The sequence below is a fragment of the Callorhinchus milii genome, unplaced genomic scaffold (assembly GCF_018977255.1).
Source record: "Callorhinchus milii isolate IMCB2004 unplaced genomic scaffold, IMCB_Cmil_1.0 Scaffold30, whole genome shotgun sequence".
In the NCBI taxonomy this organism is placed as follows: Eukaryota; Metazoa; Chordata; class Chondrichthyes; order Chimaeriformes; family Callorhinchidae; genus Callorhinchus; species Callorhinchus milii.
The window spans coordinates 1,121,886-1,182,086 of NW_024704771.1; the positions used below are offsets into that span (position 1 = coordinate 1,121,886).

The 60,201-nt window shown below is 49.6% G+C and overlaps 2 protein-coding genes across 3 annotated transcripts; one reads left to right on the forward strand and one right to left on the reverse strand.

Annotated features, from left to right (window-relative positions):
- Window positions 1-16,322: 16,322 nt before the first annotated feature.
- kifc1 (kinesin family member C1) lies at window positions 16,323-45,389 on the forward strand. 2 transcript variants are annotated; one of them, XM_042344806.1, is made up of 17 exons: window positions 16,323-16,373; window positions 21,980-22,138; window positions 22,365-22,488; window positions 23,518-23,667; window positions 24,284-24,343; window positions 25,827-26,019; window positions 27,208-27,406; window positions 28,487-28,654; window positions 34,505-34,633; window positions 35,359-35,475; window positions 36,442-36,615; window positions 37,751-37,918; window positions 39,799-39,937; window positions 41,756-41,895; window positions 43,684-43,757; window positions 44,112-44,187; window positions 45,092-45,389. In XM_042344806.1, the coding sequence occupies exons 1-17, from the start codon at window positions 16,362-16,364 to the stop codon at window positions 45,134-45,136; spliced, it is 2,127 nt and encodes a 708-aa protein (XP_042200740.1). In that variant the 5' UTR covers window positions 16,323-16,361; the 3' UTR covers window positions 45,137-45,389. The 2 variants fall into 2 exon arrangements, with proteins under 2 accessions (XP_042200740.1, XP_042200741.1); XM_042344807.1 differs by lacking the exon at window positions 36,442-36,615.
- Window positions 45,390-47,528: 2,139 nt separating this feature from the next.
- Window positions 47,529-50,824, reverse strand: cunh11orf98 (chromosome unknown C11orf98 homolog; the record flags this gene model as incomplete). The annotated part of the gene is given in 3 exon segments (XM_007912541.1): window positions 47,529-47,719; window positions 50,278-50,375; window positions 50,715-50,824. Coding segments are annotated over 3 exon segments (363 nt in total), but the record flags the coding sequence as incomplete, so codon positions are not given.
- Window positions 50,825-60,201: the final 9,377 nt, after the last annotated feature.

Genomic DNA, 60,201 nt, shown 5'->3' on the forward strand with positions numbered 1-60,201 from the left:
ATCCTCGAATGCCACCTGGGTCTGACTCTCCATGAACCTATTGGCCAAAGCCTCCAAATCATCCACCTCATCCTCTTGGTTCACGTTCTGCGATCGTTCCTCCTCCATCTCCTGCTCCAAATTGGTCACGATCACTCTCGCCGTCTCTCCCACTCCCCCAACGAACCCCTGATCTCTCTCTCTCGCTCTCGGGTTTTCCCTGGGAATTTTTTTTAACAATCCGACCCCTTCCTCAAATGCTCAGCTCACTCCCTGGGGGTTCAGGCAGCAGTGGAAACGGGGGGAGAGTTTAGGTCGGGGGTGGAGCGGGAGAGAGAGAACTGGAGCACACACACACAATGGCTTCGGTCTCCTTCTGATACTGATACTCAGTCTTCTCTGTGGCTTTCCTCTTAAAGTCACCTTCGCATTATCTGTGCTTATCACTTAGGATAATAAGATTAACCTTAGCCAAGTTTCCTTACTCTGCAGTTAATTGGCGGATCGTTCTCCAGGGAATAATAATCTCTGGGCCCCAAACAAATTGGGTCAATCAATCCACGAACGTTTGTGGGACGCTGCCGTACGCAATTGGCTGTCCACAAAATACACAGTCACTCCAATTTGCAGTATATTCTGTGAAGCGCTTTGAGTCGTCTCAACCACGTGATAAGGCGCTGTGTCATAACGCAAGGATTATGATTCTTATTATCTCTAAACGCATCCAGCCTCCCAGCTGGCAGATCTCAGACTAGTGGAAACAGTGATAATCAATAATACTCCTTTACAGGGCCTTTAGCGTCAGGAGGCTATCTCAAAGCGTTCTGCAGGATTCAGCGTAAAGCAGCTGGCAACGTGCCACAAACAGCCGTGAAGTGACCAAGGAGAATAATAGTCCTGCCGTTAATACATTGCCTTGTTGCGACATCTCATGGTGCTTCACAGCACTTTACTGTGAAGCGTAGTGACTGTGTGTTTGTAGACAAAACGCACACGATGGTATCCCACAAACAGCCATGGAGCAAGTGATCAATTTTATTTGGGGGATTGTTGGCCAGGACACCGGGAAAGGGAAACTCTCTTCTCTTTTCCAATAGCGCCGTGGGATCTTAAACATCCACCCGAACAGGCACAGACAGGACCTTGGTTTGACGTCTCATCCAAAGTTTGCATTTGTAATTCGTAGCAGTTTAACTTGGTTTCTTTCCTAAGCCCAAATAATCAAATGCCCTCCTCGCTGCTCTCCCCAACTTCACCCTCCACAAAATCCAGTGAATCCAAAACTCCGCCGCCCACATACTGGACTCCGTTCCCCCCCACCCCCATCACACCAGCCCTCGCCAGGCTCCACCGGGTCCCTATCACACACAGTAACCTCCGTCCCCCCATCACACCAGCCCTCGCCAGGCTCCACCGGGTCCCTATCACACACACTAACCTCCGTACCCCCATCACACCAGCCCTCGCCAGGCTCCACCGGGTCCCTGTCACCAAATGGATCGATTTCAAGATCCTCACATTTATCTTCAAATCCCTCCAGTCCCTGACAGCTCCCAACTCTCCGACCTGCTTACTCCCCACGACCCGCTGCCTCCGCTCTTCCTGTATCCCTCCACCTTACCCCTTCCTTCCCCTTTTTTGAGGTGACGCCTGAAGACTTTCCTCTTTGACCGTACTTACAGTCACCTCCCCCCTCCCCCTGGGCGGGGCTATCCGGGGAGTGGGCGGAGCTGTCCGAGGAGTGGGTGGGGCTATCCGGGGAGTGGGCGGGGCTATCCGGGGAGTGGGCGGAGCTGTCCGAGGAGTGGGCGGGGCTATCCGGGGAGTGGGCGGGGCTATCCGTGGAGTGGGCGGGGCCGTCCGTGGACTGGGCGGGGCTATCCGGGGAGTGGGCGGGGCTGTCCGGGGAGTGGGCGGGGCTGTCCGAGGAGTGGGCGGGGCTATCCGGGGAGTGGGCGGGCCGTCCGAGGAGTGGGCGGGGCTATCCGGGAGTGGGCGGGGCTGTCCGGGGAGTAGGCGGGGCTGTCCGTGGAGTGGGCGGGGCTGTCCGGGGAGTGGGCGGAGCTGTCCTGGGAGTGGGCGGGGCTGTCCGGGGAGTGGGCGGGGCTGTCGGGGGGTGGGCGGGGCTGTCCGGGGAGTGGGCGGGGCTGTCCGGGGAGTGGGCGGGGCTATCGTGTGTGTGTGGGGGGGGTTGAGGGCTGATTGACAGGACGATCAATCACGTGGTGCCGCGGTGCGGCTTCCCAACCGCCGGTGGCTGGTTTGAATGAGACCGCGTCAGGCGGCGCGCGGCCGGCGGCCAATCAGAGGCCGAGGAGCCTCGATTCAAACTGGGCGCGCGGCGGCGACCGTTAGTGACTGAGAGCCGAAGAGAGAGAGAGAGAGAGACTCACAGTGACCGGGATTTACACAGACACCGGGAAACAGAGGCCGGGATTTACACCGAGACCGGGATTACAGTCACCTGTACACAGAGACCGACAGTGACTGAAGCTCCCGGTAACCGGGAGACACTGACCCACTCCCCCCCCCCCCCCCCACACCGGGATACAGCTGTGAGGTGAGTGTGAGACCGGAGGGGGAGGGGGAGCCGCTGAGATACACAGTGATCATCATCTTCATCATCTTTGCATTTGATACCGTGTCACGTCTTTGAGACGTCTCAGAGCGCTTCGCAGACTGGACTGTGTAGTGTAGTGACTGTGCAGGGTGTCCTGCGGCTCAGTGGTTAGTCAGAGTGCCCGTTCTGGCCAAGCGAGAGGTGCCGGGGTCAGGGGGGACCTTAGGCCAGTGTCCGTACTCCACACACACCCTCACACACACCCTCACACACACCCTCACACACCCACACATCTGCACCCTTACTCACTCGCACCCTCACACACACCCACCCGCACCCTCACGCTCACCCACCCGCACCCTCACGCTCACCCACCCGCACCCTCACGCTCACCCACCCGCACCCTCACGCTCACCCACCCGCACCCTCACGCTCACCCACCGCACCCTCACGCTCACCCACCGCACCCTCACGCTCACCCACCCGCACCCTCACGCTCACCCACCCGCACCCTCACGCTCACCCACCCGCACCCTCACGCTCACCCACCCGCACCCTCACGCTCACCCACCCGCACCCTCACGCTCACCCACCCGCACCCTCACGCTCACCCACCCGCACCCTCACGCTCACCCACCCGCACCCTCACGCTCACCCACCCGCACCCTCACGCTCACCCACCCGCACCCTCACGCTCACCCACCCGCACCCTCACGCTCACCCACCCGCACCCTCACGCTCACCCACCCGCACCCTCACGCTCACCCACCCGCACCCTCACGCTCACCCACCCGCACCCTCACGCTCACCCACCCGCACCCTCACGCACAGACCCGCGCCCTCACGCACAGACCCGCGCCCTCACGCTCACCCACCCGCACCCTCACGCTCACCCACCCGCACCCTCACGCACAGACCCGCGCCCTCACACACACCCCACGCCCTCACACACACCCCCGCGCCCTCGCTCATGCACACTCTCACGCACCCACTCACATGCACTCGCACCCTCACACACACCCACTCACGCACACCCTCACACACACCCGCACCCTCACACACACCCGCACCCTCACACACACCCGCACCCGCACACATACACACACGCACCCTCACACACACCTGCACCCATACACACCTGCACCGTCACCCACACACCCTCAAACACACCCTCACATACACCCACCACCCACATCCTCACGCACGCACACCCGAATGCGCACCCTCACGCACACCCGCTCACCCTCACGCGCACCCTCACGCACACACTCACACACACATCTGCACTCGTGTCTGTTTACCCAGCAATGAGTAGGGAACACAGTTGTTAGTTGGTTGGCAGTTCCCTTTCCCGGGTGGGGGGGGCGTAATAACCCCATCAAAACAAACAAAAAAAATGTGTTTTTGGCTTAAACACGACTGTTTGTCATGGGCGCCTCTGTGCGCAATTAGCTGCAGTGTTTCGCCCGCAAAATACACAGTCACTGCACCTCACAGTCTATTGTGTGAAGTGCTTTGAGACGTCTCAAAGGCCCTATATCAAATGCAAGGGTTATTATTATGATGTATGTTATTAATAATATGTATATTATTCGGATGTATATTTTGTGGGCTGAATGTGGCGGCCAATTGCGCACAGCAACGTCCCACAAACAGTCGGGGAGTCAGTAACCATATTATTATTTGTATTTATACTGAAACGTACTGTAGAGTGTAGTGACTATGTTTTGCGGGAGAGCGAGCAGTGAATTTATACACAGCGATGTCCAACAAACAGCGGTGAGGTAAATGACCAGTTTTATCACTGTTGGCTAAGACACCGGTAGAAACTCGTTTCTCTTTTCTCTGTGGGATCTTTAACGTCCACTTGAACAGAGGTAGACAGGACCTTGGTTTATACATCTCACCTGAAGAATGGTGCCTCTGATAATGCAGCGCTCCCAAGCCCCCCCCCCGCCCGCTCCAGCATAGCACTGTCAGCCTCGACTCTGGGCTCAAATACAGAGACTGTGAGACATAGTGCTCCAGATACAGTGAGTGGGAGGCACAGAGATACCTGGACACAGCTTGTGAGAATCAGAGTGAGGGAGTGATACAGATGTTTGGATACAGGGACACAGCCCATCAAATACATAAAATTTGAGATACAGAGCCACGAGCTGTCTGTATATGGAGAGAGCTGGAGCAGACCCCCATGTATATACATATATATTTTATTATATATTTGGATGAGAGCCAATTTTCTACAGCTGAATGACAGCAAGACCGAGGCCCTTCTGATTGGCTCGCGCCAGCGCCTCCGCACCCCAGACACTGGGAGCATCAGCATCCACAGATGCACACTCCACCTCACCAATAGGATCAGGAACCTGGGCGTCTTTTTCGACCCTCAACTGTCCTTTCTCCCCCAAATCCGTGCCATGACCCGCTCTGCCTTACCCCAGCTCCACAACATTGCCCAACTCCGCCACTGCTTCACCCCTCAGGCCACCGAAACCTTCATCCATACATTCGTTACCTCAAGGCTCGACTACGAAAACTCCCTCCTTGTTGGCCTCCCTCCACAAGCTGCAGATCATCCAGACCATCAGCCCCACCCTCGCCCGGCTCCGCTGGCTCCCCATCCCTCAGAGGATAGAGTTCAAAATCTTCGTCCTCAATTTCAAGGCCCTCTATGGCCTTGCCCCCTCCTACCTCTCTGACCTGCTGACCTTCTATCAACGTGTCCTCTCCCTCCATTCAGCAGGCTCTGACCTGCTGCATGTCTCCTGCCCGACCCGCCCCACCATCGGCGGCCGGGCTTTCAGCCTCTCTGCTCCCACCCTTTGGAACTCCATCCCACAATCCCTTTGCCCTGCTCCATCCCTTGCCGCTTTCGAGGCACGACTCCAGGCCCTCCTATTCGACCGTGCCTTCAGTTGCCCTCCCATTTCTCTGCCCTCACTCATCCCTCACCCACACCCCCCACCCCCTCCCTCGGGTCCTGTTCGCTGACTATTCAGCACCTTGGGAAGTCCTCCTGATGTGAAAAACGCTTTACAAATGTAATTTTGTTGTTCGTGTGTGTGTGTGTGGGTTCGATTCCCGGCAAGGGCAAAATGTAAGGCAAGTTTCCTTAATCCACGTGTCTCTGCTTACCTAGCAGTGAATAGGAACCCAGTTGTTAGTCAATTGGTGGCTCGCTTTCTGGAAGCTTTCCACTTAAAAAAAAGAAATCATTTTTGGCTCACTCAGTCCACGACTGTTTGTGGGACACTGTGAGATTGCCCACAAAGCACACAGTCACTACACCCTACACTACATTTGTCCGCAGGGTTTTGCCCCCAAAATATACAGTGTACTTTATGAAGCGCTTTGAGACATCTCAATGATGTGACAAGGGACTATATCAGGAGCAAGGATTTTTATCACTCATATTTTCAATGTCTATTCCTGTCTTATATGTTTCTCCACCTCAGATCAGGGTGAGATGATTTGCCTTTGTGTTTAAAGTACACCATCTTGTTTTAAACAGGTTTTCCATTATATTCTTGGTGCTTACCTTTGCATTATAAGGGTTGCTCTTTGACTTCGCTTTCGGTCATTTCTTTCCTTCCTGTGGGATCTTTAATGTCCATAAAAAGAGAAGATTGCATTTACACAGGATCCACGTTGATGCCAAGCAGAGGGAGTTGTTTTTAAGTGGGGTTTTAAAGATAAAGAGAGGCAGGGCAGAGAGATGGAGGCAAAGAGTTCTACAGGGTGTTCACAAAGTCCTGTTACACCCATGTTGTCTTTCTACAGTGCACTGACCAACAACTGAAACATATGGAAGAATGATGATAATTGTATTTAGAAGTACTTAATTGGATTTAGTACAGTATTGAGACATCCAGAGGATCAGTGCGAGCGCCACTATTTTCATGGCAGATAATGATCTATCGGCATGTTTGGTGCAACATCTTCCATAACATATATAATAATGATAATAATTCTTGCATTTGATATAGCGCCTTGTCACTTTGTCAAAACATTTTGAAGCGCTTCACAGAATATACTGTAGGTGAATTGGCTATATTTTTGTGGGCCAAATGCAGTAGCCAATTGCACATAACAGTGTCCCACAAATAGTCATGGATTGTGTGACCAAATTATTATTTTTTTTGAAGGGATTATTATCCCCAGAAAGCGATCTACCAATCGACTAACACTGGGTTCCCTCTTACTGTTAGATAAACAGAGCCGAGTGGAGTTAGGAAACTTGCCAAAGGTTTTGCTCTGTCTGGAATTGAACCCGGCTCCCCTCGCTTGCAAGGCGAGTGCTTTACCCACTATGCTGCAGGACTCTTATCCAGATGGAGTGACAAGGCGAAATGTATCTCTTGTTTCGGAGCTTATTTATAATAATCTTTTTTCGAATAGTGCCATGGGATCTTTTACCTGAAATACTAATAATAATCCTTTCATTTGATATAGCGCTTTTCACGTCTTCTAGACGTCTCAAAGTGCTTCACAGAATAGACTGTAAAGTGAATTGATTGTATATTTGCGTATATATGTTTAGGCTCCTCTATAGTCTCAGAAAATAAAAACAACAACAAAATTAAATTTATATAGCGTCTTTCACGTTGGGCGGATGTCCCAAGGCGCTGGACAGTCAGTGTTTTGGAACCGAGCTGGGGATCGTGGAGGGTTGAGGGCGGTTGGGGGAAGGAGTGTGGCCGAAGGCATGGTCGAAGAGGAGGATCTTGAGACAGTTCTTGAAGGAGGCAAGGGAGGGGGGCGAGGCGGAGGGACTGTGGGATGGAGTTCCAGAGGGTGGGTGCAGTGTAGCTGAAGGCCTGTCCGCCAATTATGGGGCAGGCGTGGCGGGGGACATGAAACGGGCCAAAGCCCACTGAGCAGAAGGAGGGGGCAGGTTAGTAGGGGGTTAGGAGGTCTCAGATGTAAGATGCGGGGGAGCAAGGCCATGGAGGTCTTTGAAGGTGAGGACCAGGATTCTTGAACTGTATCCTCTGTGTGATAGGAAGCCAGGGGAGTCGGGCGAGGATGTGGGTGATAGAGTCGCAGAGCCTGGGGTGGGAGAGGACATGGGCTGCAGAGTTCTGGATGATCTGCAGCCTGTGGAGGAAACATTAATTGTAAGGAAAAAAAACAGGGGTAAAAGGACTTTGTAAACACCCCGTAGATGTGGTGACTAAAGGCTGTGGGTCAGATAGTGATATTTTATGGGCAATGGTGGACAGCAGTGTCCCACAAACAGTCATGGATTGAGTGACCAAATTATTTTTATTTATTTTGAAGGAATTTAAGATAATTGGCAAAAGAACCAGAGGGGAGATGAGGCGAATTTTTTTTACACACACAGAGAGAGGTTAAGGTCTGGAATGCGCTGCCTGAAAGGCCGGTGGAAACAGATTCCATAACAACTTTCAAAAGGAAGTTAGATGGGTACTTGAAAAGGAAAAAAATTGCAGGGGTTTGGGGAAAGAGGGGGGAGTGGGACTGATTGGGTGGCTCTTCCAAAGCACAGGCACGATGGGCCGAATGGCCTCATTCTGTGCTGTGATATTTGACGACTCCATGAACACAACCTGTGACGTTGCAACTGTCAGACTGTCCTCAGGGTGGCGCTCTGACCCTGAAAAACGCAACTGAGCCGAGTTATTTGTTTTCAAATTGCTCAATAGCATTCCTTCTTCAATGCATTTCTATTAATTGCTGTTTTTTTCGGACAGTTGCACTATTCCAATTTATCGAGAATTCCCCTGCACTAAGCTCCCCACGTGCATCAAGCCCACCCTCGCCTGGTTCCTTATCCAGCGTTCAATATAATAGAAACAATAATATAATAATAATAATCCTTTCATTTGATATAGGGCTTTTCACATCTTGCAGACGTCTCAAAGCGCTTCACAGAATGTACTGTAAAGTTAATTGACTGTATATTTTGTGGACGAAACACGGCAGACAATTGCGCACAGCAGTGTCCCACAAACATAATCAACCTCTTCCTGTCATGTGGCACTATACCTTTCCCCCCTCAAAACATCCACTATCACCCCCACCTTGAAGAAACCTTCTCTTGACCCATCACAGCTATCCAGCTACCGGCCCATCTCAAACCTCCCTTTCCTATCCAAGGTCCTTGAGAGAGCCATTGCCTCCCAGGTTCGCTCTTTTCTCTCCTCCCACGTCTGCACACACAAACTCACTAAGACAGTCAGGAACCTGGGTGTCTTGTTTGACCCTGAACTGTCCTTTCTCCCCCACATCTGCTCCATGACCGGCACAGCCTACCACCACCTCTGCAACATTGCCAGACTCCGCCACTGCCTCACCCCTCAGGCTACCAAAACCCTCACCCACGCAGTCACCTCAAGGCTTGATTATGGGAACTCCTCTTCATCGGCCTTCCCAACTCTTCCCTTCACAAGCTGCAGATCACCCAAAACTCTGCAGCTCGTGTCCTCTCGTGCACCAGTTTCCGCGACCCCATCACTCCCACCCTCCCAAAGGGCTTTGTGGCAGCCAATTGCGCATAGAGGTGCCCCATAAACAGAGAGGATTTTTAGGGGATTCCTGAATCTCAATCTGACTGTGCTTTCCATCATCATCTTTGTCCTCACGTCATGAAAGGCACAGGTTACAGTAAAACTCGCAAGTTTCCTTACTCCACACGTCTGATAATAATCCCTCCAGGAAGAAAACAGCAATAATAAATTGTTCACTTCAATCCACGACTGTTTGTGGGACCGCTGCTGTGTGCAATTGACTGCCACATTTCCCACAAAACACAGTCAATTCACTTTACAGTATATCCCATGAAGTGTCCTCCCATCATGAGAGGCGCGAAATAGAGTAAAACTCTCGTAAGTGTTATCTTTAATATAATCGCCCGAGGCCCATTCAGTTTCCGTTCAAAAAAAACACTTAGATTTAGTTGAACTAATTGTACGGCATGGAGGGCGCTATATAAATTCAAGTTGTTGTTTATTTCATAAAGCAATGCATTTCAGCTCGTAACTCAGGGTGGTTCAACTGACCACATCCAGCCCGGGGCGGGTTGGGTGTGATTTATCCGCCTGCTGAACATTCTACTTAACTGCCAACTCTATCGTGGAGTCCTGTAGCTCAGTGGTTAGAGCACTTGCTTTGCAAGTGAGAGACCTGAGTTCAATTCCAGGCAGAAGGCGAAACCTTGGGCAAGTTTCCTTACTCCACACAGAGCCTAATAATAATCCCTCCAAAACCAAAACCAATAATAAATTGGTCATCTTCAATCTACGACTGTTTGTGGGACATTGCTGTGCGCAATTGGCTGCCGCGTTTGCCCACAAATATACAGTCAATTCACTTTACAGTATATTCTGTGAAGCTCTTTGGGACGTTGAGAAGACGTAAAAAGTGCTATATCAAATGCAAGGATTATTATTATTATGTATTTTGTGAGGGAAACGTGGCAGCCAATTAATTGCACACAGCAGCGTCCCACAAACAGTGGTGGATTAAGTTATGCCTATCAGGAAAGGCTGAACTTGCTTGGACTCTTTTTGTGCTGTTCGATTCTATGATTAAATACATCTCTGCTGTTTACCTCAACAACTCCTTGTTCCACATTCCCTCTACTCTCTGTGTGAAGAAATGTCTTCTAACTTTCCTATTTGATCTATTTGTGACCCTTAATTGATGGCCCCTGGTTTTTGTCTCCCCCCACAAGTGGAAACATCTTCCCTACGTCGACCCTATCATAACCTGTCATCATTTTAAAGACCTCTATCAGGTCACCCCTTACCCTCCTCTTTTCAACAACAACAACAACAAGATTCCATTTATAAAGCGCCTTTCACGTCGGGAGGACGTCCCAAGGCGCTGCACAGTTGGGTCATGACCCGAGCAGGGGGGAAATGGTCAGGGTGAGGGGAGGGAAGGGAGGGAGCGAGGAGGGGGAAATGGTCAGGGTAAGGGGAGGGAAGGGAGGGAGCGAGGAGGGAAGAGAGTCGAGAGGGGAGCTGAAGGCTCGGTCAAAGAGAAAGGTTTTGAGACCGGCCTTGAAGGAGGAAAGGGAGGAAGCGGCGAAGGCACTGGGGGATGGAGTTCCAGAGCCTCGGGGCTGAGAGGCTGAAGGCCCGACCACCGATGGTAGGGCGGTTGGGGCGGGGGACGTGGAGCAGACCGGAGCCAGAGGAACGGAGGGTACGGGCAGGTAGGTAGGGGGATAGTAGGTTGGAGAGGTAGGAGGGAGCAAGGCCGTGAATGGCCTTGTAGGTGAGGATGAGGATCTTGAAATCAATCCTCTGGGGGATGGGGAGCCAGTGGAGGCGAGCGAGGGTGGGAGTGATGTGGTCCCGAAGCCTGGTGCGGGACAGTACACGAGCTGCAGAGTTCTGAATGACCTGCAGCTTGTGGAGGGAGGTGGCGGGAAGGCCGGCGAGGAGAGAGTTCCCATAGTCCAGCCTTGAGGTGACAAAGGCGTGGACCAGGGTTTCAGCAGCGTGAGGGGTGAGGTAATGCCGTAGTCTGGCGATGTTCCGGAGGTGATGGAAGGCGGTGCCAGTTGTGGTGCGGATGTGAGGGAGAAAGGACAGCTCAGGGTCGAACAAAACGCCGAGGTTCCTGACTGGCTTTGAGAGGTGGAGAGTGCAGCCTTGGATGCTGATGGTGTCAGCGCCTGAGGTGCGGAGGCGCTGACGTGAGCCAATCAGGAGGGCCTCGGTTTTTCGCACGTTGAGCTGAAGAAAGTTGTCTCTCGTCCAGGACTCGATGTCGGACAGGCAGCTGTCAGGACATCGGTGGTCGTGGAGTTGAGAGTAGAGGAGGAAAGGTAGAGTTGGGTGTCATCCGCATACATGTGGAAGTTAACTCCATGTCTGCGGATGATGTCACCAAGAGGGAGCATATAGAGGGTGAAGAGGAGGGGACCGAGGACAGAGCCCTGAGGGACACCACATGAGACAGTGCGGGGGGTGGAGGAGAAGCCATTCGTCGAGACGAAATGAAGACGGTGAGAAAGGTACGACCTAAACCATTCAAGGACAGTGCCTTGAAGGTTGAGGTGGGAGGACAAGCGGTGGAGTAGGATAGCGTGGTCGACCGTATCGAATGCTGCCGATAGGTCGAGGAGGACGAGGAGACAGAGGGAGCCCTGGTCACAGATGGTCAGGATATCATTGGTGACCTTGACCAGGGCAGTTTCTGTGCTATGGGCAGCACGGAAACCTGACTGAAGGGGTTCGAAAAGAGAATGGGTGGAAAGGAAAGAGCGCAGTTGGGAGGCGACAACTCTTTCCAAGACCTTGGAGAGAAAGGGGAGGTTGGAGATGGGCAGGTAACTTGATAGCTGCGACGCATCAAGGGAGGGTTTTTTCAGGGTGGGCGTGATGATGGCAGTTTTTAATGGAATGGGGACAGAGCCAGAGGAGAGGGACAGGTTGATGATGTCAGTGATATGTGGGGCAAGAAAGTGGAGCTGGGAGATAAGGAGTGGAGTGGGGATGGGGTCAAGGGAGCAGGTGGTTGGTTTTAGGGATTGGATGAGTTCAGTGACAGAGGGTGGGGAAACGGGTACAAAGGTGTGTAGGGGAGGATGGGTAGGAGTCGGAGTGTGGGAGGGAAGTGGTGGGTGGTGGGTGGAAGTTGGAGGGGAAGTGACCGCGCAGCGGATTCCCTTGATCTTGGATTCAAGGAAATCCAGCAGGTCATCTCCTCGCAGTGAAGGTTGGAGGAGATGACCTGCGCGGGGTGGCGGGGGGGACGGAGGAGTCGGGTTGTGGTGGAAAACAGTAGCCTGGGGTTGTTCTTCGCCTCCAGGATTATCCTGGAGTAGAAGGACGACTTGGCCGAGGCTAGAGTGGAGCGGTAAATTTTGAGGAGGTCCAGCCAGATTTGTCGGTGGACCGTTAGGCCAGATTTGACACAGGTGCGTTCTGCGGCCCGCACCTGGCTTTTCAAGAGCAAAGAGTCCAAGCAAGTTCAGCCTTTCCTGATAGGCACAACTTAATCCACCACTGTTTGTGGGACACTGCTGTGTGAATAATAATACTAATAATAATTAATCTGTGAACTCAAGTCACCGACACCCACCAGTGGAAACAGTTTTTCCCTTTATAACCTATCAAATCCCCTCATGATATTGAAGACCTCTATTAGGTCTCCTCGTAACCTTCTCTGCTCCAATGAGAATAATCCCGGCCTCTCCAGCCTTTCCTCATAATCAAGGTCCCTCATTCCTGGTACCATCCTCGTAAATCTCCTCTGCACTCTTTCCAATGCCTTAACATCCTTCCCAGAAGGTGTGGTGCCCAGAACTGGGCGCAGTATTCTAACTGAGGCCTAACCAGTGTTTACATAGGTTAATCATAACCTCCTGACTCGTGTACTCTATGCCCCTATTTATAAAGCCTAGTATCCCATATGCCCTTTTTACAGCTTTATCTCCCTGTCCTGCCACCTTCAAGGATTCATTTACCTGCACCCCCAGGTCTCTGTTCCTTCACTCCCCTTAAGATTGTATTACCAGCCTATATTGCCTCCCCTCATTCTTTCTACCAAAATACATTACTTCGCATTTCTCTACATTGAAACTCATCTGCCATGTGTCGCCCATTTTATCATTCTGCCTATGTCTTCCTGCAGTTGGCTCCTATCCTTCTCACTGTGTACCACCCTATCTAACTTTGTGTCGTCCGCAAACTTGGAAATGGTGCTTGCTATACCCAAGTCCAGATCATTTATGTATATTAAGTAGGCCAGTGGTCCTAATACCGATCCCTGGGGGACACCACTGTACACTTCCCTCCAGTCAGAAAAGCAGCCGTTCACCACAACTCTCTGCTCTCTGTCTCCCAGCCCATTCTGAATCCATGCTGCCACTGTCCCTTTTACACCACGGGCTTCTATCTTTCTTACAAATCTTTCATGTGGCGCTTTGTCAAATGCCTTTTGAAAGTCCCTATAAACTACATCAACTGCACTACCTTTATCCACCCTCTCCGTTACCTCATCGAAAAATTCTATTAGATTTGTTCGACAAGATTTGCCTCTAACAAATCCATGTTGGCTGTCCCTAATTAAGCCATATTCTTCTAAGTGAAGATTATAGTCTCCAGGAGTTTCCCGACTACTGTTGTGAGGCTGACTGGCCTGTAGTTCCCAGGTTTGTCCTTCTGTCCCTTTTTGTACAGGGGAGTCAAATTGGCCACTCTCCAGTCCTCTGGTATCACTCCTGTGTCCAACAAAGATTGAAGAATTGTAACCAAAGCTTCCGCTATTTGTACCCGTGCCTCCCATAGTACCCTTGGTTAGATCCCGACCGGGCAACTTATCTACCTTCAGCGCAGTCAACCTTTTCAGTACTTCCTCTCTGTTTATACCTATCCTATCCATTTCCTCTACCCTCTCCTCCGATACTGCGGCATTTGGTGCATCCACTTCTTTTGTGAAGACAGATGCCAAGTACTCATTCAGTACATCAGCCCTCTGCCTCCACAATAAGATTTCCCCCTTGGTCCTTAATTGGCCCCACCCTACCTTTGATCAGCCTTTTTGTCTTGATATGTTTGTAAAATATTTTAGAATTCTCTTTAATGTTACCCGCTAATAGATAGATTCCGTTTTGGGCCCTCCAGCACCTCGACCCTTTCCACAGCTATAACCGTATCCTTGATTAACATCGCCACACCCCCTCCTTTTTTTCCTTCCCTCTCCCTCCTGAATACATTATAGCCAGGAATATTCAGCTCCCATTCCTGTCCTTGCTTGAGCCAAGTCTCTGTTACTGCTACTACATCGTTATCCCCCTTTGACCACTTGAGTCTGCAGCTCACCAATCTTGGTTTGCATTTAGGCACATGCACTCCAAGACCGACTTGACCTGTTCTGCACTTCCCCCCTGTTTTATTTCTCCATTTTCTAGCTTTTTGTTCACACATTCGCCCCAGCCCTGTTTAGGCGCAACCCATCCATATGATACAGGTCCCACCTGCCCCAGAACTGGTCCCAATGATCCAGAAACCTGAAGCCCTCTTTTCTGGAGGGAAAGCTAGATAGGTACATGAGGGAGAAAGGTTATTGAAGGTTATTCTTGACTGCTTAGTTGAGGAAGGGCAGGAGGAGGCTCATGTGGAGTATAAACACCGGCATAGACCAGCTGGGCTGAATGGCCTGTTTCTGCTCTGTATATTCTAATGTATGCCAAGTGGCCACAAAGCAAAGGGAGTGGTGTGGATTGAGGAAACTTGCCTAAGGTTTCGTCATCCGGAAATCGTATCCAGGTCCTCTTTGATGTGAGGCAAGTGCACTAACCACTAAACTACGTGATGATACAACTTGCACCTATTCAAGCTGCACACAACACTGACTAAGAACATCTTTAACTGCCACTGATGTGTTTATTTGATACAGTAGAACTCAAGGAAATACATCAAAAATGCTTGCAAGGAGAGGTGTCACTTGGTGCCTGAAGGATTTAATGATTGTTCTTGCACATATGTACTTTATTGATCAGTAATAATAATCCTTGCATTTGATATAGCGCCTTAACACAATGTTGAGATATCTCAAACAGCTTCACAGAATACATTGTTTAGTTATATAGTTTCTTCCACAAAAATATACAGTCAATTCACCTTACAGTATATTCTGTTAAGCCTTTGAGATATCTAGAAGATGTGATAAGGCAAGGATTATTATTATTGTAAAGTGGAGTGATTAGATTTTGTGGGCAAAATGCGGCAGCCAATTGCGCACAGTAGTGTTCCACAAACAGTCGGTCGTGGATTGAGTGACCAATTTTTAAAAACATTTTTTATTTATTATTCCTGCTCGGGAAACAACCCCAGGTCCTCCGGCTTGCGAGCCAAGCAGCAAAAACGTGTATTATTGATTTAAAATCTGAATGAATTTCCACATTGCCTACTTAAAGTTGCATTGTCACTAAAGTTTTGTTCCGTTACAAACGTATTTAAAATTTAGGTTGTCAATATGGGTTAAGTTTCTGGAAGGGAAATGCAACAATAATGCTTGTGCAGACATTTCTCAAATCCTCGATCCTCAGCAGCCAAAAGGTTGCCCCCCCCCCCCACCCCAGGATCTACACTGACACTCAACAACAACAACTTGCACTTCTCCAGCGCCCTCCATTCGGGGTAGCGTCTCGCAGTGCTGAAAGGGAAGCACTGAACTCCAGGAGGTGTGCTGTATTGTTAGAGGTGCTGTCCTTCGGAAGAGATGATAAACTGAGGACTCACTGAAAAGAGAAGGGAATTTTTTCCTCTTCTCACCCCTCCTTCTCCCCCCACTTGCCAGCTACGTCTCAAAGTACCTCACAGAATATACTGTAAAGTGAATTAACTGCGTGTCACGTTTATACATTTTATATTTATTGTATATTTGTACGACTTGCGCAAGTTTGCATGTACTAATACTTAAATGAGTTACGGTAAATCGTATGAAATGTTATGATCCCGACTGATGCCACTCAGCTAAGTTTTGCTGTAAATGCAAAGTTGTAAGCTATTGTCCCTTGAAAAGCTTAATTCTTGTAATGCTGTTGACAATGCTGTACAGCATTATCAGTAATAATTTTGCCACTCAACCCAGGACTGCTTGTGGGGCGCTGCTGTGTGCAATTGGCTGCCGGGTTTCGCCCACACAATATACAGTCAACTCACTTTGCAGAACATTCTGTGAAACAATTTGAGATGTCTCGAAGACGTGATAAAGCACTGTATCAAATGTAAAGATTATTATAAATATAGCAGTGCATATTGTCTGTGAATGACTCCTCACTGGTTTTATTGTTTCCAGAAGCTAGTCGCTCATTGCAGATCCTGACCAGCAGCAAATGGAGAACATTGTGAGTGACTCATATCTTTTTATTACTAACTGTTCCTAACGTCTTCTGAAACACTACATACCCACCCACTCCCTCCACTCGGCAAACACCAGCTTGCTTCACATTCCCTGTGGTCAGGGCTTTAGCCTTTTTGCTCCCACTCTTTGGAATTTCATCCTCTTTGGAGTCCCTTTGCCTCACCCCCTCCCTTGCTTCCTTCTCCACGTCCCCCGACCCACCCGCCCCACCATTGGCGGGAGAGCCTTCAGCCACTCTGCCCCCCAACCTCTGGAATTCCATCCTCCAATCACTCCGCCTCACCCCCTCCTTAGCCTCCTTCAAGTCGTGCTGCAAGACCCTCCTCTTTGACCATGCCATCGGCCACCCCCTTCTCCCCCCTGACCCCAGCTCGGGTCTGAAATGCTGTCACTGTCCAGCGCCTTGGGACGTCCTCCCGACGTGAAAGGCGCTGTACACATGTAATCTTGTAGTTGTCAAAGTCCATCTAAAGACCTTCCTCTTTGGGTGCAATATAATAATAATAATCCTTGTATTTGATATAACGCCTTATCACGTCTTCGAGAGGTTTCAAAGCGCTTCACAAAATATACTGGAAAGTGAATTGACTGTATTTTGTGGGTAAAATGCGGTAGCCAATTGCACACAGCAGCGTCCCACAAACACTCATGAATTTAGTTGCCAATTTATTATTTTTTATTTATTTTTGGAGGAAGGAATTATTACCCCCAGAAAAGTGATCGACCATTGACTTACAACCGAGTTCCTAGTTACTGCTAGGTCAATAGAGGCGTGAGTGTGTGTGGAGTAAGGAAACTTGCCGAATGTTTCACCCAGGTTGAACCCAAGTCCTTTCGCTTGCAAGACAAGCATCTAGTCACTACACTACTGGGTGCAACAATGATTAGTCATCTCTAATCTTCCCCACGCATATTTTGTAAATCTCAGCCAAGCAGCCATTTGAAGATCAAACGCTATTTATCGCTATTTATATTTTTGTGTCGACTCGGTGAAGTTTCATTTTGATTATTTAATTCTGTGATAATATAGGAATTACCTGCTGGCTTGCACGTCATCTATTACCAGGCACTGACACTTGCCTACAAATCCATGATCCACAGGTCCACCAAGCACCTCCTTTATCTCTCTGAGTCACACTGTGGAGTTCTGTAGCTCAGTGGTTAGAGGCCTCGCAAGCGAGAGACCCGGGTTCAATTCCCGGGCAGGGCGAAACGTTGGGCAAGTTTCCTTACTCCACACACGTGCCTCTGTTTACCTAGCAGTATAAGTAGGAACCCGGTTGTTAGTTGATTGGTGGTAATAATCCCTCCAACACAACAAAAAAAATTGCTCACTCAATCCACGACTGTTTGTGGGACGCTGCTGTGTGCAATTGGCTGCCACGTTTCACCCACAAAATACACAAGTCAATTCACGTTGCAGTATATCCCGTGAAGCGTTTTCAGATGTCTCAAACACGTGATACGGCTTATTATTGCCACTTTCTCTCTGTAACCCTCAAAAAACCGAAAATCAACCGTCTACCATTCCCTTGGAATGAATATTTGGCAAAAGTGTTTTGTTTCCGTAATTTATTCAACGATTCTCAGCCACAGCTTGGTGCTGTCCTCTTTTTCCTTCCCTTCTGTGATCTGACTTTATCTCAGGGCCTGGCTTGCCACAACAACGGCTGTGTCTACATGTGATGAATGCTGGTAGGGCGAGCTCTGGTTGATGTTGATGTTGCTTTACGCCCTTTAGGCCTTTCCGAGTCAGAAAGTGATTAGTCTGCGATCTGCTCTGCGTCCCTTTCCCGCCCCGCCCCAGCCATCGGCGGTCGGACCTTCAGCCTCTCTGCCCCACCCTCTGCAACTCCATCCCCCAGTCCCTTCGCCTCATTCCCTCTCTTGCCTCCTTCAAGGCACATTGCAAGACCTTCCTCTTTGACTGCACCTTTGGCCACCCTACTCACCCCACGCTCCACCCTTCCTCCCCCCCCCCGCCCCCCGCAGCTCCAGATCTCCGATTGTCCAGCACCCTGGGATATCCTCCCGATGTGGAAGGCACTGTGTAAATGTCACTTGTTGTTGTTGAAGGTGCCCAGTGTATAATGTAGTCAAATAATTAGAATTTGGGGTAAATTTGCATGTGTAATAATAATAAGTATTACATTAGGTAACAAGTCTTTCATGTCAGGAGGAGGTCGCGAAGCACTTCACAGGATATACTGTGAAGTGTAGTGACTGTGTTTTGTGGGTGAATGTGGCAGCCAATTTGCACACAATGTTGATCTACAGACAGCCATGGAGTGAGTGATCAATTTCATTTGGGGGATTGTTGGCCAGCACACCGGGAGAGAGAAACTTGTCTTTTTGAATAGCCCCGCGAGATCTTTAACATCCTACAGAACAGGCACAGGCGGCTCCTCGGTTCAACGTCTTGTCCTCAGGACAGCACCTCTGACAATGCAGCGCTCCCCAGCACTGGACTGGAGCATCAGCAAACACTACGTGAATTCTAAGTCCCAACGTGGGGTTTAAACCCACAACCTTCCGACTCTGATGCGAGACTACAACATTGGGGGTGCACTGCATTGTCAGAGGTGCCGTCCTTTGGGCGAGATGTTAAACTGAGGTCCCGTCCTGTCTGTGGAGTCCTGTAGCTCAGTGGTTAAAGCACTCGCTTTGCAAGTGAGAGATCTGGGTTCGATTCCCGCAGGGCGAAACCTTGGGCAAGTTTCCTTATTCCACATACACGCCTGATAATAATCCCTCAAAAAAAAAAAAATTGGTCATTTCAATCCACAACTGGTTGTGGGACGCTGCTGTGCGCAATTGGCTGCCGCGTTTCGCCCACAAATTATACAGTCAATTCACTTTACAGTCTATTCTGTGAAGCGCTTTGAGACGTCGAGAAGATGTGAAAAGCGCTATGTCAAATGCAAGGATTATATTATTATTTCAGGTTAAAGATCCCATGGCGCTATTCAAAAAAAGAAGAAAATTTCTCTCTCTCTTGGTGTCCTGGCCAATAAATACACCCCATCCCCCTCCCAATAAAATTGGTCACTCACTCCACAACTGTTGAACACAACTAGAACATAAGAAATAAGAGCAGGAGTAGCTCATACGCCCCCTTGAGCCTGTCCTGCCATTCAATAAGATCATGGCTGATCTGCTAACCTAATTCCATTTACCGCCCTATCCCCATATCCCTTAATCCCTTTAGTTTTAAAAATCTATCGAACTCAGTCTTGAATATGTTCAAGGACTGAACATCCACAGCTTCTGGGGTAGAGAATTCCATAAATTCACTACCCTCTGAGTGAAGAAATGTTTTCTCAACTCAGTTATAAAGGGCTGACCTTTAATCCTGAGATGATGAACCCCTAGTTTTAGATTCTCCAACCAGGGGAAACAGTCTCACACTATCTCCCCTCTCAAGACCCTTAAGAATCGTATAGGTTTCCACAAGATCACCTTGAATTCTTCTCTATTCTAGAGAATATAGAACTAGTTTACTCAACCTCTCCTCGTAGGTCAACCCCCTCATCCCAGGAACCAATTTAGTGAACCTATCTATGTTGCACCCTCTAAGGCGAGTGTCCTTTCTAAGATCAGGAAACCAAAACTGCACACAATATTCCGGGTGCGGTCTCACCAAGACCTTATACAACTGCAGCAAGACTTCCCTGCTCTTGCACTCTAACCCCTTTGCAATAAATGCTAACATGCTATTAGCCTTCCTAATTGCTTGCTGTACCTGCATACTAACTTTCTGTGATTGGCGTACAAGGACACCTAAATCTCTCTGAATACTAACACTATCTAGTCTCTTCCACCTCTGCTTTTTTTATTTTTTCTACCTGGTTGAATAACTTCACACTTCACAGATGGACATTATACTCCATCTGCCACCCTCTCACCCATTCACTTAACGTGTCTATATAGACTGTAAACAGTTGAGGCCCAAGCACTGATCCTTGCAGCACTCCACTAGTCACAACCTGCCAATCTGAGAAGGACCCGTTTATCCCCACTCTCTGTTTTCTGCCTATTAACCACTCTTTGATCCATACTAATATATTACCCTTAATTCCATGAGCCTTAATCTTATGTAACAAGCTTTTATGTGGCACCTTGTCGAATGTTTTCTGAAAATCCAAGTACACTATATCCAGTGGATAGGATTCCGCCCTATCTAACCTGTTATTTACATCTTTGAAAAATTCTAAAAGATTTGTTAAACACGGTTTCCCTTTCATAAAACTGTGTTGACGCTGCCTATTCATATTATGACTTTCTAAGCGCCCCACAACAATATTCCTAATTATAGACACCAGAATTTTCCCTACCGCCGACATTGGGACATTGCTGTGAGGTGACAGTAAAATACACAGTGACTACACTTCACATTAAATCCTGTGAGACCTCTTGAAGACGTGATAAGGCGCTATATCAAATGCAAGGATTTTATAATAATAATAATAATCCTTGCATTTGATCTAGTGCTTTTCATGTCTTCTAGATGTCTCAAAGCTCTTCACAGAATATGCTGCAAAGTGAATTGACTGTATATTTTGGGGGCGAAACGCGACAACCAATTGCGCACAGCAGCGTCCCACAAACAGGCGTAGATTGAAAATGACCAATTTATCATTGTTTTGTTTTTTTGGAGGGATTATTATCAGACTTTATGAAGGAAATGTCCCTGTAATAATTTCAACCGACATCAATGGCTGAGATTTGCATATATTTAAAATGGATAGAAACAGCTGAATATGCCCTATGGCTAACGCAGCAACAAACAGAAGTGGTTAGTTTAAATAGCTAGTTGCACCACCATGATCTTCCGATCCAATTAGTTCAATCAATTTAATCAAAGATCAGAAATAAACTACATGGAACGTTTTAGTGAACACAGCAAAAGTGCTTTAAAATCACCACCCGGAAATGCAGACAGACAAGACACAGAAATAACTGTTGAAAATCCTCACTGTGTGTCATCAGCAGGTTCACAGTCCCTGCGGTGGTGCTTTCTGCTCGCTAGCCAAAATCGACTTTCGCAGCCATAGCAATCTGCAGCCGAATGATCAGGGTACCGTCGAGTTACCTCTGTGTCCTGTTTATCCACTTGTTCCCAACTGGCTTCTTCAGAAAATTTCTGTGCTACAGCGGGATAAACAATTCTGATCCATATTGCCCTCAGAGTCTGGGATAGAGGTCACTTTATCGCTAAAATCTCCATTAAAGCGCAGGGATGAATTACTAAAATGCTGGCACTCCAGCCTGCTCCACAGTTCTTGCAGCTGTTTTTTATTATATTTATTATTTGAGAATGTAGAAGGAAACTTATCAGGCTACTGCAACCGAAATAAAACGCACAGAACAGGCTGTTGGCAAGGGATGACTGTGCCTCCTAGTTGCTAACAAAAACGTCTTGATTTCCCAAATGCCATACCTCCATTGCCTTGCATTCGCCCACAAAAATACAGCCAATTCACTTTACAGTCTATTCTGTGAAGTGCTTTGAGAAGACATGAAAAGCGCTATATCGAATGCAAGGATTATTTTATACTATATTCTAAAACAGTTTGTGTTTCTTTGCAGCGTTCACCTCTGATGGATCGCAAGCTCAACGTGTTTGAGGCTGTGGACCAAGGGAGGAAAGTTGTACCACAGTTACAGCTTCAGTCTCGGCTGCCCCAGCCTTCAGCGAAGAAAGTAAAACGGTCACTGGAGGAGGAACGTGCTGATCAGAATGATAGCGTAAGGCGCAATTATCTGATCCTGTGTGTGATAAGATGTCGCAGTAAAAACTTATCTTTGCTAATCATCTTTCTATGAGTCAATCTATACAATAACAAGTTATTGTAAACTCAAATCAGCATTTGTATTATGAGCAAGTCGAGATTAGACTGCATGAGTCAAGTTCCTGGATGTTCTAGAAATGAGTCCAACTAAAAAAAAAAAAATGTTTGTGACCCTGGTTTAGATGCCAGCAATAGCGAAGAAGCTTCGGAGTAATGATGTGCCTCCAGCCTCTGTCGCTTCAAGCAGTCATGTGTTGGGCAGGTCTAAAGTCTCTGTCAAGGCAGGAGTCAGGAGCCAGTATGGAGGTACGTATGTGTGCGTGTAGCAGGTGTGCGCAGATGCGTGCGTGTGGCAGGTGGCGTCTAAGACTTGTTCAGCCTGAAAGTAATAATTCCCATCCACATGTGTTGAGAATACCTGTGTCTGTCTGTGCCACTGAATCCTTTTTTTTTGGGTCAGCCGGGTGTCCTGACACATGCGGAAACCCACCACCGTGCTTAAGAGCATCCAGACTAAGCTGCTGAGATTTCCACGCATCCCACCTACTGGTGGAAATCCTCGAGATAGATTGTTGGAATGGAATGTGCTCTCTCTCTCTCGCTCCCCCGGAGGGATGCATCCTGCTGACCTAATTCCGGAGAGTATTAGGCGCAGGTTGGCAAGATCGAAGGCTTGGAGAATTCCAGAGGGTGCGTTGGGATAACCGCTGGAGCCTAATCAGCTAAAACCTCAAAGTTTGCCATTGATATCGCTGTCTGGGAAACTTTCCCGCTGCTTGTTCTAGTGCAGCACAGATCCATTTATGGCACGTTCACACTATAGCCCCAGGCAACACCAGAGAAAAAAATGTACTGGGGAATGGAAACATGTCAATGGGAGACAGAAACTCCCTTGTATTTTCAAATAGCGACACAGAATCAATCCTCAACATCCACCTGAACAGACAGACGGGAGCTCGATCTAATGTCTCTTTGGACTGCACTCTGACAATGCAGCACACCCCCAGCGCTGCATTGGGGGGTCAGCTTAGATGATATGGGTTTCAAGTCCGACGTGGGGCTTGAACGCACAGTCCTATGACTCAGAGGAGAGGGCACTACCATCCGAGCAGGGCTGACTTGCTTCCAATGTTTTCTACCAACTTTGGTAGCCGTGCTTATCCAAGGCGATAACTATAGTTGTATTTGGTGTGCCGCCTTTCTTTCACGTCGGGAGGACGTCTTGAAGCTCTTCACCAACCTACTATGAAGTGTAGGCGAACTTGAACTGAGTAAAGAGATGCCGGTGTCAATTCCTTTCACTGTGTTTTCTCTCTTTCTCTCTCTCTCTTACAGTACGACCTGCAAATACAGTCACTGGTCCAGGAGCCAAGGGACGACCTATGGCTTCTACGGCCACAGTAGCAGGAGGACCATCCAGGGGAAGGAGCTCAGCCCGGGTTCTCCAGGTCACTAACTGTGGTGGCTTTCTAGCTGGAGAGTCAGGTGTGTGGTCTGCTTAAGGCTCGACGACGACAACAACAACACATTACGTTACATTTACACAGCGCCCTTCACGTCAGGAGGATGTTCCAGGGCCCTGGACAGTCAGGGATTTGCACCCGAGCAGGGGGTTGGGATCGGGATGGGTAGAGGCCGGGAGTAGGAGGGTGGGCTGAAGGCATGGTTGACGAAGGCATGGTAGACGGGACTTGGAGGAAGCAAGAGAGGGGGTGAGGGGGAAGGATTACGGGATAGAGTTCCAGAATGTGGGGGCAGGGATGCTGAATACCCGACCATTGATAGGGCGAGAAGCTCGGTGTCCGCAGAGCGAAGGGAGCAGACAGGCTGATATGGGGTTAGGAGGTCAGAGAGGTAGGTGGGGGAGCAAGACCCTGTAGGGCCTTGAAGGTGAGAGCGAAGGTGTTGTAATGTGAGGGGTGGGAAGCCGGTGGAACCAGGCGAGGGTGGGGGTGATTCGGTTTGACGGCGCCTGTTGCGGGAGAGGACATGGCTGCACAGTTTTGAATAATCTGCAGTTTGCGGGGGCTTGGGAAGTCCAGCGAGCAGGCAGTTGGGGGCAGATTAATGCCTCAAGTCAATATTTTATCTAACATTTTAGGTGCAACAAAGAAACCAACTGCTTCAGTGTCAACCACTTCATCTACCGTCCCTAAATCGGGTGAGCAAAGTACCTTTATCGTGATATAAGATATCAGGAAAATAATAATCTTTACATTTGACATAGAATCATAGAATATCACAGCACAGAAGGAGGCCATTCGGCTCATCGTGCCTGTGCTGGCTCTGAAAGAGCCGTTCAACTAGTTTCTCTTTCCCGCTCTTACCCTATAGCCCTGCAAATGTTTCCTCCTTAAGTACCTATCCAATTCCCTTTTGAAAGCTACTATCGAATCCGCTTCCACCACCCTTTCAGGCAGTGCATTCCAGACCGTAACAACTCTCTGGGTTTTAAAAAAAATTCTCCTCATCTCCCCTCAAGTTCTTAAATCTATGTGCCCTGGTTCTTTCCACCAGCCAGTGGAAACAGTTTCTCCCTGTCTACTCTAGCAAAACTCCTCATAATTGTGAACACCTCTATTAAATCTCCCCATAACCTTCTCTGTTCTAAGGAGAACAAACCCAGCTTCTCTCGTCTCTCCACATAACTAAAGTCCCTCATCCCTGGTACCATTCTGCTAAATTTCCTCTGCACCTTTTCCAAGGCCTTGTTATCCTCAGCAAGTTATCACATTCAAACGTCAAAAGCGCTTATATACTGTAAAATTAATTGACTGTATATTTTGTGGGCGATACTCGGCAGCCAATTGCGCTCAGCAGCGTCCCACAAACAGTCGTAGATTGAATGACCTAATTTGTTGTTATTTTTTGTGCAGATATTCTGTAGTTTTTTCTTTTCACAGAAGNAAAAACACACTGCCTTGAAATTTGTAAATTTGTGTATGTGTCACCTTATCTGACTGGGTGACACTGTGGTCATATCCAAGAAATCGTGTAGTCCAGGCTGATGTCCAGTGTGCTGCTGGGGTGGGGGGCGTTGCATTGTGAGAGGCTAATGTCCAGGACAAGATCCCACAGCGCTATTTGGAAAGAGAAGGGTGTTTGTCCAGTGTTCTGTTGGCGCATTCCAATCAGGAGTGAAATTATGAGACAGTTTTTCACCCAAAAGGGTAGTGGAAATCAGGAATTCTCTTCCCCAAAGGGCTATGGATCTATTCACATCTTTAAGACTGAGGTGGATAGGTAATAATATAATAATCCTAGCATTCATTTAGCGCCTTATCAGGTCATTGAGACGTCTCAAAGTGCTTCACAGAATATACTGTTAAGTGTAGAGACTGTGTATTTTGTGGACGAAACACGGCAGCCAATTGCGCACAGCAACGTCCCACACACAATCGTGGATTGAGTGACCAAATTATTTTTGGGGGAAAAGCGATCTCCCGATCGACTAACAACCGGGTTCCTACTTACTGCTAGAAATTTGTTAGGTCAGGGTATTGAGGGATACAGGGCAAGCGCGAGTAATTGGACTTGAGGTACAGTTCAGCCATGATCGTCTAGAATGGCCTCCTCCTGTTGCGATGTTGTCTGTGCTCCCAGTGCAGGGCAGTAACTGGATCCCACTGGGATCTCTTCCACAGCTGCAGCCAAGAAACGCCCTGTTTGGGATCTGAAGGGTCGGCTGGGTGACATGGAGGCCACAATGTCGGGCTACTTAAACCGCCTGCAGTCCCTCGAGGTTCACAACACGGAGCTGCAGGAGAACATCGATGTGAAGGAGAAGCAGACGAGTGCCGCGAGCTCGCAGATCAAAGAGCTGGAGAGTGACCTGCAGTGAGTACCGACTATCCCTTCAGCTCAGTCATAATAATAATCCTTGCATTCGACATAGCACATCTTTGAGACGACTCAAAGCGCTTCATAGGATATACTGCAAAGCGAAGTGACTGTATGTCTTGCGGGCAAAACGAGGCAGACAGTTGCGCACAGCAGAGTCCCACACACAGCTGTGGGTTGAAGCAACGGATTTATTATTTTTTCTTTTGAAGGAATCATTACCCCCAGAAAAACGATCCGCCAATCGACTAACAACCGGGTTCCTGCTTAGGTAAACAGAGGCGTGCGGAGTTAGGAATCTTGCCCAACGTTTCGCCCTGCCCGGGAATGTAAAAGGAGAGGCTACTGGCAGTGTAAATAAAAAAAAAACACAAAAGCAAAAAAGACTGATGTGGACTCTGGTATCACTCTCACCTCCGAGTCAGAAGTTTTTGTGGTTTTCAGCCCAAAGTTCGTGCTTTTACACATTCGCTTCTCTCTAGGCTGACACTTCATTACAGGAGTTTCGTAAACCACGAGTCCTGGGTTAGATTCCGGGCAGCGCGAATCCACGGGGAAATTTCCTTACATCACTTTCTGGGATCGCTTTCTTAGGGGGTAATAATCTATATATATTTTGTTGTTATATAATTTTTTGTTTTAAATCACTCCATCCACGACTGTTTGTGGGACACTGCTGTGCGCAATTTCACCCACAAAATACACAGTCAATCCACTTAACAATATTTTCTGTGAAGCATCTCAACGAAGTGCTATCAAATACAGTATTATTAATACTGTGAACCTGGGAGCCACATGGGAATCCAAGATATTAAATAGCATGTTCTGGCCCAGTGCCTCAGATTCTGAAATATATTCTCCGTGCTTTCTAGGATGTTTTAGAATCATAGAATTGTACAGCACAGAAGGAGGCCATTCGGCCCATCGTGTCTGTGCTGGCTCTTTGAAAGAGCTGTCCAAATCAATCCCACTCCCCCGCTCTCTCCACATAGCCCTGCAAATTTATCCACCCCAAATATCTTTCTACACAAAACACAGTTGCTGGACTTTACTTATATCCTGTGAACATCAACCCCACGTGAAAACTCTGCACCAGATGTGAGTGTGGATCGCTGACTGTCCAGCACCTTGGGACGTCCTCCTGACGTGAAAGGTACTGTGTAAATGTGAGTTGTTGTTGTTCAGGAAGGTGAAGATGCAACTGAAGAGAACTCAGAGTGAGCTGCAGGAATGCCAGGATGAGAATTCCACCATCAAGCGAGCGAAGGAGCGGTGTGAGAGCGACATGGAGTGTGCCAGGGTGCAGGTCCGGGAGCTGGGGAAGCTCGTCAGTGAGCTCCAGGCCACCAAACTTACTCTCACCACCATCGTAGACACCAATGAGGTAGGTCACAAACTGGGGGGCCGGGAGTCAACAGCAACAGATTACATTTGCACAGCGCCATTCACCTCAACCCCAGAACCCCTCAACCCCCGAACCCTCAACACCTCAACCCTCATCTTCACCCATTTTCAAATCACACCCCAAGACTTTCCGCCTTGACCGTATCTCCTCTCTCTTTCCAGCTGGGCATCAAACCGCACCACTCGCTAAGCTCTCTAACAGTACTTGTGTGAAAGACCTGCATATACAGCAAACGCAAGTTGTCGTGTTGATGTGCTGCTGGTGTCGCTTTGTATTTTGTGGAGTTTAGGGTTAAATATCAGATTGAATACTTCACAGAAAGTATTCGGTGCAGCTCATACAGGTTGTGCCAAATTGTATATCTCTGTCCCAAGTGGTATATTCACATCGGGAGGACGTTGCAACATAAGAACATAAGAAATGCTAGCCGCAAAAACGACCAAGGTCTTTCTCGTTCACCTTCCACCTTCATGCTGGTCGTTTCACACGTCCCGAACGATACTATATTCCGGATCGTTATTTCCTAAAAGAAAACCATCTAACCTGTGTTTAAAGGAATAGACTCAAGGCCCTGGGCAGTCAAGGATTTTGGCCCGAGCTAGGCGTTGGGATAGGGAGGTTCGGGGTAGGAGGGTGATCTGACTGCGGTTTTTCAAGTAATGAAGGGATTCGATAGGATGGATACAGAGAAATTATTTTGTCTGGTGGGGGGGGAATCCAGAACAGGGGGCGCATCTTCTTAAGATTAGAGCTAGGCCATTTAGGAGTCAAACCAGGAGGCAGTTTTCAATCAAAGGATCGTGGAAATCTGGAACTCTCTACCCAAAAGGCTGTGGATGGTGGATCTATTCACATTTTCAAGATGGAGGTGGATAGATATTTGTTAGCTCAGGGTATTGAGGATATGGGGTAAGGGCGGGTAATTGGGCTTGAGGTATAGATCAGCCATGATCTTATAAAGCGGCCCGAGAGGCTGAATGGCCTACTCCTCTTCCTACGTCTATGTACCTATGTTTGGTTTCAATCACGTTCTCCCATCTTGCCCCACTCACACTATAGTGCAAACTGAAAGCCAACCGAGCCGAGCTGGCAGACAAGAGCCAGTGTGTGGAGGAACTGCAGGCCCTGGTGACCTCACTGCGAGAAGACATAGCAGAGAAGGAGGAAGAGCTACACAGGAAAGAAGTGGAAAGGCGCTGGTTACACAATCTGGTCCAAGAACTCAAGGTATGGTTCTGTCCTGCGGCTCAGTGGTTAGAGTGACCAAATTATTATTATTATTTTAGATGTTAAAGGTTACTTATAGTGTGTATGTATGTATATAAATATATTATATGTATGTGTATATATATAATATATATAATTAATATATATATATAGTAGAGTCTTGTAGCTCAGTGGTTAGAGCACTCGCCTCGCAAGCAAGAGACCTGGGCTCGATTCCCCTCAGGGCGAAAAGTTGGGCAAGTGTCCTTACTACACACACACACACACGTACGCTTCTGTTTACCCAGCAGTAAGTAGGAACCCAGATGTTAGTCAATTGGCGGATAGCTTTTCCGGGGGTAATAATTCCTTCAAAATAATAATCATAATAAAAAATGGTCACTTCAAATCCACGACTGTTTGTGGGACGCTGCTGTGCGCAATTGGCTGCCGCGTTTCGCCCACAAAATACACAATCAATTCACTTGGCAGTATATTATGTGAAGCGCTTTGAGGCGTCTCGAAGACGTGATAAGATGCTGTATCAAAAAAAATGAAAGAATTATATATATAATAAACGTTCGACTGAAGAATGGAGCAAAATAAATAATAATCCTTGCATTTGATACAGCACCTTATCACGTCGTTGAGACTTCTCAAAGCGCTTCACAGAATATACTGTAAAGTGAATTAACTTGTGTGTTTTGTGGGTGAAACGCGATAGCCAATTATGCACAACAGCGTCCCACAAACAGTCGTGGATTGAGTGACCCAGTTTTCTTGTTGTTTTGGAGGGATTATTACCACCAAGCAACTAACAACAGGGTTCCTACTTATACTCCTAGGTAAACAGAGACGTGTGTGTGGAGTAAGGAAACTTGCCCAACGTTTCACCCTGCTCAGGAATCGAACCCGGGTCTCTCGCCTGCAAGGCGAGAGCTCTAATTGCTGAGCTACAGGACTCCACAGAGCAACTCAGAGAGATAAAGCAGGTGCTTGGTGGACTTGTGGATGGATTTATAGGCGAGTGTCAGGGGCTGGTAATAGATCAAGTGCAAGCCAGTGTCCCAAGGGCTTTCAACAGTTTACAGATGTGAATAATTTCCTACATTACTGAATGAAGAATTAATTAAGTGAAATGAAACTTCACCGAGTTGACAGATAATATAAATAGCGTTTGATTTTCAAATAGCTCTTGGTTGAGATTTGCCAAATGTGCGCAGGGGAAGATTAGAGATAACTGATCATTGTCCAGTAGTGTAGTGGTTAGATGCTTGCCTCATAAGTGAAAGGATCTGGGTTCGACTCTGGGTGAAACATTGGGCAAGTTTCCTTACTCCACTCACACGCACGCCTGTAAACCGGTCACTAAATTCACGATTGTTTGTGGGACGCTGCTGTGCGCAATTGGCTGCTGTGTTTCGCCCACAAATTATACAGTATACATAGAAAATGTACATAAGTTTGTAACAGAACAAAACATTAGTGACAATGCAACTTTAAGTAGGCAATGTGAAAATTCATTCAGATTTTAAATCAATAATACACGTTTTTGCTGCTTGCCTCGCAAGCCGGAGGACCTGGGGTTGTTTCCCGAGCAGGAATAATAAATAAAAAATATTTTTTTAAAAATTGGTCACTCAATCCACGACCGACTGTTTGTGGGACACTGCTGTGCGCAATTGGCTGCTGCATTTTGCCCACAAAATCTAGTCACTCCACTTTACAATAATAATAATAATCCTTGCCTTATCACATCTTCTAGATATCTCAAAGGCTTAACAGAATATACTGTAAGGTGAATTGACTGTATATTTTCGTGGGCGAAACTATATAACTAAACAATGTATTCTGTGAAGCTGTTTGAGATATCTCAACATTGTGTTAAGGCGCTATATCAAATGCAAGGATTATTATTACTGATCAATAAAGTACATATGTGCAAGAACAATCATTAAATCCTTCAGGCACCAAGTGACACCTCTCCTTGCAAGCATTTTTGATGTATTTCCTTGAGTTCTACTGTATCAAATAAACACATCAGTGGCAGCTAAAGATGTTCTTAGTCAGTGTTGTGTGCAGCTTGAATAGGTGCAAGTTGTATCATCACGTAGTTTAGTGGTTAGTGCACTTGCCTCACATCAAAGAGGACCTGGATACGATTTCCGGATGACGAAACCTTAGGCAAGTTTCCTCAATCCACACCACTCCCTTTGCTTTGTGGCCACTTGGCATACATTAGAATATACAGAGCAGAAACAGGCCATTCAGCCCAGCTGGTCTATGCCGGTGTTTATACTCCACATGAGCCTCCTCCTGCCCTTCCTCAACTAAGCAGTCAAGAATAACCTTCAATAACCTTTCTCCCTCATGTACCTATCTAGCTTTCCCTCCAGAAAAGAGGGCTTCAGGTTTCTGGATCATTGGGACCAGTTCTGGGGCAGGTGGGACCTGTATCATATGGATGGGTTGCGCCTAAACAGGGCTGGGGCGAATGTGTGAACAAAAAGCTAGAAAATGGAGAAATAAAACAGGGGGGAAGTGCAGAACAGGTCAAGTCGGTCTTGGAGTGCATGTGCCTAAATGCAAACCAAGATTGGTGAGCTGCAGACTCAAGTGGTCAAAGGGGGATAACGATGTAGTAGCAGTAACAGAGACTTGGCTCAAGCAAGGACAGGAATGGGAGCTGAATATTCCTGGCTATAATGTATTCAGGAGGGAGAGGGAAGGAAAAAAAGGAGGGGGTGTGGCGATGTTAATCAAGGATACGGTTATAGCTGTGGAAAGGGTCGAGGTGCTGGAGGGCCCAAAACGGAATCTATCTATTAGCGGGTAACATTAAAGAGAATTCTAAAATATTTTACAAACATATCAAGACAAAAAGGCTGATCAAAGGTAGGGTGGGGCCAATTAAGGACCAAGGGGGAAATCTTATTGTGGAGGCAGAGGGCTGATGTACTGAATGAGTACTTGGCATCTGTCTTCACAAAAGAAGTGGATGCACCAAATGCCGCAGTATCGGAGGAGAGGGTAGAGGAAATGGATAGGATAGGTATAAACAGAGAGGAAGTACTGAAAAGGTTGACTGCGCTGAAGGTAGATAAGTTGCCCGGTCGGGATCTAACCAAGGGTACTATGGGAGGCACGGGTACAAATAGCGGAAGCTTTGGTTACAATTCTTCAATCTTTGTTGGACACAGGAGTGATACCAGAGGACTGGAGAGTGGCCAATTTGACTCCCCTGTACAAAAAGGGACAGAAGGACAAACCTGGGAACTACAGGCCAGTCAGCCTCACAACAGTAGTCGGGAAACTCCTGGAGACTATAATCTTCACTTAGAAGAATATGGGTTAATTAGGGACAGCCAACATGGATTTGTTAGAGGCAAATCTTGTCGAACAAATCTAATAGAATTTTTCGATGAGGTAACGGAGAGGGTGGATAAAGGTAGTGCAGTTGATGTAGTTTATAGGGACTTTCAAAAGGCATTTGACAAAGCGCCACATGAAAGATTTGTAAGAAAGATAGAAGCCCGTGGTGTAAAAGGGACAGTGGCAGCATGGATTCAGAATGGGCTGGGAGACAGAGAGCAGAGAGTTGTGGTGAACGGCTGCTTTTCTGACTGGAGGGAAGTGTACAGTGGTGTCCCCCAGGGATCGGTATTAGGACCACTGGCCTACTTAATATACATAAATGATCTGGACTTGGGTATAGCAAGCACCATTTCCAAGTTTGCGGACGACACAAAGTTAGATAGGGTGGTACACAGTGAGAAGGAGGAGCCAACTGCAGGGAGAAGGAGGGGTGAGAAGAGGAAAAAATTCCCTTCTCTTTTCAGTGAGTCCTCAGTTTATCATCTCTTCCGAAGGACAGCACCTCTAACAATACAGCACACCTCCTGGAGTTCAGTGCTTCCCTTTCAGCACTGCGAGACGCTACCCCGAATGGAGGGCGCTGGAGAAGTGCAAGTTGTTGTTGTTGAGTGTCAGTGTAGATCCTGGGGTGGGGGGGGGGGGGCAACCTTTTGGCTGCTGAGGATCGAGGATTTGAGAAATGTCTGCACAAGCATTATTGTTGCATTTCCCTTCCAGAAACTTAACCCATATTGACAACCTAAATTTTAAATACGTTTGTAACGGAACAAAACTTTAGTGACAATGCAACTTTAAGTAGGCAATGTGGAAATTCATTCAGATTTTAAATCAATAATACACGTTTTTGCTGCTTGGCTCGCAAGCCGGAGGACCTGGGGTTGTTTCCCGAGCGGGAATAATAAATAAAAAATGTTTTTAAAAAATTGGTCACTCAATCCACGACCGACTGTTTGTGGAACACTACTGTGCGCAATTGGCTGCCGCATTTTGCCCACAAAATCTAATCACTCCACTTTACAATAATAATAATCCTTGCCTTATCACATCTTCTAGATATCTCAAAGGCTTAACAGAATATACTGTAAGGTGAATTGACTGTATATTTTTGTGGACGAAACTATATAACTAAACAATGTATTCTGTGAAGCTGTTTGAGATATCTCAACATTGTGTTAAGGCGCTATATCAAATGCAAGGATTATTATTACTGATCATAAAGTACATATGTGCAAGAACAATCATTAAATCCTTCAGGCACCAAGTGACACCTCTCCTTGCAAGCATTTTTGATGTATTTCCTTGAGTTCTACTGTATCAAATAACCACATCAGTGGCAGTTAAAGATGTTCTTAGTCAGTGTTGTGTGCAGCTTGAATAGGTGCAAGTTGTATCATCACGTAGTTTAGTGGTTAGTGCATTTGCCTCACATCAAAGAGGACTAGGTTTGATTACAGGGTGGGGCGAAACCTTAGGCAAGTTTCCTCACTCCACACCACTCAGTTTACCTAGCAGTAAGTGGGAACCCAGTTGATTGACAGATCGCTTTCCGGAATGTAAAAATGTAAATCCCTCAACAAAAAAAAATGTGGTCACTCAATGTGGTCACGGTTTGTGGGACACTGCTGTGTGCAATTAATTGTCTGCCACGTTTCCCTCACAAAATACATAGTCGATTCCCTTTACGATATATCCTGCGCTTTGAAACCAATGTGATAATGCGCTGTATCAAATGCAAGGATTATTATTATCATCAATTCAAGCTGCACCTTAGACCAAGGGCCCTTTAATAGGGTTATATTAGACACCAGAACCAAATGAAAACAGGCAACTCCTGATTTCATTGAAATGTGCTCAAACTGTAAAGTGAATTGACTATGTTTTGTGGGCGAAACACAGCAGCCAATTGCACGCAGCAGCGTGCCCACAAGTAGTCGTGGGTTGAAGTGACCAATTTATTATTGTTGTTGTTTTTCTGGGGGTACTATTATCAGGCGTGTGGAGTGAGGAAACTTGCCAAAGGTTTTGCCCTGCTGGGAATCGAACCCAGATCCTTCGCTTGCGAGGCGAGTGCTCTAACCACAGGACTCCCAACAGAGCCAATTCGTAAACAATTCTGTAGGAAAACGTCCAAATTGTCAGTCCCTGTGAATGTTAAGTCAAATAACAATCCATGCATTCGATTTTAGTGCCTTATCACGTCATCAAGGTGTCTCAATCTGACTTATTTTGTTAATCTTTTATTATTATTTTATTAATTGTTTTGCCCACAAATATACAGTCAATTCACTTTACAGTCTTAATCTGTGAAACGCTTTATGATAATAATAATATTATTATTATTATACAGTCAATTCACTTTACAGTCTTATTCTGTGAAACGCTTTGAGACGTCGAGAAGACGGGGAAAGCGCTATATCAAATGCAAGGATTATTATTATTATATCTTTCACCTCATGTTGTCGCTGAAGCCTAACGTTCTCTCATTACCCTCGACAGGGCAACATCCGTGTGTTCTGCCGAGTCCGGCCTCTGCTAGACTCGGAGACAGACAAGTGCAAAGACATGAGCCATGTTCAGTTCACGACCAATGACAAGAAAGCGATCGTGTTGGCCAAGATGGAAGAAGTAAGTTCGCTTTCTGCGAGCGACATGATCTGTCCCCAACTCCCGCCCTACCCCGTCGCATTTAAAGTTCACCTGGACGGTGATCCGTAAAAATGGACGCCTTTCACTGCTGTTACTGTGCTTCCTTACCAACAACAACGATGACGACTTGCATTTATAGAGCGCCCCCTCACCCTGGGCAGCGTCCCAGAGCTCTTGGCAGTGGCCGTAGGCACGGTCAAAGAGGCAGGTGCTCAGCTGCGACCTGAAGATGGGGAAGGGAGGGGAGTGCAAGGTGGTGGGATTGAGGGAGAGGGTTCCAGAGTTTCGGTGAGTGGGGCGGTGTGGCTGAAAGTGATGGTGGAACAGAGGGCGTGAGGGGCAAGCAGGAGGCCGGAGCCAGCCGGGGGGAGACAGCGGGTGGTGGATTGGAAGGGATTTGAAGACGAGTGAGGATCTTGAAATCAATCTGTTTGTAATGGAGCCAGTGGAGCCCAGCCAGGACTGGGGTGATGAGTTATATTCCTGCAATTTACATTCCTGCAGCCCCTTTCACGTCGGGAAGACATCCCGTGGGCTCGACAGTCAAGGATTTGGACCCGAGTGGGGGGGGATCGGGGGTTGCCCAGTGATTTCACCCAATAGGGTAGGAGGAGAGGAGGTAGGAGAGAGTGTCTGTGTTGGCTGGAGGTAGCTTTCTCGGACTTGTGTATAAACGCTGTGTTTTTTCCTCTCCCCGTTTGCAGTCTCGCACTGGCCGAGATCGGAAAGTTGAGCTGAAATACGACTTCAGTTTTGACCACGTTTTCAATCCCAAGGCCAGGCAGGTGGAGGTCTTTGAGGAAATCGCTCAGCTTGTCCAGGTAATACCAGGGGACAGTAAATCCAGACACATGTCTTTTGTGAGAAGTTTTGGGTGGACATTGATTCTCACTTCACTTCAAAGCGCTTCAACGTAAAGTGAAATCGACTGTATATTTTGTGGGTGAAACGCGGCAGCCAATTGTGTCCAGCGGTGTCCCGCAAACAGTCACGAATTTAATTTAAATTTTTAATTTATTTTTTTGGGGGGGAGGGGGCGGGGGAGAAGGAATTATTATCCCTGGAAAAGCGATCCACTGATCGCTTACAAACGGGTTCCTACTTACTGCTAGGTCATCAGAGGCATGGGTGTGCGTGCATGGAGTAACAAAACTTGATTTCACCCAGGGACGAACCCAGTCCTCGCACGTGCAAAGCAAGCGTCTAACCGCTACATACTGGATGCAACAATGATTAGTCATCTCTAATCTTCCCCCGCGCACATTTGGCAAATCTCAGCCAAGCAGAAATTTGAAGCTCAAATGCTGTTTACGCTTCCTGTCAGCTCGATGCAATTTATTTTTGTTCATTGATTTTTCGTTCAGTGACGCAGGAAATTGTTCATATTTGTAAAACTGCAGAAAGCCCTTGGGACATGCCGCTGGCTTGTACTTGATCGGTTTCCAGGCCCTGACACTCGCCTACAAATCCATCCACAAGTCCACCAAGCACCTTGTTTATCTCTCACCCTGTCGAATCCTGTGGCTCAGTGGTTAGACCACTCGCATGTCAATTGACTTTACAGTATATTATTTGAAGAGCTTTGAGATGTCTCGAAGATGTGATAAGGCGCTATGTCAAATGCCAGCATTATTATTATTATTAATATTTTGTACTATTATTCTCAATTCCTGATGTGGGCTTCATAACTTTCATCCTTCTGACTCGGAGGCGAGAGTACTACCAATGGAGTCGTTCCCTTAAGCGATAATGTTAAGTGACGCTGTCTTTTGCTCTCCGTTGCCCAGTCTGCCTTGGATGGATACAACGTTTGCATATTCGCATACGGCCAGACAGGCAGTGGGAAGACCTACACCATGGAAGGACCTGACGACATCACGACTGAAACCAACGGGATGATCCCACGAGCTGTCAATCAAATCTTCCTGAGCGCAGCCAAGATGGAATCCATGGGTTGGACTGTGAGTCACTCAACTGCAACGTGACTTCCTCAGTTTCACTGTGTCATTTTATTTTACCGTGGAGGAGGCCTGAGGCTGAGGGTTTAGAGCCCTCGCCTCACAAGCGAGAGGAACCGGGTTCGATTCCCGGACAGGGCGAATCTTTGGGCAAGTTTCCTTACTCCACACGCGCGCACACACACGGTCCACTACTGTTAAGCGTTCTGAGGCACTGCCCTGCATGGAGGGCGCTGTGTACCTGCAAGTTGTTGTTGTTGTGTCAAATGACCAAATAGCGATTATCCCACTTGGGATGGAGGGAAGTGGAGCTGAACTAGTGACATATTTGGCAACCAATGTCCCTCTGTGAGAGCCCTCCAGTCCGGATCCTGAGCCAGGTGGGTCTGCAGTATTCCTGACGACAGCACAGCCCGGCCTGGCTCATTGGCAGGACAACAACAACAAGATTCCATTTATAGAGCGCCTTTCACGTCGGGAGGACATCCCAAAGCGCTGGGCCCGGAAGGCAGGGAGTCTTCCCGCTCGGCTCTTATTAACCGGGCAAGCCAAAGCCCTAAAGGGTAGAGTGGTCCCAGCTGGATAGAATCGGTAGATTCTCAGAAAAAAAATCTGTGAAAGTCAGTAGATATAGTGAAACTCCATGTTTTGCAAGTCAATTAATTTGTGCCTCACAGAGTGAGTTTCATTATGATTGGAGTGGGATATTGTTTCACTAATCAGCAGATTACCCAATTTGTTCTCGTCTGAATATTTCTGCACTCGGCAGCTTATATCATACCCTTCTATTAACTTTGTTTCATAATATATAATTTATATTTTACAATAATAATCCTTGCCTTCGATATAGCACCTTATCACGTCATCGAGATGTCTCAAAATGTACGTGGGATATACTGTTAAGTCGCTTCGCATCGCACTCCCCTGCCCCACCGCCTTCGCTCAGCTGGCTCGGGTCTTCACGCAGTCACTTCACTTCACGTTAGCCATTTGTGTGAAGTGAAGTTATTTCAGATCATCCAGAACTCCACAGCTCGTGTCCTTTTGCACGAGTCGTATTAAGTGTTAACGCCTCGACTGATGCAACTTTATGAGAGTTTTACTGCATTAAACAACCGGCCTCTGGTTTCTCTTTCAGTTCAATTTCACGGCCAACTTTCTGGAGATCTACAATGAGTCGCTGCGGGACTTGCTGGTGACCAAACCGGAGAAAAACACCGAGTACGAGATCAAGCTGGTCAGCTCCACCAGCGAACAGCTCCATGTCACCAACCTGAAATACGTGCCCGTCAGCACAGAGGCAGAGGTGGGCACTGAGAACACGGCAGCAGCAGCAGCAACAACAACAACAACACATTGCATTAACACAGCGCCTCTCACGTCCAGAGGACATCCCAAGGCTTTGTGCCCAAGCTGGGGGTTGGATCAGGAGGGGGGAGGAGGGTGATCGAAGGCGCAATTGAACAGAAAGATCTTTAGACGGATCTTGAAGGAGGCAAGGGGAGGGTGGGGGGGCGAAGGGACCATGGGATGGGGGCAGAGAGAGAGGCCGAAGGCCCGACCCCCGATGAGGGCCAAGCCGGGGTGGGTGGTGCAGAGGGTGGAGAAGGCTGGAGCCCGCTGAGCAGAGGCAGCGGACAGGTTAGTCAGTGTGGCTTTAGCAGGTCACAGAGGTCACCATGTTGCGAGGACGTCTCAAAGCAGGAGGGAGGGGGGTGAAAGTGAGGTCTGAGGTAGGTCTCGAGATGGACCCTTAAGGAGGTGAGGGAGGGAGTGAGGTGGAGGGACTCTGAAATGGAGTTCCAGGTAATGGATAGAGGGTCAAAGCCTGCCCGGCAGAGGTAGTACGGGGTAATATCCTGGGTGGTAACGTTTTGAGACTTGCCATCGCCCAGAGAGAATTGCACTTACTCCCTCGTACCCCCCCAACCCCCCCCCCACATTTCAAGGCACACCACAAAATGTACCTCTTGATCGTACTTGAGCCCGTCCATCGATTCTTTTAATTCCTAGATTATTAATAATATTAATCCTTAATAATCTTTGCATTTGATACAGCGCCTCATCACATTGTCGAGACGTCTCAAAGCGCTTCACTACTGTTAGATAGTTTGACTGTTTTGTGGGCAGCTGCATTTACATCCTTTTTGCATGGATGATACTGGAACTGAGAGGTTATACCTATCGGGAAAGGCTGAACATGCTTGGACTCTTGATCTGATAAGAGGGCTTTACAATGATGAAATGTTTTGATAGGGTCAACATAGGGAAGATGTTTCCACTTGTGGGAGAGACCAAAACCAGAGGTCATGAATATATAATAATCACCGATAAATCAAATAGGAAAGTCAGAGCCAGAGAGCGGTGGGAAAGTGGAAATTGCTAACACCAGGAGTACTTGAGGGGAATAGCATAGACACGTTTAAAGGAAAAGCTAGATAGATACATGAGGGAGAAAGGAATAATAATAATAATAATCGTTGCTAATATGATCCATTTGATATAGCACTTTTCACATCTTCTCGACGTCTCAAAGCGCTTCACAGAATAGACTATAAAGTGAATTGACTGTGCGAAACGCGGCAGCCAATTGCGCACAGCAGTGTCCCACAACAGCCGTGGGTTGAGTGACCAAATTCTTAGTGTTTTTTGATATTTTTTGAGTGATTATCCCCGGAAAAGCGATCCGCCAATCATCTAGCAACCAGGTTCCTACTTCCTGCTATGTGTTCCAGAACACACTGGAAAGTGAATTGACTGTATATTTGTGGGCGAACGTGGCAGCCAATTGCGCACAGCAATGTCCCACAAACAGTCGTAGATTGAAAATGACCAATTTATTATTGTTTTTGGTTTTGGAGGGATTATTATTAGGCTCTGTGTGGAGTAAGGAAACTTGCTCAACATTTCACCCTGCCGGGGAATCGACCCAGGTCTCTCTGGCTTGTGAGGCGAGGGCTCTAACCCCTGAGCTACAGGCCACCACAAAGCAGGTTATGCTGTCAGGCTTAGTCGAGGGAGGGCAAGGAGGAGGCTTGTGTAGAGCATAAACACCAGCGTAGACCAGTTGGGCCGAAAGGCCTCCTTCTGTCCTGCAATTACTCTATGACAGTGTGGAGCGCTCTGAGACGCTAGCGTAGCTCGCTGTAGCTGAAATCATGAGCTGACCCCTCTCCCCGCCCGCAGGTACACAAGCTTCTGACGGTGGCAAAAGCCAATCGCTCCGTGGCCAAAACAGCGGCCAACGACCGCTCATCCCGCAGTCACAGCGTCTTCCAGCTCCAGATTCACGGGAAGCACGCTCAGCGAGAACTGCAGTGCACGTGTGAGTATCGTCGCTCGCTTGGCTCTTGGTTATTGGATCCATTCGCATTATCCGGACCGAGGTGGCCAGATGTTTTTATCAAGGAACAACGACAAGATTACATGTGTATAGCGCCTTTCACGTCAGGACGACGTCCCAAGGCTCTGGACAGAGTACAACATTTCAGACCCGAGCTGGGGTCAGAGGGGGAGAAGGGAGGGGGTGGCCGATAGGATGGTCGAAGAGGAGGGTCTTGAGGCGGGACTTGAAGGAGGCTAAGGAGGCGGAGTAATTGGGGGATGGAGTTCCAGAGGTTGGGGGCAGAGTGGCTGAAGGCTCTCCTGCCAATGGTGGGGCGGGTGGGTCAGGGGATGTGGAGCAGGCCAAGGAGTCGAGCGACACATCAGCCGGGATCTGATGGAACGGGTTTGATAGAATGCACCATGAATTGAATCCATTGGGGAAAACATTAGCGCAGCTCGTACAGGTTGGCTCTGCGCCAAGCGCATTAACTGCTCCTCGGTAAACACTGCGGTTTGACTGCTTTCGATCCCGTGCCTAACGTGGACCGTTTCTGACTTGGTCGACCTCTGACACTGAACGAACGACATTGGAGCTCAGCGAGAGACTCGGGTTGGATTCCCGGCGGGGTGAAATGTCGGGAGAGTTTGCTCACACCACGGGCCTCTGTTTACCTGGCAGTGAGCAAGGAAACAAAAATACCCAGAAATTGGTCACTTCAATCCGCGAGTGTTTGTGGGGACTTCAAGATCCTCACCCTTGTCTTCAAATTACTCCACTCCTCTGCACCCCCTGATCTCTCTGATCTCCTCTCTCCTCACAACAGTGCCCGCAGCCTTCGCTCCACCGGGTCTGGCCTCCCCCTCGTCCCCCGAATCCTCCGCTCCACCCACCCTGGGCGGCCGTGCCTTCTGCCTTCAGCCACTACGCCCCGAGGCTCTGGAACTCCCTTCCTCACCCTTCACCTTGTCCCCTCTCTTCCCACTTTCAGGTCTCGGCTGAAGACTTTTTTCGACTGCGCCTTTAGTCGCCCTCCTCCCCCTCCCCCCGGCTCGGCCCCGGGATCCGTTACTGTGAAGCGCTCTTAGACGCCGTCTGGCGTGGAGGGCGCTATATACACCCAAGTTGTTGTTGTTGGGGACGCCGCTGGGCGCAATTGGCTGCTGCGTTTCACCCACAAGAGATACAGTCAATTCACATTACTGCAAAGCCCTTTGAGACGTCTCGAAGACGTGATAAGGCGCTATATTAAATGCAAGGGTTATTATTTTGTTATTATTATAAAATGAGCGTAGGAGTCTGGCGGAACAGGCTCAAAGGGCTGAATGGCCTACTCCTGTTCCTATGTTCCCTAAGAGTAGCAAAGTGTAGCCGGCTCCAATCATTTACAGCGCCAATTTGCGTCGATAGACACTGAACTGGGGGCAGGGAGGAGGTGACCGTAGGCACAGTCTTCAGGCGTGACCTAAACAAGGGGAAGAAAGGGGTAAGGCGGAGGGAGAGAGAGAGAGTTACAGAGTTTGTGGGGCATAGTGGCTGAAAGCACGACTGCTGAGGGCGGAACGGAGGGGGCGAGGGACAAGCTGGAGGCCGGAGCCAGTCGAGCGGAGGCAGCGGGCGACGGGTTGGGGGTAAGCGGGTGGGAGAGGTCGGGAGGTGCCAGGGCACGAAGGGGTTTGTGGACGAGCGAGAGGATCTTGAAATTGATTGGTTTGGTGACACCAGCTGCACACTGTACTGGGCTGTTCTGTTCCGGGCTGGGCTGTTCTGCGCTGGGCTGACCCAGGCTTTACTGTGAGCCCCTTGTCTCTTGAGCAGCGATCCTGAGTCTGGTGGACCTGGCCGGCAGCGAGCGCCTGGACAAGTCCCAGTCGAAGGGGGATCGTCTGCGAGAGGCCCAGGCCATCAACACCAGCCTCTCCTGCCTGGGCCACGTGATCACCTCCCTCTCCAACAAGGTAAACAACAATGACCGTTCGCATTTCACTGGCGGGGAGGGAGGGGTGGGGGGAGCGCGAGGCAGAGGGAGAGAGTTCCATAGTCACAAACAGAACAGCGTGCAAGCTTCCCGCCAGCGGTACAAGCGGGACATCTCAACGCGCTCCACACCTCATGCTGTAGAGCGGTGCGGCTTATTTTGCGGGTGAAAGGCGACAGCCAGTTGCGCACGGCAGTGTCCCCCCAAACAGCGATGAAGCGAGCGACACAATTTTATTGGGGTGGTGGGGGGTGTTGTCGGTCAGGACACCGAGGGAGAGAGGGGGGCATCAGCTTAGACTGCGATTCCATGTCCCGACGTGGGGGCTTGAACCCACAACCTTTTGACTCGGAGGTGAGAGAGAGAGAGAGCCTTACCACTGAGCCAGACCGACACATTGCGCCTTTCACGTGGGGACGACACCCACAAAATATTACGTTCACTTCACAGCGTAGCCTGGGAAGTGCTTTGAGACGTCTCGAAGACCTGATAAGGCTCTGTGTCAAACGCAAGGCTTATTATTGTATCAAATGCGAGGATTATTGTCATAATGGGGTTTGAACCTACAATCTTCTGACTCAGGGAGGCGAGTGTAGTGACTGAGCTAAACTGACACCCACTAGGGACTTAAGTGCTGCAGTAAAGTCTCAGAATCCCTCCTGAGCTCAGTCGAACTGCGGATCCCAGAGTGAACAGGGAACCTGTGGGAGTGGTTTTAGATCGTTGACTATAAATAGCAGAGTGGTGGTGGTGGTGTCAAGTGATTCAGTATTTAGACACATTATGTTAACCACATCAACCTAAATCTAAGATTTATCAGCTAACAATTTATAGAATAAACCACGTTTAAGGTCGATTTTTAAAAAAAAAAATCCTTTGGTTTCAGATCGCCTTTTCCTGATGTCGCCTCAAAACTTTGTAGGGAATAATGTGCTTACTTTGCAGGCAAACATGCAGCCAATTTGCACTCAGGCACGTCCCACAAAACGACTGCCTGATTTTTACTTGGTTAAAAATCCAATCGTCTTTGCATTTGATGCAGCGCCTCTCACGTCGGTCAAAGCGTTTCCCGGGGCCCAGTCTGCCTGTTCAGGTGGACGTTAAAGAGAGAAAGAGAGGAGAGTCTTTCTCTCTCTCTCTCCTGGTGTCCTGGCCAACAATCCCCCAAATAAAATTGGTCGCTCAATCCAGCCAGGACAACTGGCTGCCAAGTCTGGCCGCCAACACACGGTCAACCCACTTTACACAGTATATCCTGTAAAGCGCTTTGAGACGTCTTGAAGGACGTGCTAAGAGTCTGTGGGGTTGTGTAGCTCAGCGGTTAGAGCACTCGCTTTGCAAGCGAGAGACCTGGGTTCGATTCCCGGCAGGTGAGGGCGGATCCTTGGGCAAGTTTCCTCACTCCACACACATGATAATAATCCCTCAAGAAAAAAATAATAATTTGGTTGCTTCAATCCACGACTGTGTGTGGGACACTGCTGTGCACAATTGGCTGCCGCGTTTCGTCCACAAACATACGGTCAGTTCACTTTACAGTCTGTTCTGTGAAGCGCTTTGAGATGTCAAGAAGATGTAAAAATCACTATATCAAATGCAAGGATTATTAATATTATCAAATGTGTGGATTATTGCACACTGTAAACTGCAGTGAGTGCTGGGGGTGGTTTGCGCACAGTGACGTCTCGCAAACCAGCCACGAGTGTTGCGATCCTGTTTCTCGGGTTCCCCCCCCCCTCCACTGTTGATGGTGTTCTCTGTTTCCCAGGACTCCCACATCCCCTACAGGAACAGTAAGCTGACCTACCTACTGCAGAGCAGCCTGGGCGGCAATTCGAAGACGTGAGTTGGGTTCTTAAATTGCAATTTAAAAGCCCGCAGAAGCCTCCTCTTCGTACCTCGTGCGATTCCCCGAGAGTGCCGTTCCGTTTCCAGCCCCAAAACCACTTTGATTGCTTTGCACCGGTCGTATTTTTGTCAAGCCAGCCATCTCTTAATCGCAACACCACACGCGCTGCGGTGAACACCACCAGATTAGATGTAGGTTATTGATTAGATCAGATTGGATACGATTTGCCTGTGACTCGTGCTTTGCTCAAGCGGGTCACACGAAACCCCGTGCCTCTCGCTGCGCACTTTCCTGCCGTGTTCGCCTGCGGTTGAATTCACTGGGCTTTTCCGTCTCCCCCCACACAGGTTGATGTTTGTGAACATCTCTCCCTTGGATGAGAATTTCTCCGAATCCCTCAACTCCCTGCGCTTTGCCAGCAAGGTACGTCTCAACACAAAATCCTCACCCGACGACAACAACTGACACGTGTCACCTCTCACGTCCAGGAGAACGTCCCAAGGCGCCTGACAATCAGGGATCTGCTACCCGAGCGGGTGGTTAGGATCAGCGAGAGGTGGGGGACCGAAGGCACAGTCGAAGAGGAGGGTCTTTCAGACGGGTCCCGAAGGAGGCAAAGGGAGGGGGTGAGGCGGAGGGACAGTGGGATGGAGTTCCAGAGGATGGGGACAGAGAGGTTTTGGAGAATTGTGTCTCCCTCGGTTGATGAGGGTTCAAGATGGGACTGATACGGAGGGGGCCAGGGGGGGGAAGTCCTGGGGTTACGGGAGGGGGCGAAGAGGGGATCAGCAAGCCCGAGTTGGCTGAGTGGAGTGAAGATGGATGAGCAGCAGCGGAGAAGGAGCGAATCAGAGACAGTAAATGCTGTAAAGGGTTTCGAGACGTCTCAATGATTTGATAAGCTGCTGCATCAGAGTCCTGGTCCTGTGGCTCAGTGGTTAGAGCCCTCGCCTCGCAAGCCAGAGGACCTGGGTTCGATTCCCGGGGCAAGTCAAAACATTGGGCAAGTTTCCTTACTGCACACACACGCCTCTGTTTACCCGGCAGCGAGCAGGAACCCGTTTGCCAGTCGATTGACAGATCGCTTTTCCCTCAAAAACATGTTTTTTTGGGAAAAAAATTGGCCAGTCGATCCACGACTGTTTGCGGAGGGGGGGGGGGGGGGGATGCTGCGTTTCGCCCACAAAGCGCGCAGTCGCTACACTTGGAGGTATATCCCGTGAAGCACTTTGAGACGTCTGGGACGACGCAATCAGGCTCTGCATCAAATGCAAAGCTTATTATTATTATATTATTCTCTGCTCACGTGTGTCCCCTCTCCTTTCAGGTGAACGAGTGTATCATTGGAACCGCACAGGCCAACCGCAAGTGACCGGGCCTCCAGCGAGGGCCCAACACACAGAGTCCCGTCTCTCTCTACCCTCCCCGTATGTTAATGGCTTCAAAGTATTTTAACCCTAAGCTCGCAGCCCCGAGCTCTCAGCTCTTTTGCTGGTTTCTTTGATTTGAGAGAGAATGGTGGCGTGTGGGTCTTCGACCCCATCGTTACACTGAGCCTTGTTGGGCCTTTAGCACAGTCCCAACCCCTGTGTGTGTGTTGGACAGTCTGTGTGTATGTGTGTGTGGGACAGGCTGTGGGTGTGTGTGTGGGACAGGCTGTGTGTGTGTGTGTGTGGGACAGGCTGTGGGTGTGTGTGTGTGTGGGACAGGCTGTGTGTGTGTGGGACAGGCTGTGTGTGTGTGTGTGTGGGACAGGCTGTGGGTGTGTGTGTGTGTGTGGGACAGGCTGTGTGTGTGTGTGGGACAGGCTGTGTGTGTGTGTGTGTGTGGGACAGGCTGTGGGTGTGTGTGTGTGTGTGTGGGACAGGCTGTGTGTGTGTGTTGGACAGGCTGTGTGTATGTGTGTGTGGGACAGGCTGTGGGTGTGTGTGTGTGTGTGGGACAGGCTGTGTGTGTGTGGGACAAGCTGTGTGTGTGTGTGTGTTGGACAGGCTGTGTGTATGTGTGTGTGGGACAGGCTGTGTGTTGGACAGGCTGTGTGTGTGTGTGTGGGACAGGCTGTGTGTGTGTGTGGGACAGGCTGTGTGTGTGTGTGTGGGACAAGCTGTGTGTGTGTGTGGGACAGGCTGTGTGTATGTGTGTGTGGGACAGGCTGTGTGTTGGACAGGCTGTGTGTGTGTGTGGGACAGGCTGTGTGTGTGTGTGTGTGGGACAGGCTGGTGGGGGGCGGTGTGGGTGTGTGTGTGGGACAGGCTGTGTGTGTGTGTGTGGACAGGCTGTGTGTGTGTGTGTGTGTGGACAGGCTGTGTGTGTGTGTGTGGGACAGGCTGTGTGTGTGTGTGTGGGACAGGCTGTGTGTGTGTGTGTTGAACAGTCCATGTGTGTGTTGGACAAGCAGTGTGTGTACAGTGTGTGCATGTACAGCACTTCGTGTGTGTGTGTGTGCGTGAGAGTGTGTCCTCTCCCACATCGACCCAACGCTGACACACTTCACCGAGTGTAACCGTCTAATCATGGAGTGTTTGAGCCCTCGAGTCTCTCTCAGGGCCGGAGTGGAGGGGAGTGATTTTCAATCTGTATTTACTGTCCTGAAAGTCTTCCTATTCTTTCTGTTGATGCTAAACCCTGAAAGTTCCTGGTACATGTATTTCTCCTCTGTCCTGTCCAGCCCTCTGTAAAGCAATGTGTGTGAACAATGTTGTGTAGAGTTGCTCGAGTCTGACTGTGTAAAAAGCACCATCGATAAATAACGTGCGGCCAAAGATCAGTCAGCGATGTTTAACCCTTGCCTGCCTCGCTCTCCGTATTATGCTTCAGGAAGACTTTTAAGATTGCCGTTTTGATACTGTGTGATGAAATAAAGATTTAAAGTACTGCAGTAGCACAGAAGCACACCCGCCTCATTCTCACACGCGCGCACTCACTCGTAGAATTACACGCCACAGAAGGAGGCCATTCGGTCCACTGTGGCTTTTTAAACTGCTTTTCTGAATCAATCCCCTCCACCCCCGCGCTCTCCACACAGTCCAGCAAACCGTTTGCAGGACGACGTCCCAAAGCACTTCGCAACATAATAATTAAAATCCTTGCATTCGACACAGCGCCTTATCACGTCTTCGAGGCATCTCAAAGCGCTTCACGAAATAGACTGCAAAGTGAATTGACTGTATATTTTCTGGGCGAAACGCGGCAGCCAATGGCGCACAGCAGCATCCCCGCAAATGGCCGTGGATTGAGTGATGGCCCGAATGAAATTTTTTCGGAGGGATTATTACCCCCGTAAAGCGATCCGCCAACCGACTAACTACTCGCTGCCGGGTAAACCAAGGCGCGCGCGTGGGGGGGTCAGGAAACTCGCCCAACTTCGTCCCTGCCCGGGAATCGAACCCGGGTCCTCTGGCTGGCCAGACGAGGGCTCTAACCGCCGGGCTCCAGGACGCCACTGTCCTCCGCGCCGGTGTTTAACGCGAGCCAAGAGATTTTCTGACAGGGCAAACCCAAAGGACGTGTTCACTGGGGTTTCGGGAAAGTCCCGAGATTCGGTTTTATTTGAAACAGCTGCGTCTTGAATTAGCGTTTACAATCCTGTCTCCGTACATGTGGAAGATATAAATGTCCTGGAGAGATCCGGGAACACTCAGCGGGTCAGGCAGCATTTATGGAGAGAGGCGAGTGAGTTAATGTTTCGCCGAAATGTTAACTCACTCGCCTCTCTCCATAGATGCTGCCTCACCCGCTGAGTGTTCCCAGCGACTTAGTTCGGATTTCCAGCCGCCACAGTCTTTCCTTCAGAGGCTGATCTATTGCGTCTGCTTTTCTTTTGTGTTTTCCTCACTTTCCGCTGTCTCCTCTTCTTTCATTTCCACGTCCACCACCTTCACTCCCTTCTTCTTCGTTGCTACGCTCTGCCCATCCTTACCGGCTTCGGACCTTATCTGCTTCAGAGCCGGTGCCACTGAAGAAGAGAAAGCAGATCAGCTTTTAATCGTCATGATCCTCGCATTTGATACAACTCCGGCTCACGTCGTTGAGACGTCTCAAAGCGCTTCACAGGATATACCGTAAAGTGGAGTGACTGTGTTTTGTGGGCAAAACGCGGCAGCCAATTCGGAATCAGAGGCGCAAGCGCAACCACTGAGCCAGGCTTTAATACACACTCTGAGCCGGGCTGACACACACACACACACACAGAGCCGGGCTGACACACACACACTGAGCCGGGCTGATACGCACACACACACACACTGAGCCGGGCTGACACACACACACTGAGCCGGGCTGACACACACACACACTCACACACTCACACAGAGCCGGGCTGACACACACACACACAGAGCCGGGCTGACACACACTCACACACACACAGAGCCGGGCTCACACACACACACACACACACAGAGCCGGGCTCACACACACACAGAGCCGGGCTGACACACATACACACACAGCCGGGCTGACACACACACACACTCACTGAGCCGGACTGACTCACACTGACCCAGTTTTACGATAAAACTCCCCCTTCGAAAAACCGTAGGGAGAACTTAGCCCTTGAGTCTGAAGGTTGAGGCATCGAGCTTTCTCTCTCCTTCTCTCCCTCTCTCTCACCGCGGTGGTCTGACAAAAGTCCCTCAGATAAAATCAGGTGCTCACTTTGTGTCTGTTTGTGGGATGTCGCTGTGCGCAAATCGGCTGCTGCGTTGGCCTACAAAATGCACAGTCACTACACTTGGCAGTGAATCCTGTGATTTAAGACACGACCCTGACCTGAAAGGCACTTGTGAAATGTCATAATGCAAAGATTATTTTTTTACATCAACTGGAGAAACATGTCCCCAAATGTCTGTCCTGAAACTACCCTTTTCAACTGCAAACCTGTGCTCACTTGTCCACACACATACACACACACACACCACAAACACACACTACACACATATACACACACACTACACACATATACACACACACCACACATACACACACACCACAAATATACACACACCCATACACACACACACTACACACATATACACACACTACAAATATACACACACACATCCACACAATACACATATACACACTCACCACACATATACACACACACCACACAAATACACACACACACATATACAAACGCACAGGCAGCAGAAACTACAACAACCACCATTACATTTATATAGCTCCTTTCACATCAGGAGGACGTCCCAAGGCGCTGGACAGTCAGTGTTACGGACCCGAGCTGGGGGGAGGGGTCGGGGAAGGGGGAGGGTGGGGTGGGGGGGGCGAAGCAGGGAGATCAAAAGCACAGTCGAAGAGGAGGGTATTGAGGTGGGTGTTGAATGTGGCGAGGGAGGGAGGGAGGGAGGGAGGGAGCGAGATGGAGGGACAGCGGGATGGAGTTCCAGAGGGTGGGAAAGGCCCGTCCGCCGATAGTGGGGCGAGCGAGGCGAGGGGGCGGGGGGCGTGAAGCAGCCCAGAGCCGCTGAGCGGAGGAAGCGAACAGGATGGTAGGGGGTTAGGAGGTCGGAGAGGTGATGGGGGTAGGGAGCAAGGCCATGGAGGGCTTTGAAGGTGAGGACCAGAATCTTGAACTGTATCCTCTGTGTGATGGAGTCGGGCGAGGATGGGGTGATGGGGTCACAGAGTTTGGTGTGGGAGAGGACACGGGCTGCAGAGTTCTGGATGATCTGCAGCCTGTGGAGGGAGGAGTTGGAGAGGCCGACCAGCAGGGAGTTTGCGTAGTCGAGTCTCGAGGTAATGAAGATGTGTATGAGGGTCTCGGAGGCCTACGGTGTGAGAGTGTCGGAGCCGGGCGAGGTGCGGAGATGGGGGAAGGCAGATGTGGGGTAGAAAGGACAGCTGAGGTCAAACAAGACATCAAGGTTCCAGACCGGCTCAGCGACGTGGAGTCTGCAACCGTGGATTATTGTGAGCTGTGCAATAGATGACTTCCTCGTCAGGGAACTCGCTGATTCACTGTGGTATTTGTATCTCGGATGCTGGGTGACAACTTATCACTCAATCAATTAAGACTCAACCCCAAACATCAATCTCAGAGGCTCTCCAGACCACAGCGAGAGAGAGCCATCTCTGATGACCGCAACAGGAGGGGGAGCTGTGCAGGGCAGAGCGATGGGGAGAATAACAACAATCCACCGTGTTTGACACAGTGCCTCATCACGTCGTCGAGACGCCTCAAAGCGCTTCGCAGGTCCACTGTGGGCGAAACGCGGCAGCCAATTGCGCACAGAGGCATCCCCCACGCAGACAGCCGCGGGGCTGAAGTGACCGAATTAATATTATTTCTTTTTAAGGGATTATTAACCCCCGGAAAAGCATTCCGTCAATCATCTAATAACCTGCCTTCAGCTGCTTACTGCTGGGTAAACAGAGGCGTGTGGTGTCAGTCTGTCAGTCACACATGACCGACCGACCGACTGACCGACTAACTGACTAACTGACTGACCGACCGACTGACTGACCGACCGGCTGATTGACCGACTGACTGACCGTCCATGGCTGATCGATCCCTCTCGTTGTGCTGGATCTGTTTCAGTAACTTTCTCCGTTTTTTCCCAGACAGAGTGATGTTTGCCCGTTTACTGGAGCTGTAACAAACCAGACACCAGTTACTGAGCTGTGACACAACGACAGACACACACACCCACACAGACAGGCTGACACACACACACACACACCCACAACACACTCACACACCCACACAGACAGGCTGACACACACACACACACACACCCACAACACACTCACACACCCACACAGACAGGCTGACACACACACACACACACCCACAACACACTCACACACCCACACAGACAGGCTGACACACACACACACATACCCACAACACACTCACACACCCACAAAACACTCACACACACAAACACAGACTGACACACACACACACAGTCTGTCCCCCAGATACTGACCTTCTCTTCTTCAGGTGGTGGATGGTGATCAGACCCTGGTCCACCACAGCCCCCACGATGCGGTGCCGGTCTCTCCGAGCCTTGCTCAGGACTCGCCGCCTTTTAAACTCCTGTCGGGAAAATCACAACCGTAACCGCCCTGCGCTCCACCCAGCGCCAGCGCCAGCAACCGTCTCAGACTCTCCACAGTCAATCCCGGGAGCTTTAACTCTCTCTCTCTCTCACACGCCTGGTCCCTGGGCAGCAATCCCCCCACCGCCCCCACAAATAAAATTGGTCCCCGGCTCCATGGCGGTTTTGGGGACTGCTGTGCGAAAAACTGGCCCAACGTTTCGTCCACAAAAGAGGCAGTGAATCCCCTTTACAGTGTAACCTGTGAAGTGAAGTGATGGTGTAGTGACTGTCTGTCTCTGTGTTAAGATTTCCAAATGATTTATTTGATTTAATTACAAAGTATTGACTCATTTCTGCGTGTGTGTCTGCGACTGTATTCGTGTGTATTCGTGTGTGTATGTGTGTGTCTATGTATGTGTGTATGTGTGTCTGTATGTATCTGTGCGCATATGTTTGTGTGTCTGTTTGTATCTTTGTGTGGCTGTATATATCTGTGTGGGTTTGTGTATGTGTATGTGTCTATGTGTGTGTATGTATATGTATGTCCGTATGTAGCTGTATGTGTGTATCTGTATGTGAGTGTATGTGTGTCTGTATGTGCGAGCGGGTGTGTGTATGTGTTTGTGTGTATGTGAGTGTAAATGTGTGTGAGATTTCTTAATAAACATTTATTGGGTTTCCCCTTTCCTGTGTTTACAGTAAGAGACTCTTCCTGTTATATACTGACTGTTTCAGGCCCGCTGATCTAGTGTACATAAACATATAGGTGTGTGTGAATATACATATATATGTGTGTGTGTATAGATATATGTATGTTTGTGTGTATGTATATAGAACACAAGAACCTAAGAATTAGGAGCAGGAGTAGGCCATTCGGCCCCTCGAGCTGCCCCGCCATTCAATAAGCTCATGGCTGATCTTCAAACCTAACTAATTACCTGCCCTCTCCCCATATCCCCTAATACCTCTATTTTTAAAAAATCTATTAGTCTCAGCCTTGAAGATGTTCAAGGAATGAGCATCTACAGCCTTCTGGGGCAGTGAATTCCATGAATTCCTTTCTCCCTCATATCTGCGCCACAACTGGCACCGCCTTCCATCACCTCCGGAACGTCGCCAGACTACGGCACTACCTCACCCCTCACACGGCTGAAACTCTGGTCCACACCTTTATCACCTCAAGGCTGGACTATGGGAACTCTCTCCTCACGGCCTTCCCGGCCCTCCCTCCACACTGCAGGTCATTCAGAACTCTGCAGCTCCCTCACCAGACACCGCGACCACATCACTCCCACCATCGCCCTCAACCTCGCCCTCACCCTCGCCCTCGCTCGTCTCCACTGGCTCCCCATCCCCCAGAGGATCGATCTCAAGATCTTTCACGGCCGCGCTCCCTCCTACCTCTCCGACCTACTATCCCCCTACCTACATGCCCGTACCCTCCGTTCCTCTGGCTCCGGTCTGCTCCACATCCCCCGCCCCAATCGCCCTACCATCGGTGGCCGGGCTTTCAGCCTCTCAGCCCCGAGGCTCAGGAACTCCATCCCCAGTGCCTTCGCTGCTTCCTCCCTTTCCTCCTTCAAGGCCGGTCTCAAAACCTTTCTCTTTGACCGAGCCTTCAGCTCCCCTCTCGACTCTCTACCCCCTCCTCGTTTCCTCCCTTCCCTCCCCTCACCCTGACCATTTCCCCCCACTGCTCGGGTCCCGACCCAACTGTCCAGCGCCTTGGGACGTCCTTCCGACGTGAAAGGCGCTCTATAAATGCAACCTTGTTGTTGTTGTTGAAGAAATGTTTCCTCAACTCTGTTCTAAAAGGCTGACCCTTAATTTTAAGACTGTGACCCCTGGTTATAGATTCTCCTTCCAGGGGAAACAGACCCTCAGTGTCTACTTTATCAGCCCTTTAAGAATCTTATATGTTTCAATAAGATCTCCCCTAATTCTTCTGTACTAGAGAATACAGCCCTGGTTTATTCAGCCTATCCTCATAGGTCAGTCCCCTCATCCCAGGAACTAACCGAGTGAATCTTCGCTGCACCCCCTCGAGGGCAAGTATGTACTTTTTTAAATAAGGAGATCAAAACTGCACACAATCCTCTCGGTGCGGTCTCACCAAAGCCCTATACAGTTGCAGAAAGACTTCCCTACTCTTGTACTCTAAACCTTTTGCAATCAACGCTAACATGCCGTTCGCCTTCTTAGTTGTTTGCTGCACCTGCAAACTAACTTTTTGAGACTGGTGTACAACGACACCCAAATCCCTCTGAACACTAACACTCTCTAATCTCTCCCTCTAGAAAATAATCTGTTTTTCTATTTTTGCTACCTCGGTGAATAACTTCACACTTCCCCATATTAAATTCTATCTGCCACCTACTCGCCCACTCCCCTCACCTCTCTATACCCCTTTGCAATCTTTTTGCATCATCCTCAGAGCTTACTCTCCCACCGAGTTTAGTGTCATCCGCGAATTTAGATACGTTACATTCAATGTCCTCGTTCAGATCACTGATGTAAATTGTAAATTTTCCCCACTGATGTCAGACTAACTGTTCTATGTTCCCCATCTTGTCTCTCCCACCCTTCTTAAACAGTGGTGTTACGTTTGCGATCTTCCAATCAATGGGAACTGTTCCAGAATCCAGAGAATTTTGGAAGATCAAAGCCAAGCCATCCAGTATCTCAGTAGCCACCTCTTTTAAAACCCTAGGATGTAGGCCATCAGGTCCAGGAGATTTATCAGTTTTAAGACCTGACAATTTACCTAAAACCATTTCTTTACTAATATTAATTTCCCCAAGTTGCTCACTAACACTGTCTTCTTGGTTCCCCTCTATTCTTGGTAGGTTTTCAGTGTCTTCTAAGGTGAAGACAGTAGCAAAGTACTTATTTAATGACTCTGCCATCTCTTTGTCCCCTACTTTAATTCCCCCCGTCTCTGCCTGTAGCGGACCCACATTTACCTTTGACAACCTCTTCCTCTTTATATATTGAAAAAAAACTCTTGCAGTCTGTTTTTGTGTTCTTCGCGAGTTTGCCCTCATATTCCATTTTCTCCCTCTTGATCACTTTTTGGGGTCTCCTTTGTTGATCCCTAAAGTTCTCCCAATCCTCAGGTTTACTACTCATCTTAGCTGTTTTATAGGCTTCTTCCTTTAACTTTATACTTTCCCTAACTGCTTCAGTTAGCCACGGTGGCTTTCTTATTCCTCAAAGGAATACGTGCTCGCTGGGAATTTTGCACTATCTCCTTAAATGTCTGCCATTGCTGGTCTCTCTAACTTAATGCTGAATTCCATCATATTATGATCACTTTGCCCTCGAGGAGCCTTCATTTCCAGTTTGCTGATCAGCTCTGCTTCATTGCACAAAACAAGGTCTAACTTGGCCTGTTCCCTGGTTGGCTCCTCGGTATACTGATCTAGATAATTATCCCTAATACATTCTATAAACTCTTCCTCTATCTTACTTTTCCCAATTTGATTGTCCCAGTCAATATATAGATTAAAATCACCCACAATTAATGTTTTTCCTTTGCTACATCTTCCGCTAATTTCCCGATCTATACCTTGAGAGATCCTGTGACTGCTGTTCGGGGGTCTATAAACTACTCCCACTAGAGTTTTCTGCCCCTTGTTGTTATGTACCTCTACCCATACTGACTCTACTTCCTGCTTTTCTGATTTAAAATCTTTCCTCTCTACTGTTTTTATCCCATCCTTTATTAGCAGGACCACCCCTCCTCCTCGTTTACCACATTGCCTATCTTTCCTATACACCACATATCCTGGAATATTTAGCTCCCACCCTTGATCTCCCTGTAACCATGTCTCGGTGATGGCTACCAGATCATACCCTTTTGTTTCGTTTGTGCATTTAACTCATCTATCTTGTTTCGAATGCTTCGCGCATTCAAATATAGCGCTTGTAATTCTGACTTCGGACTATTAGTCCTATTCACCAATACCCTATCCCTGGGCTTCCTTTCTCCACTTGACACACTTTGCTCATCTCCCAGGTTAATCTGCTCTCCCACTTTCATCGGTCCTAATTTTAATTGTGACGGATTACATGTGATTGAATTTACCCCCACCCCCCCTAGTAGTTTAAAGCCCTGTCTACCTCCCTATTTATTCGTGTTGCCAGGACATTTGTCCGAACCCTGTTTAGGTGGAGTCTATTCCTTTGGAATAGCTCCTGTCTCCCCCAATACTGGTGCCAGTGGCCTATAAAGTGAAACTCCTGCCCTCCGCACGATTCTTTTAGCCAGGTATTCAGTTCTTTTTTTTTTGCCTGTACCAATTTGCCCCCGGCTCAGGTAATAATCTCAATATTAATACCTTCGAAGTTCTACTCTTTAGCTTAACTCCCAATTCCCGGAACTTGCTCCTCAACTCGTCCCTACCTGTCCTACCTACATCATTGGTCCCTATGTGAATCATAACTATTGGATCCACTCCCTCCTGCTTCAAATTTTTCTCCAGCCCAGAAGTGACATCCTTCACCCTGGCCCCAGGAAGGCAACAGAGTCTTCTTGTCTCCCTGCTACGGCTGCAGAAAAGTGTGTCAGTCTTCCTGACTGTCTCATCCCCAATCACCACTATATTCCTTCTGACTATTCCCAGTGTGGCCTCCTGTATAGAAGTGTTGGGGTAAGTTTGCCCATCTTCCTCACAGACTTCCTTGTCCACACATGTTGTAAGTATTTCATACACGTTGGACAAGGTTAAAGCCTGGGGTTCCTCTGTCCCTCTCTTTCGGGTCCTCTTACGCGCCTGTCTGACCGTCACCCAGTCCTGTCCGTGGTTGGCAATGGGATGATCCCTGGAACTCATGGGAGTGTCTGGCTCCAGGATGAAACTGTCCAGGAAGCTCTCCCCATCTCTAATGCTGCGCACTGTCTCCACCTGAGACTCCAGCTCAGCTATTCTAAGCTGGAGCTTCCTCAGTTGCAGACATTTGCTGCAGATGAAGTCGCCCGGGCTCAGGTTGCCCTCCATCAACTCCCACATACCACATTCCTCACACATCACCTGCCAGGTCATTCTCTCCTCTCACTCTATTTATCCCTGTATTATTGTCGTTTAGAAGATATACTTCCCCCTCTGCACCTAATTCCCACTCTCACCCAATTCCTTCTCGCTCTGGCCTCGCCTCACTCCGGACGAAGCTCACTCTGGGCTCTCTGCTTCTATATATAGATATATGTGTGTCTATAGGTTTATATATGTGTGTGTATATGTATGTATGTATATGTGTAGTTGGTGAGTAGTTGGTGTGTGTGTATTGGTGCGTAGTGTGACTGTATACAGTGTGAGTGGTTGGTGTGTGTAGTTGGTGCGTAGTGGGTGTGTGCATGGTGGGTGTGCAGTTGGTGTGTGTGTGTAGTGTGCACAGTGGATGTGTAGTTGGTGTGTGTGTAGTGTGTGCATAGTGGTGTGTAGTTGGTACGTGTATAGATTTTTTTTGGTCACTCAATCCATGACTGTTTGTGGGACATTGTTGTGCGCAATTGGCTGCCGCGTTTCGCCCACAAATATACAGTCAATTCACTTTACAGTCTATTCTGTGAAGTGCTTTGAGACGTCGATAAGACGTGAAAAGCGCTATATCAAATGCAAGAATTATTATTATTATTATTATTATTATTGTGGGTAGATGTGTGTAGTTGGTGTGTGTGTGTGTTTAGTTGGTGTGTAGTGTAAAGTGTGTGTAGTTGGTGTGGAGTGTGTGTGTAGCTGGTGGGTGTAGGTAGTGGGTGTGTAGTGTGTGTTTGTGTGTTTGTAGGTGGTGGGTTTGTGTGTAGTTGGTGTGTGTATAGTGTGTGTCGGATTCTCTTCCCTGCTCTCCTCGCTCAACCTCTCCCTCCACATCAACTCCCCCACTCAGTCATGGCCACCCACTCGACTTGGTGATCACCCGGGGCCTCAGTGTCTCGGATGTCACTATCACCGACAAGGCCGTCTCTGACCACCACTTCATCTCCTTCACCACCTCCACCCCACTCCCCACCTCCACCAGACCCACCACCATCTTCTACCGCCCCTGGAAGAAGTTACCCCCACAATCCCTAACCGCTGCCTTGGAGTCCTCTGAACTCCTCTCCCTCTGGTCCTCAACCCTCACTGACCCCTCTTCTGCTCTCACCCTCCTCCACAATACCCTCTCCTCCACACTCGACACTCTGCCCCCATCACCTCCCGTACTGTCTCCTACTCTCGCTCGTCCCCCTGGTTCACCACCCACCTCCGCTCACTGAAGAGCCCGGTGTGGGCCGCTGAACGCACCTGCCTCAAATCTGGCCTAATGGTCCACCGACATATCTGGTTGGACCTCCTCAAAATCTACCGCTCCACTCTAGCCTCGGCCAAGTCGTCCTTCTACTCCAGGATAATCCTGGAGGCGAAGAACAACCCCAGGCTACTGTTCTCTACCACATCCCGACTCCTCCGTCCCCCCCGCCACCCCGCGCAGGTCATCTCCTCCAACCTTCACTGCGAGGAGATGCTGGATTTCCTTGAATCCAAAATCAAGGGAATCCGCTCCGCGGTGTGTAGGTGTGTGTGTGAGTGTGTGTGGGGCGGGGGGGGGTGTAGGTTTGTGTGTGTGTGTGTGTGTGGGGGGGTGTAGGTATGGGGGGGTGTGTAAGTGTGTGTGTGTGTGGGGGAGGGTGTGTGTGTGGGGGGTGTAGGTGTGTGTGTGTGTGTGTGTGGGTGTGTGTATGGGGGGGGGTGTAGGTGTGGGGGGTGTAGGTGTGTGTGTGTGTGTGTGTGGGGGGGGTGCGGTGTGGGGTGTGTGTAGGTGTGTGTGTAGGTGTGTGTAGATGTGGGTGTGTGTGTGTGGGGGGGGGTGTAGGTGTGGGGTGTGTATGTGTGTGGGGGGTGTGTGTGGGGGGTGTGTGTGGGGGGTGTGTGTGCGGGGTGTGTGTGTGGGGTGTGTGTGTGTAGGTGTGTGTGTAGGTGTGTGTAGATGTGGGTGTGTGTGTGTGTGGGGGGTGTAGGTGTGGGGTGTGTATGTGTGTGGGGGGTGTGTGTGGGGGTGTGGTGGGGGGTGTGTGTGCGGGGTGTGTGTGGGGTGTGTGTGTGGGGGGTGTAGGTGTGGGGTGTGTGGGGGGTGTAGGTGTGGGGTGTGTGTGTAGGTGTGGGGGTGTAGGTGTGTGTGGGGGGGTATGTGTGTGTGTGTGGGGGTGTGTAGGTGTGGGTGTGTGTGTGTGTGTAGGGGTGTAGGTGTGTAGGTGTGTGTGTGGGGGTGTAGGTGTGGGTGTGTGGTGTGTGGGGGTGTAGGTGTGGGGTGTGTGTAGGCGTGGGGGTGTAGGTGTGGGTGTGTGTGTGTGGGGGGGTGTAGGTGTGGGGGTGTGTGGGGTATGTTGTGGGTGTGCGTGTAGGTATAGGTGTGTAGGTGTGGGTGTGTGTGTGTGTGTGGGGGGTGTAGGTGTGGGGTGGTGTGTAGGTGTGGGGGTGTGTGTGGGGGGGGGTGTAGTGTGTGTGTAGGTGGTGCTGGGGGTGTAGTGTGTGTGTGTAGGTAGGTGTAGGTGTGGGGGTGTGTGGGGTATGTGTGTGGGTGTGCGTGTAGGTATAGGTGTGTAGGTGTGGGTGTGTGTGTGTGTGTGGGGGGGTGTAGGTGTGGGTGTGTGTGTGGGGTTGTAGGTGTGGGGGTGTGTGTGGGGGGGGGTGTAGGTGTAGGTGTGGGGTGTGGGGGGGTATGTGTGTGTGCGGGGGTGTGTAGGTGTGGGTGTGTGTGTGTGTAGGGGTGTAGGTGTAGGTGTGTAGGTTTGGGTGTGTGTGTGTGGGGGGGGGTGTAGGTGTGGGCGTGTGTGTGGGGGTGTAGGTGTGGGGGTGTAGGTGTGGGGGTGTAGGTGTATGTGTGTGTGGGGGGGGGTGTAGGTGTGGGGGTGTAGGTGTAGGTGTGTGTGGGTGTGTGTGTAGGTGTGGGGGTGTAGGTGTGGTGTGTGTAGGTGTGGGGGTGTAGGTGTGGGGGTGTGTGTGTAGGTGTGGGGGTGTAGGTGTGTGTGTAGGTGTAGGTGTGGGGGTGTAGGTGTGGGGGTGTGGGGATATGTGTGTGTGGGGTGTGTGGGTGTGGGGGTGTGTGTGTGTGTAGGGGTGCAGGTGTGTAGGTGGGGTGTGTGTGTGTGAGGGGGGTGTAGGTGTGGTGTGTGTGTGGGGGTGTAGGTGTGGGGTGTAGGTGTGTGTGTGTGTGTAGGGGTGTAGGTGTGGGGGTGTAGGTGTGTGTGTGTGGGGGGGGGGGGCGTAGGTGTGTGTGGGGGTGTGTGTGTGTGTGGGGTGTAGGTGTGGGGGTGTGTGTGGGGGTGTAGGTGTGGGGGTGTGCGGGTGTAGGTGTAGGTGTGGGGGGCTGTGGGGGGGTGTGTGGTGGTGTGTGGGGGGGTGGGGGTGTGTGGGGGGGCTGTGGGGGTGTGGGGGTGTAGGTGTGGGGTGTGGGGTGTGGGGGTGTAGGTGTGGGGGCTGTGGGGGGGGTGTGTGGTGGTGTGTGGGGGTGTGTGTGGGGGTGTGGGGGGGCTGTGGGGGGGGGTGGGGGTGTGGGGGGGCTGGGGGGGGTGTGGGGCTGTGTGTGGGGGGTGTGGGGCTGTGTGTGGGGGGGCTGTGGGGGGGGGTGTGGGGTGTGGTGTGTGGTGTGGGGGGTGTGGGGGGGTGTGGGGCTGTGTGTGTGGGGGCTGTGGGGTTGTGGGGCTGTGTGTGTGTGGGGGGTGTGTGGGGTATGGGGGGGCTGTGGGGGCTGTGGGGGGGGGGTGTGGGGGTGTAGGTGTGTGTGGGGTGTGTGGGGGGGCTGTGGGGGGGGTGTGGGGCTTCGGGGGGGGTGTGGGGGGGTGTGGGGGCTGTGGGGGGGGTGTGGGGGCTGTGGGGCTGTGGGGGGGTGTGTGGGCTGTGGGGGGTGGTGTGTGTGGGGGGGGGGGGGGGCTGTGGGGGTGTGGTGTGTGGGGGGGGCTGTGGGGGGTGTGGTGGTGTGTGTGGGGGGGCTGTGGGGGGGGGGTGTGGGGCTGTGTGTGTGGGGGGGCTGTGGGGGGGTGTGGTGTGTGTGGGTGTGGGGTGTGTGTGTGTGTGTGTGTGGAGGGGCTGTGGGGGTGTGTGTGTGTGTGTGGAGGGGCTGTGGGGGGTGTGTGTGTGTGGGGGGGGGGCTGTGGGGGGGGTGTGGGGCTGTGTGTGGGGGGTGTGGGGCTGTGGGGGGGGTGTGTGAGGGGGTGTAGAGGTGTGTGTGTGACGGGGTGTAGGGGTGTGTGGGGGCTGTGGGGTGTGGGCTGTGTGTGGGGGCTGTGGGGGTGGGGGTGGGGGGGGGTGTAGGTGTGTGTGTGGGGGGTGTGGGGGGGCTGTGGGGGGGGGGTGGGGCTGTGTGGGGGGCTGTGTGGGGGCTGTGGGGGGGG

Excerpts from the sequence above, each read along its gene's own strand:
- kifc1 (XM_042344806.1), top strand. Across the intron at positions 22,139-22,364 it reads GTGCTGATCAGAATGATAGC|ATGCCAGCAATAGCGAAGAA; the intron begins GTAAGGCGCAAT and ends ACCCTGGTTTAG. Across the intron at positions 34,634-35,358 it reads TGTTGGCCAAGATGGAAGAA|TCTCGCACTGGCCGAGATCG; the intron begins GTAAGTTCGCTT and ends CCCCGTTTGCAG.